The sequence below is a fragment of the Amphiprion ocellaris genome, chromosome 13 (genome assembly GCF_022539595.1).
Source record: "Amphiprion ocellaris isolate individual 3 ecotype Okinawa chromosome 13, ASM2253959v1, whole genome shotgun sequence".
NCBI lineage: Eukaryota > Metazoa > Chordata > Actinopteri > Pomacentridae > Amphiprion > Amphiprion ocellaris.
In genome coordinates, this window is record NC_072778.1 from 20,475,151 (window position 1) to 20,547,239 (window position 72,089).

The 72,089-nt window shown below is 39.3% G+C and overlaps 2 protein-coding genes across 2 annotated transcripts in view; one reads left to right on the plus strand and one right to left on the minus strand.

Moving 5' to 3' along the window:
• The first annotated feature begins 9,562 nt into the window (after window positions 1-9,562).
• On the plus strand, window positions 9,563-27,464 carry slc34a1b (solute carrier family 34 member 1b). The gene is made up of 14 exons (XM_023271661.3): window positions 9,563-9,608; window positions 9,731-9,778; window positions 10,866-10,939; window positions 11,044-11,226; window positions 11,645-11,791; window positions 12,075-12,218; window positions 14,307-14,418; window positions 14,930-15,125; window positions 16,887-16,982; window positions 17,142-17,211; window positions 17,395-17,562; window positions 19,063-19,179; window positions 23,774-23,898; window positions 24,410-27,464. The coding sequence occupies exons 3-14, from the start codon at window positions 10,879-10,881 to the stop codon at window positions 25,001-25,003; spliced, it is 2,013 nt and encodes a 670-aa protein (XP_023127429.2). The 5' UTR covers window positions 9,563-9,608; window positions 9,731-9,778; window positions 10,866-10,878; the 3' UTR covers window positions 25,004-27,464.
• A 42,234-nt stretch (window positions 27,465-69,698) lies between these two features.
• Window positions 69,699-72,089, minus strand: part of adra2db (adrenergic, alpha-2D-, receptor b) — a 5,693-nt gene continuing 3,302 nt past the window's right edge. The window contains exon 1 of the mRNA XM_023271687.3: window positions 69,699-72,089. This exon is cut by the window's right edge and continues 3,302 nt beyond it. The gene's annotated coding sequence lies outside the window, so the exon portion shown is untranslated.

A 72,089-nucleotide genomic window follows, 5' to 3' on the forward strand; every position in this document is an offset into this window, starting at 1 on the left:
TACCGACTGTAACCAGCTTTGATTACATTATTCATCCATTCCATTCTTGTGTGATTTGGTGTATTCTGGTAAACGCCCTCTTACGTGCTGTAATGTGATGTCATTTTTACTGGGTGACGGTGATCATTGCAGTGCTATGATTGGCTCTCAGGATGTGTTCGTAGCCAATGACCTGCCTTATCTGTTTCCACACTTGTTGCTAGAAGGTGATTTCCACTTTATGAGCCTTGGAGGCTTAAGTATTTGGCTATTCTATGTGTTACAAAACAACTTGGATGAGTCACATATGGTGTCATCTAAACAGATGATGTCATGCATATTTCACAATGCCTAGCAGTATGCAGGTCGAACAGTGTCTAATTTACTCATCCTGCCTGCATCAGTATGCTGTAATTGTGATTTGTAACTGAAGTAATTGACCTGACCAGAGCTATGTTTGTAAGCATTAATGTGCCTCGTATGATACCTGTTTGTCACACCCACAGCTTCCCACTGCCAGACTGGACACATTAACATACAGCGCAATGAGTGGCACACCTGGCGTTGTGTGTGTGCGTCTCCATCCATGCGTGAGTGGTGTGTCGGCGGAGCTATGAATGGGCAGAGAGGGGTGTTCTCTCACAGACACCATAGCAGCAGTGAGATGAGGAGTGCCATCTACTCCACTGCACGTCTGCTGCACTGAGAGAAGAAGAAAAAGAAGCAAGAAGGGGGAAAAGGAGGTGGGTGTCTGAATTTACCCCCGGCATTTTCATTAATCTCATTTTTGGAGCTGATTGCAGTGCTTGTTCAGTCAGTAGATGTGCTTGTCTGCCCTTTCTCTCTGCCTCCCATCATTCATCTTCCCCTCTCATCTGTCACCCGGTGCATTACTGTGCTTGATGAAATGTCTCATGTTGTCTTCTGATAAAACCTTTTCATTTCCTCATTCATGGAAAAGCTCATATTTTCATTCAGGTTGTGCCAATTCTTTCTCCTGTCTCTCTTTATTTACTGCTTTCAGTTTGAGCCTCGCTTTATGAATTTGTCCCTTCTGCACTTGGATAAATAACAAATGGGTTTAGAATATCTGAAAGTGTTTATTTTCAGTCCTGTTAATGGGAGCTCTGAGTGGTCCTCGCTGTGCCTTTGAGAGTCCTGCAGAGGAATACATAAGTGCTGTGAAACAAAACCCATCCATCAGATCAATGCATGCACATTACTGTGCATTGAAAGAATCTGCCGGTGAAGGACAGAGTCTGTCCTCAGTGTGTTAAAATTGAAAATAATCATGAATTCATTAACACTGACTCAGTTATCAGGTGAGATACATATGGCTCAGCTGTGATTCGGAAGGGAAGCAGCTGTGCTGGGCGACCACTGACTAAATTCATCCAGCTGGGGGGAGACGGGGTGTGTGTCACACCTGAACATGGCAGAACAGACGGCCAGTCGTCGTCAATTACAGGACATAATGTCCTTGACACTATGAGCTGCCTTGATGTGCTCTCTGCTTGGCTGTCACTAGAATTACTGCCTTCATGCTCACCTTGGTGCTCTAACCGCCTCTGTGTGCTTGCTTGTGGTGTAACTGCCCACATAATTATACATATCCTGAGCAAGTGAGGTTCTGAGATCAGTGTGTTCACCAGCAGCGGTGTCTGCTGAGGCAGCAAAGTCACACCAAGGAATAGATTTCCTCTCCTGGACTGGATTAGTTTACTCAAAAGAGTGGAAATGATCAACTCATGGCTGAAATGATACTGTCAGTTAGTGTTGTCATTGAATCAATGAATGAGCACTGATGACCACCAGTTTGTCTCCAGTAGGTAGTCGCTTGCCAGACCCTTCTTGGTGAGGTGCCAGAAAACAGCAGGAGTGATGCTGTCATGTTCTTTTTGATATCTTTTCTGTTCTTGTGAAACTTTAACACACGTGCAGATTAAGCTCAGGAAGTTCTTGTCATGTTCTGGTTCTCAGTTGGGGAGTTAATTAGTGTTGACCTGACACTGAGAGATGAGGCTAGTCTCAGTCTCTGCCAGTGTTATGAATTCAAATCTCAAGAACAGATTTGGTTCTTATGTGATGCAGATGTGCACATCAGCATTTTATCAAGAATTGTAAAGGCTAAGTACTTTGTCATTAAACTTCTCTACTTTAATTTTAACTTCCTTCTCTTACAGTGTCTTGTTTTGAAGAGGAAACAGGTTGAGGAGAAAATTTCAGTTTGCTTGCAGGAGTTACTCACTAGGTTTAAACAGCAAAGTTTACTTATTGTGCCCTTGTCTATGTAGTAATGCATGAGTTTTTCCTGCATTCCTGCGTGTATATATCTCTGTATGCATACCATGAAGAGGTGTGATGCTTTTCAAAGTGTCATCTTGGCTGTTGTTGGCTTGCTCATGTGGATTAATCGATAGAGAAGTGTTTCTCAAAGCCACAGGGCTTTTCTACCTCAAAGGAGAGGAACTTCCACCAACCTCAGTCTAACTGATCCGGTCGTCTGTCCCTTTGCTTCATCTACAATGGAGGGTTTTCTCATCTCTACAAAGACGAACGAACAGTGACAGAGGAAAGTGGGAGATAGAGTGAGCTGAGCAAACAAATCGTTCTCATTTGGGTCATTTCCCTTTGAGCTGGTTAGAAAGAGCACTTAGGACTCAGTGAATGCCTGCTCTGCCATCAAGGCTGAGATTATCCTCCTCCTGTCCCTCAAAGGGCTGTAATGCACATTTTAGAGTAAGTGCAGGGAGTCCAGCAGCTCTTATATACCCCTGGGTGTGCCAACATGTTATGTGGTAATAGAACTTGCATAAAAGAAGTTGGGAACACTCGACTGGGTCAGTCCCAGTTGTGTTACTGAGTTTTGGCTGGCAGGCAGGCCTTGTTGAATATCACGTATATTCCAGTCCGAGTGGGACTTTTTAATGTAAGTTCTCTGCAGCACCAAATGTGGCCCCACCATGACCTCAGATGTCACAGTGGGTGAGTGATCTCCTGTTGATCAAATCCCATTCATTCTTTATGAGCCCTGCACTGAATGCTTCCCGTGGAGCAGCAGACCGAGTTCAGGTTGTTTCAGTTTCAGCTCAGCCACATCAGATTTTTATATTTTATTTTATCTTGGCTTTGTGTTTACTTTTATCTTGTCATTACAGTCCTTAAGAAATTGATTTAAATTGTAAATGCACATCTTGGAAACGAAATAATGCCACCATTTGTAATTTAGTACACAAAATTACTCAAATTCAGTGATGATTTGAAGTCTCTGGAACAAATTCAGCTGCGAAACTCACCTGAATCATAATTGTAGTTTTATTTTGTTTTTCTCAGTGGTTTAAAGCCTCAGTTAGATGAAGGTGATGTCACATATGTCAGAGCACCAATCGGGATTTAACACGATTTTGATCAAAATTTAAATTAAACTCGGTGGTTATTTTGTCTCTGTCAGTCAGATCTGATCAAACTGAATCCACACAGTCCTGATGAAGGAATGTTGCTCTCTAAAGTTTAAACTCTCACCTGTATTCGGTGTCAATCTTCAAAAACAACCGTTTAAAAAGGGTCCCAACAAATAAAAAAGCAAAAGTACTTAATAGTTTATCATACAAAGCAGGAACAGCACAAGCACAAGGCCCCTTTTACGATTTGAAGCTTTCAGCAACATCTTGTGGACTTAACAGATAGAAGAAGCTCTGGACAACTCGAGCTCAGCTGTCATGTGTTTCCGCTGATGACAATCACAAGATGTAGCTGACAGCTTTGGAAACACAAACTAAGTTGACCTTGTGTTCAGAATTTCTTTTGCCACATTGTTGTTTCCAAGTGCAGTCATGGATCGTTGTGCTTTTGTTTAAAATACCAAACAGATATCATTGCTTATAGATAAGCATCATTCAACCACATCTTCAAATCCATCCCTGTCATTAGTATTTTATCTCTATGTCCGATAGACAGCAGCAGACATTGACAGGGAGCTCAGAGGTTGTTGGACTGTAAAGAAATCATTTTACTGGACATTGACCCAGACCCAGAGGTGTTTTGTCCCCAGCCACCAGGGCTCCTGACGCCAGCTGTGGCTCTAGCTGTGACTGTTGACAAATGTTCGCTGTGGCTTTTCAGTTCTCCAGGAGTCATTGTTTGTGCTGCTCTTCTCTAGCTGAATGGGAGGTTATTTTGAGATTTACCATCTTTTACAGTATTCCTCCTCTACTTAAAAACAATAAAATTAAAAAAAAATAAAAAATTTGTTTCTCTGATTGTTTGGGAAACAATTTGCAAAGTGTTTATTATGTTAAGCTTACGTATAATTTGATTTAATATTCTTGATTTTCAAAGATATCAGTATAGAAAATCTTAATATTTGGTGTGTTCAAGTAAGATCAGAAGCCTTATGAAGAAAAGACATTTTTACAGAATCTGTCTCTGCAAATAGATGATTACAAAAGACTGAAAGTCAGGTTAACTTGCATTCAAGTGGATCAGATGTGTCCAATTACTGAAACATCCCATTGTGAAAGTTAGGACCAAAATCAGGATAAATACCTGAGGGAAAGTCATGCAGAAACACAGTGAATCTGAATCAGAGACGCCATCTAGTGAAAAGAACCCGTAGTTGCACTCTCACCACCTAAACGGTCATCTTTCACAGATCATCAGATTTCCCAGGACAGCAGGATTAAACAGGGGCCATTTTAAAGTTTTTGTCCGCATTTAAATGGAAATCAAAATGAGGGTGATCAGTGACTTTATACACTCTATATCCTATATAACATTTTCTAATATCACCCACAAATTTGAATAATGTTTAGAGTTTTTATCTGATGTTCAAAGTTGTACAGATATTTATCTTGTCATAGAACATTCCTACAAGCTGCAACATTCAGAGGATGTTTGGAGAACGTTGTCAGTGCTAAAGATTATGTTACACAATGACATAAGAAAAAAAATTCTCAAATCAACATGCAAAAACATTTTCCAGATGTTACAGAGGCCACAGATGACTGAAAAATCTCCATACAATGTCCTTGTAATGTGATGTATTAACAAACGCCCTACCTGCAATGCTCTAAGGACACTTTGGGCATGTTATTGAGGTAAAACTTTACAAAACAGTACTAGTGCTAGAAAAGGTTCCCACAATATTCCACGGTCTTACATGATCGCAAATGAAGGTCATCCTCAATGCAACATCCAGAAAACGTTTTAAGAATATCAGGGCTCACAATATTATCATCAAACATTTTTTGGAATGTCTGCAGTTATCCCACCTTTAAGAAGAACATTCTGGGAACTGGAGAAGAGAACATCCCTCTAAATATTATTAGCGTTAGTTTGCACAGCATTCTCAGAATGTTTTTAGAGCAAATAGATTTTAGCCGAGGAGAAAAGCAGGAAGTAAGTTCCCCTGCAGCCTTAAAAATCTGAACTTCGGATGGTTAATTACTTCAAAGTCAGCTTCTGAGTTGTGAAAGTGTGAAACTAGCTGAGTTAAATGAACTGAACTTGAGCAAACAAGTTCAGTAAACCTAAGATTAAAGTTGAATCAACCAGCAGCATAAACAATAGTTAGTCGGACTTGCTTTGCTTTTAAAATTTAGAGATTTTCTCCTTCATTTAATTAATTGGGAAGCCTCAGCTGTTGAAGCCATTATTGATTAGAGTCAATACAAAGAGAATATGTGAGGCTGCTCCCGTTACAGTGAGATAAATTATTAGTCTGTGGGTGCAGAATTGTATTGATTATTATTTATTATTTATATCTTTTCATAATAATGAAAAGAAACAACCAGGACTTAATTGAACATATAATAAAGACATACCACAAGTTTCTACCGTGTCTGTTTTCTGAAACTACAAAAAAATTCTAATGTCAGTGTGTCCTGGAAATTCTGCGTATATGTTAGTTTTCTTACAAAACTAATTTGATGAGTTAAATTATCTCTCAGCTGTTTATTTATTCAACTCAGCATTTCAAGTCAAAGTTATGTTTTGAATGTCTAAAGTGGTCTGAAAATAAACTTACACAAACTCACATAGAGAAGATGAGGTGTAGTTAGAAAGTGTCTCTTTTTCTTTCTCCTGTCTTTCCAGTAGTTGTTCAACCAGAGGACAAGGTGATCCCTCCTAAACCTGCATCAGCACTGAGGAAAAACCTTCAAGTCAGCCATGGAGCAGAAAGCTAATGAGGTGTGTGAATGGCTCAGACTCATAAAATTTGAATCATTCAGGCCCCGTCTAATACGATCCTCCCTCTCCCCAGTGTCCCACCACCACCTCTCCTCAGAAGCACATGAAGAATAGGTCTAAATCCACAGAGGAGATGCAGCAGTCGAAGAAGGTGAGCAGCAGCTTCACATTCATCCCAGCACAGCATTCCTTCCTTCACACCTCCTTTGTCGCTAATCAGATCTCCTCTGTTTTATCTTACAGGCCTTTGCTTCACAAAAATCCCTGCCAGGCCGACCAGAGCTGGACAGAGTGAAGGTGAGCTTTGTTGGTGTATTTCTACACCCACAAAGACAAAATTACTCCTTTTCACGATGCATCTATAGTCGTGTCTCTCTTACCATGTCATCTGAAGTAGCACTGTAATTATTCTACTGTAATTAAAGAATGAAAAAACACTGTATTTTCACCTCTCTTTGTGTTGCAGGAGTGTCCTGATGGCTCTGACACGCCTTCATCCTCCAGTGAAGAACTAAAGTGATAAAAAAAACAGCAGGACAATAAAGCTGCAATTAAACTATAAAACCATAAACATAAATGTACATATGTACACAGGGAAATGTGCAGAAAATTGAGGATAATAGCAAGTTAGAAAATAAAACAAACAAGCCATGAATTTAAGAAGAGCTTAAGGAAAATGTATATAAAGCATCGATTCACATTCAGACTCAAAAACACACCGAGACAATCGCATGTAAACAAAAGGACACCTGTGATGATGCTGTTTCATTGTGCTGTGAGTGGTGTCTACATAGCAACTGAATGTGTAGTGACAATAAAGTGATGTTGTGTGTGCTGAAACACCGTAGAACTGTTTGTCAGGTTCCTTTAAAGAGTTCAACTTAATAAAGCTACAATTTAAGACTTTTACTGAGGAAGCCAGACCTCTGACAGGTGAATAAAATGCCTGAAAATGACTTCCAATGAAATCATTTGAATTTCAACAGAGGTTATTCCATCACTGCATCCTTTGGAAGCCCCAGTTTAACAATAACATCAGAATAAAATGTAGCTTTATCATCCACCAGAGGGGCAAATTCTTATACTAACACACAAAAGCAGTTTAACTGTTAAAATATTTAATTGTGACACTAACTATAGAAAAGAATAAGCATTTCTGCAAGGTGGCTAGATCAGAGCTGCTTCATCACTCATTGTGCTGTAAGTATAAAATAAAAACCAGTGGAGTAACTTGTAAATGTTTATTTGCACTTGGTATACAATATTTTTTATTTGCCAAAGGCGCCGCTCAGAGGTCATAATCTCAAACTGAGGAAATAGAGGAAATGTCTGTCTGGATGCTCATGGATACACAGGTTTTTCAGCCTTATCTGGCATTTCCCAGTTATGTTGCTGCAGCTGAGGCATTCAAACAATGATGTCAAGTCACGTGTAAAAATGCAACTAAGATTTTAGGATTTAATTTGAAGTTATATGCATTTCTTTGGAACATGGTTAATACTGAATGGTTCTGCACATTAAACAAGCTAAATATGACAAGGTTTGTTATGAAATTCTGCTCTGTACAGTATTGTCAATATTTATCTCCAAATTAGTGCTGTAATTAGCAGATATTTTTCACTTGCTAATCTGATAATTTGTTTGGCTAATTAACTGTCCCCTCAAAGTGCTATCTTCACACAACTTGTTTTGTTCAGCCAACACTCCAGACTAAAGATATTCTTTTTGCTACATGAAATACAAAAAAGGTATCAACAAAAACAATGCAGTATGTATCACTTTGTCAAAAAACAAAACAAAACAAATCATTTATTTCTTATATAAGCTGCCAGCTCTTTGTCTGTGGATCGACCTTTATAGACAACTGATTGCTCTAATAGTCCTTCAAACTGGAGATTGTGTTTGAGCAAAATATGCACCTCCTGTTAAAGGTTCATGTCATCAGCAAACCTGAACATGCAAAAACAAAACAATTACAATGATGTTCTAAAAGCTTCATTATCCCTCTCGCCAACGGCTGAGGTAAATGTTGCTGCAGTTGGCAAAAAATATCTTCAGAATCAATATTAGCGACCATATGTCTGGAGATAATTAGCCAACACATTGTTATGATGCCATTTTCCTAAAACAACAGAATGAGAGCTTACACAATGGCATATGGCATATTAGTGCAAGATTAACCCACGATAACACGGCCTGTGAGGTTTGCACCTATAGCTGTTTGATTGGCAAGTGTTTGGAGCGACATGACAGCGACTCGGTAGCTCCTGATTTATCCCCAGGCTGTGTGGTGGCACCAGCCTGACTTGCACATGTGGAGACGGGGATTAAACTGCAGCACAGAGGGGCTTTTTACCAAAGAGCTCTGGAGCCTTGCCAGAGATTTCGCCATCGCCATGTGTGTGTATAAGTGATTACATGAGTGTGTCCGTATGTGCTTCTGTGTTTCTCTGCATCATGCTGCAACACATTTCAAGGATTTCTCCTCTCGTCGCCACTGACAGCAACAGATTCGGTCCAGCTGCCTGCACAACAACAAGAGCTGTTATCTGTCTCCGCCTCCCAGCTCTCATAACAGTTTGGAAAGTAACAACTGAGTCTAGGGGGTTATTAAGTTCTGCTCCTCTGAGTTCATGGATGCAAGCCTGAGGTCAGCAGGTTTGGCAGATTTGGTTGAGAGCACTGCTGATATGACAGAACCGTAGCTGCACTAATTATTAACAATTGCCCTGTTACACTGAATTATCCCATGAGGGGAGAGGACAGTGCCTGTGGGTAGCCGGGTGTGTTAAGAGGATCTCAGAAAATCTCCCTGATAGCTCATTTTCAATCACAACATGCTTGATCTTGAGTGCTGGCAAAGTACCTAAGTACCTGCACACCCTGCACAAGTCGAGGAGATTACACTGTACGTGTTTGAAATACTTCCACTGACTTATCTCGCATTGAAAAAAACATAATTTAATACCCTGGTTTTAATCTTTGCCAAGCTACAAAACGTGACGAAAGCAGCAGAATGTGAGTGGACTCGAGAACAGAAACCCTGTGCAGGATTCTTCTGGCATTTACCACCAGATGTCAGGTTTCTCCTGCTTTTACATCTGAAATGCAGAGCCCCTCAAACAACGGGGATGATTAATCACAATAAATTGGCCCTTCATCTTGGAATCCTTATCTGGCTTAAAAAATCAGCTGAAAAATAGCCGGTTGTGCAAGCATCATTCATTACCTAATACACAACATGCTTTCCCGTCTTATGCACCATTAACTAAGCGCTTTGTGTTATTGATTAACAATGTTGTGTCTGATGATGGAGCAAGTTAATCCCAGATAAGGGATTAGAGGTTCCTCTTGACACCTCCAGACCTGGGAGTTTATATAAAGATGATTTACTTCTCAGTTTGAAACTTTCCTTTACAGGGGTCATACACAACAACAAGGTGAGAAACTTTGCTTTATAGTCAATGTTAAACAGTCCTGATAAGTAACTTATTTGTGCTAATGCCGTGCCTTTTTTATCTATTGTGAACTAATTCTGGGATTTTACAATTTTATTTTGCAGACGCTTTTATCTAAAGCAACATACATCTGAGAGTAGATACAACACAAGGTATGGAGGCAGCACTATGGACTTTGCCTTTGAACCACCAATCTCCTGTGTCAAAGTCAGGGGTGTTAGCCACTGAACCATCCAGCTGCTTTTATCTGATGCCATTTAATGCTTACATTGATTTAAAAGTGTTGCAAAATCAGGAGTCACTAAATGTTTCACTGATCCTTCTATTTTTCTTCCAGTGAAGCTCAATTAGCAACACTTTGGTAAAGCATAAACAGCATCAAAATGTACAAGTGAGTCACAATGACAGACGTAAAGACAAACTTGCAAATAGCACAAAAGCCGAGACAGCAACAGATGAGCAAAGTGGCAGACTGACAAACAGATGAGCGTGGGGCAGCGAGATTAGAGGATAACATTTCTGCGCACACACAAAACTCTAACACAGTATATTCAGAGTTTTTTCAGCGGCAATCTATGGACGCTGTCTCACACACTCCCACATACAGAGAGACGTACATATCTTAACGGGGCCTCTTCTTGCACATCAGAACCTGCAGGAGGATGTCACACAGAATGGGAATGATGCAGTGACAGTAATTACTGTAATTTCAGCTGCTGTAATTACTTCCATCCTCTTTGCTTTTAAGAGACACATTAGTACTCCCTCCTCCGTTGGAGTCCCCAAAATATGGCAAAGTGGCTGACATGAAAAGGGGGAAAAACGGTCTCTTTAAGCCGAGAGCGTGGAAAACTTTGAAGGCTCTATAGACAGTGGAGAGTCCCTTAAAGAGCCCACATGCAGCTGTAGGAAATGGAGAAAAAGTTACATGGATGCTGATGTTTTCTTACTGGTTCTGACAAGACGTTCATTTGTTGGTTGGGCGACATGACGCCTGCCTTCAGTGTGTGATCTGACCTGTGAATCAAGAATAGCTGTCACTTCCAAACAATGTGGCTGCTTGTCTGTTGATCTCCCTGTGAAAGATGTGCTCATATACAGAAATAGTGCCCTTTGACTCCTTTTTCACTGCTGCAGGTGGCTGATAAGCATATTCACTCTCGGATGTGTTCCCTCTACAGTGATGCTCTACAGTGGTGTCATCCTGTGAATTTAATTACTTGCATGTCTCCCCCACAGCATTCACAGCACCATGTCCTCTCGATCTATAACTATAGTGTCCTTTGGACGGAGCACAGAGCCGGAGTACAGCGGTAACTTATTAGTTTCAGCTCCCATTGTTCAGTTTTTATGCCTTTGAAATGCCTCAAAGGTGATCTTGGCCATCTGAATGGGCATTGTTGTTCTCTGTTATCAGGGAGGAGGATGGACGCTCCCCAGCTCTCCTCGCAGCCCAAACTCCCACTGGAGGAAGACAGGGAGTCTGGCATCGGCTCCACCCTTGACCTCAGCAGAAACTGTGAAGGCTACAGCCAACATACCAATCACAGCTTCAATAAACCTTCACAAAACCAGGCAGACAGACCCCCCAGAGAGAAAGGTACAAGAGAGGAATAAAGAGGAGATTCACACATTCATCTGATGGGTTGGCAGCGGGTCCGATCTTTTTGAAAAGGCAAAAATTACAAGAGCTGAGGCTGCACCACATGCTCATTAGATAAGGACATACTCAAAAGACACACAATGCCAGTGGTATCATGCGGTCTGGTCCCGCTGTCACTCAGCAGTGCTTGGCTGCATATGGGTAACGTAGTACGTCAGATGGCTTTGCTCTCTACATGGGAGAGCTTCCTGAGGCTACCTCTCTCATCCAGAAATCACAGAATCAAACACAGAGCGGTGCAGTGTGCCACATTTTTGTGTTATCAGCTATAAATTAAAAAAAACAGGTCAGCTTGTACTCTAGATTTGAGCCACATTGCAGGTGTAACCCTCTCTTTGGTTGTTGTTTTGAACAGACAGCTCTCCTCAGACCTCAGCAGTGAGCCCAAGCAAGATCAAGCCGCTTCTTGTCAGTCTGTCCAAGATACCTCTCCTCTTCATCCTCCTCTTCCTCTTTGTTTGCTCCTTGGACACCCTGAGCTCTGCCTTCCAGTTAGCAGGGGGTAAGTACTATAACCCTCGCTGCCCCCCTCAGAGAGCTGATGGTGACTCAGCCGGTTGATGTTTGACAAATAAGTGACTCACTGAGGAACAGCTCACATTGTCCTAGTGGGCCCTGCTGTATAATTTACTGCAGAGCTTCATGGGCTGACCTTTGGGGATTTGGGGGGAAATAAGCAGTCTGAGTCTTGTTTAACATTGCTCTTGGCAACCTTGTCATTTCTCACACCAGTGTTTGCTGTGCCTGTTGTGTTTTCTGTGTATGTGGGCCGCATATTTAACCAGGTAAAGTGGCAGGGGACATTTTCCAGGACAACGCAGTGCTGTCTAACCCCGTGGCAGGCCTCGTGGTGGGCATCTTGGTTACTGTGCTGGTTCAGAGCTCATCCACCTCCACCTCCATTGTAGTCAGTCTGGTGGCCTCCGGACGTGAGTAGGCGCTTAAAAGTGTGCGTAAATGTGTGAGTGCAGACGTATGAGTTGTTCTAAGTTTTAAATTAGGAGTCTGAAATAGAAAGATATCCTGGCTGCTCTCATTTTGTCTTATATTTATGTTGTGTGTGCGTGTGTGTGTGTGTGTGTGTGTGTGTGTGTGTGTGTGTTTACTGTACTCTGTATGTCTCCGCAGGCCATCATTTTGCATACACATTACAATAAACAGAAAAACATGAACAGAGCAATAAAAACAGAAAGTACAAAATTCCCATGGTGCATCTTTGGCAATAACACTAAATGAATTTTCAGTTTACAATAATGATAATAATAATAATAATGACAATAATAATCTCAGTTTTCTGGCTCTGAGTCCAAAAACATGCTAAACTCCCCGTGGAGGATATAGTAAATGATGCTCCTTGATTTGCTATTCAGAATTAAACATCAAAATATGAAATGTTATTTATATTAAATGCATAGACCCTGGGCTGCACAGTGGCATAGTGGTTAGCACTTTCGCCTTGCAGCTAGAAGATCCCTGGTTCGCGTCCCGGCTTTCCCGGGATCTTTCTGCATGGAGTTTGCATGTTCTCCCTGTGCATGCGTGGGTTTTCTCCGGGTACTCCGGCTTCCTCCCACAGTCCAAAAATATGCTGAGGTTAATTGATTATTCTAAATTGCCCGTAGGTGTGAATGTGTGAGTGCTTGTTTGTCTTTGTATGTGGCCCTGCGACAGACTGGCGACCTGTCTAGGGTGTCCCCTGCCTTCGCCCGAGTCAGCTGGGATAGACTCCAGCCCCCCCGCAACCCTAATGAGGATTAAGCGGTGTATAGATAATGGATGGATGGATGGATGCATAGACCCTAGTAGATGAATGTGATTAAGACAGAGAGAGATTCTGTATATATACACATACATGTATTCCAGTAGAAGGCAACTATAGTTTTTTTTTATCTTGTGTCATGAATAAAAGATTAAAGCTCATTATATATTTTCTAGACTGAAACCCATATTGTGTTACGTTTATCTCCTCTAAATTCCACTTTCAGTCTGACTAAATGTAACATCTTTCAATGAATGACAAATGCAGATTTTCATTTATTTAAAAAAGGTCTAAATAATCAACCTAAAATGGTGGCATTATAATTTTTTATTTATTTGTTTTGCAAGCATTAACCAGATAGGAGTAAACAGAGGATGTGTTGGAGGCGGCTACTTACGGATAATGCACTTTTGCTGTGACAGTGTGTGTGAGGCAGCAAAGGAAGTCTATGGCACAGAATACGCCATATCAAGCTTTGCTGCACACAAAACCCATAATATTGTTCTGTTTATTTGTGACAGTAAGAAAAGTGACTTTCTGTTGGGTGATTATTACCACACACTCACACACTCACTGACTGGCCTAAAACACACAATTCGAGGCTGATAGTGGTTTGGTGGCAATCTGTAAAAACCAACCTTAGAATTACTGGAGTCTAGCAGCGTGGATTGGGATCAGAGGCGTAATCAAATCACACCTTTTCACACCGTGTACCCTCCCACCATTTCAGTCAGTCCAGCTTATTATTTCTCCTAAGACCAATATGCGGTAATGTTACAGCTGTTCAGGCTCCACTGCGTAGGTCGGCCACCTTTCGTCTCTGTAGTTAAAGTGAATGACATCAGTATGCAGGAGATGCTTCCCTGCTTCTTTTTATGAGAGAGCTAAGGAGAAGATTGTAGGTAATTTTCAAAGATAGAAAAGGCTGCAAACACGTGGATGTTTGTCTCCCTGTTGTGTGTCCTCTAGGTCATTATCATTAAAACCATACTCAGCCATAGCTCCCTCCCCTCCCTCTGCCTCCACTCACTTGGAAATTACCATCACCTCTCATCTCCATTAAAACTCATGTTGGATCCAAAATGTGGAAGGTCACAGGTAGTAATTATATGCGTGATGCATTACCATTCACACCAAAGGCAGATGTTTACCCATTTACAATGGGTTTTTTTTGTTTATTTTTTTTCAAATAATGCTAAAACTGTCAAAAATGACTTTCCTATAAAAGTGCAGCCTTCTGTGTGGCCTCACCTTGCAGTGTTGGAGGTAAGGTCGGCCGTTCCGGTCATCATGGGGACCAATATTGGGACTTCAGTCACAAACACCATAGTGGCCATGATGCAAGCAGCAGAGAGAACCGAGTTTCAACGGTGAGTGTGAGAAAACGTGACGGAGAGAGTGAGGAGAGCGAGGAGAGTGAGAGAAGAAGAAATTGAAATGGAAAAGTGAAGAGGATAAGTGGAAAGATGGAGGAAAGAGGGATAAAAGTGCAGGAGAGAAAGCAGAGGAAGGTAAAGAGAAAGCATTAGCAGCTGTTTGCAGCCTCTTCACTTCAGCCTCCATCTGAGTGTAATTTCTGAAACAGTCACAATAATAGCAACAATCCATACCGATCCCATATCACCAACCCTCCAGCATGAAAAGACACCGCACCAGACAGACGGTATGTTACTTAATCTGTGTCTGGTAAAATGAATATAGTTTAGTAATCTTTCATAAAATATATATACACACAGAGACAAAACTGAAATGCTGATTACATCACACACACATTTGAAAAAGCTGAGCCGCAAAAAGCAGATTAGCAAGCAATCAGTCTGAGTAGTTGATCATGCTGATGGCTGACCTTGGTTAACAGAAAATGATTGTGACCCACAACAGCGCCTTTGCTGGAGCGACAATCCATGACTGCTTCAACTGGCTGTCAGTTCTAGTCCTGTTACCTCTGGAGGTGGTGAGTGGGCTCATGACCCGACTATCCCACCTGTTGGTCTCCAGCTTCAAGCTCCAACCAGGGGAGGAAGCACCTGAGCTACTGAAAGTCATCACAGAGCCAGTAACCAAGCTCATCATTCAGGTAAGTCAGCCAGTCGGTCAGTTTTGCAGTTTACAGTTTGCTTAATCCCTTCCACAGACAGCAACTGTCCAATCACAGCTTAGTAACTGAGACTACTATAAAGTCTGTCAATTTTGAGCTTGGAGGATGATGTCTTCTATGCAGCTTTTAGTATCAAAGAAAACCCTACCAACAACACCAAAATAAAAAAGTTCCCAAAACAGTTTTTCTGCTTTATCATCAGCTATAATCATTAGCATGCTCAACCTATTTGTTTACAACCTACAGTAGTAACTGAGCGTTTCACAGTCTTTACAAAAGCAGACAGTTTTCAGCAATCAAATGTGTTTTGCATTAAATATTGCCACTAATAACAATCCTCCAGCAACATCCTGGTTTGCCACAACTGGAAAATATGTTCTCCAGGGGTTTGCCACTACGGTTTGCCTGTACTGAACCTCTAGTAACCTTCTAATAGGTAGATTTTTTTGCCAACAATTATAGTCCTGGCAATAGTGGTTTCTAGCTGACAGTTAAACACAAACACAGCAAAGTCATATTTTCATATGCAACTGTGGCAAATCTGACAGTGACCTTCTAGTTATGATGGTGGAAAGGTTTGTTTGAATATTTACTGTTGTGAACCACACAAAATTTGTGTTTGTGTTTGTCGCTTTTCTCTCAAAACTGATATATTTTGTGTGTAGTGGTTTGCAAATATTGCCACACAGCAAGGAAGTGCAAATATGTTAAATGGTGATTCTAAATTAGCCATATGTATGAATGATGGTTGCACAGAGTTTCACTGAGGGATTCTCCAACCTCCTGTCATCATATGTATGTCTTTCCCAAAGTTAGCCAGAAACCAAAATTGCTGTTTGTCAGAAATCTAATTTCTCTGTAAGGAAAGCTACTGAGCACATAATTAAGATCTGAGAAGGTTTGTTTTTTGCTTTCCATATAGTATTCTCTCTTAATGTGTGGAAGTCAATCCTGGATGCTGCAGCATTTCATCGTCAACATGCTTTTTATTGTAAAAATGTGAGTCCGCATCCACTTCTAATTTGAAACTACAGTATGCTGATGACAGTCTGAAAAACACAGATTCAAATTTCCAGAATTTCCTATGTCACAAACCTCAGAAATCACTTACTGTGAAGTAAGGCTTTCTGTCATTATTCATCATTAGAATTCATTGTAGAGTTCCATCTAAGCCCTTTTAAGGTGGCTTCAAAGGAAGAAGCATATGGAATATGCAACTTTGATGCACACAGATAAGTTTTAGGGCTTAAATCAACTAGAGAGTAACCTTAAGACTGTCATTTTAAAACCTTTCAGCTGGAAAGAGACTGTAAGAAAAGAAGCCGTAGATGACATTTTCCTCCAACTCATGTAGCTACAACTGATAAAATCTTTGTGTGCTTTTCTGTTAAACATTGGTTCAAAATAAGAGCTGTTATTTATTTATTTATTTATTTTTACCTCTGTCTGATTTTCAGGGACCAACAGTTTCACCTACAAAGAAATTTGAGTGGTAAAGCTGCTGATATAATTGTACAGTACCATGCAAGGCTGTAAAATCTGTCGTGTACATTAGCGTTAAAAAGGGTGTGAGGCTAAGTGAGCCATTTTTCTTCCCTTGTGTCTTGTACTGAGACACTTCAACAGGGCTCTCACTTGCTGTGATGGAAAATGAAGTCAGACCCTCTGCGCTGAGCGAAGACCTGAAAGCTTTTGTAATTCTTTAACCTTTCCTTAGAATGTTTCTCCTTTCACCCTCAGCTAGACAAGTGTGTGATCACAGGGATCGCCATGGGAGATGAGGACATGAGGAACAGGAGCCTGGTGAAGGAATGGTGCCAGACTGACCTTGTTATGGTAATGGTTCATCTCCACCGCTGTCTCCTGCACATGCAGACACATTGTGTCACACTCTGGCGCCAAATGGAGTCTGTCACTGCTGCCAATGAATGCTGCGCTGCTAATTTGTCTATTTGTCATAGTTGTGTCTTTCTGTCGTTCTTTCTCTCTCTACAGTTTCCTGGTAATGTGAGCACTGAAAACTGTGGCCACACTCATGACTTGCTGTGGTCGTCCCGTGTTAAGTGTGAGTTAAAACTCAGTCACATCTTTATTCCAACACTTCTTGTGACTCAGATCAATAATGAGTCTGGAATCTTTGTATATTTCTAGCAAGGATTTCATTTTGGACTTGGTGATGTTAGAGATGCAACAAAAGCTGGTGTTGGGGGAGAAAGTCGTGATGATTGTGGGTAAATGTCTTTTATAGGTACACATTTATTTGTGTCTACTGAGCTGTCGGACCTCACGGTGGGCCTTATTCTCCTGGCAGCATCCCTGGCTGTCCTCTGCATATGTCTGCTGCTTCTGGTCAAATTGCTCAACTCCCTTCTGAAAGGCCCAGTAGCAAAGGTCATCCATAAAGTTGTTAACACAGGTAGGTGCCACTGAGCTGCTGGAACTTATTATCTGTACAAAGCTCATTCTGCAAGTGGGAAAACACACGAAGAAAACCTTAAAAGAAGTATTCTGACATATTGGGAAACAGACATTCAATTTCTTATAGGGAGTTAGGTGAGATATCGTTTCTGTCTTTTAAATACCAAGTCACACTTATCCAGTTAGCTTAGCATAAAGACTGGAAGCAGTGTGAAACAGCTGCCTCATCGGAAATACCAGAACCATTAGCACAATACTTTCAGGAGGTTATGTGTGATTCATAGAAGTCACTGCACTTTTCTCAGACATAGTGCCATTATAATCCATTTTAGATGATTATGTTTAAAGTACAGTATTAACTGGCACAGTATGATATGTAATTTAGTGAGCTGTAGAGGTGATAGTAGGTGGATGAGGTTTCCTTTGTACAGACCTAAGCCGCTTCTTAGTTCTATAATCAATAGACAAATGACAGGGGAATTGATCTTCTTATTTAACCCTCTGAACCCTCTGAACTCCACAACCCACCAGTGGATTTAACAGCATGTTACATTTTTTTTTTTAAAGTGTTTTAAATTACACCATTTATCAGAACCAGAAACTGTAAAATCCTTGGATTTACAGCTATACAGTAGACTGTGTCCTGTCAGAAAAACTAACCAAATATAAGTTATGATATTTTATTAATATCACTTTAGCATTACATTCCGTTATATTAATACACAGCTATTGCAATAGGATTATCATTGCCCTTTACACATTTAATTTTGTGCAAATCACATTTACACCAAATACCGTGTAAATTTTCACATTCTCAAATGAATAATTTGCACATTCCAAAACACTGTAAATACCATTACCTTTTATTGTCTGTCCTGCCACACATACTGTCTATTGACTTGCAACACTTGTTTTCTTTTTAAATGTTTTTATTGTGCTTCGAAAGTCCTCTACCTATCAGCGTTTACTGTAATGCACTAAATCACCAATTCAAATGTCATGAACTGCAGGCTGTGTTCACACAGAGCAGAAAAGGACACAAGTATGTTAAGAAATTGAAAATCAAAGAAATGTACGTAGCAAAATACATATATGATATCAATTGTTTGTAGAGTCACTATTTTCTTTTTTTGTAAAATAAGTAGTCAAAAGAGTTCAACCTTCATTTTGCTTCTTTTTTTATGATTTATGATATTAGGAATTTGTTATACCACACAAATACATTGTTAAGTTCTCTGCACTTCCAGCCATAGATGTGCTGTTTCCATAGAAGAGCAGGGTTTTATATTACAAGTGAGTGAAAAAGTGACAGGAGTTCAGGGAGTTAACCCCTGGCATTCAGGAATTTTTCATCTCAGTAAGCTGGATTTTAATACATAATTAAAGAAGTAAGAAAACTCTTCCATGGGTTTTCATTAAATTAAACGAGTTGTGTAGAAAATATTTTTTATACAGTCGGGTCATGTGTAATTTCTGTCTCTCCTCTGTATCCCAACAGACCTGCCATATCCATTTGGGTGGCTGGCAGGATACATTGCCATGTTTGTGGGTGCCGGGGTGACATTTGTGGTCCAGAGTAGCTCTGTTTTTACTTCTGCCATAACCCCTCTAATAGGTGAGTGACATGAGATGTTGTTCCTGTGAACAAAACTTGAAATGTAGAGGTTTTCACTGCACAGTGTCAAATATTACAATTTCAACATAAAATGAGGTAGGACAAAGAAAAGAGTTTAACTTAAAGGGAAAAATTAAATGAGTAAGAATGAAAATCTGGGGATGATAACAATAGTGTGTACACGAAGTTCATATTCCTTGCATTATAAATAAGAGAAATATGTGACTTTAAAGAATGCAAGGAAAGCACTAAATAGTCTGGATATGCAGAAATATGTTAATAAACCTAGTAAGAGGTCTACAGAGAGACATACATTTACAGAACTTTTTTCTGCTTTATGCAACACTTTTCAAAGTGTTTTTTAGTTATTAAACTTAATCAGACTTATATAAAGCATCCATCCAACATCTGTAAGTAAATGGACAGATGCTAAATTAAAGGTTAATGAATACTCACACATTATCTGTTCCAGTAAGTTGAAGAACATTATCAACACTTCTTGGACACCATGTGATTGTGTTCCGCAACTCTGTCCAAGCAGAAAGAACATACTTTAGGATTCAGCGGAAACATGCAAACTGAATTTACATTACTTGACAAGAATATGGAACAAAGTCGCATGTAAAGTCCCAATAGGACATGGGGAAGCACTCAAGTAGTATACTGTACAACTGTATGGCAAATTTACAACTGCTGGGAAAAATGTCATTAATTATAGCCTTATAGCCATCCAGTAAGTATTCTTTGTTTGGAAAAATGAAAGGAAAGCATGGAGAAAAAAACACAACTCATGACCCAAAGCATACAACTTCATCTGGTAAATATGGCTGTGCTTCTGTTTGGGCCTGAACAAACATGGCTACAAGACCAACTACAACTCTGGCATTTATGGATCACTGTGGACTGAAGCAACAAGACAAATGAAAATGTATTCTTGACCATTTTGTGTACTCAGATTCAGCATCAAAATTGATTTGACATTATTTTGTCATTCACCAGGACAATAAACCCAAATATTTGACTCAAGTTACGAAAGAGTTTTTCACTCACCAGATCTCAACTTACTAAGCTGCATTCTCAATTACTGAAGATCAGACTAAAGACAGGGAGGTCCCATCTAGTCCTCAGTTTTGGGTTTTAGGTAGTGACTGAAAAAATGACATTGTGGATACAAGCAGCCAAAATGGGTGTCTTTTCTTTGTAGATAAAACTAAGTGAACAAAACAAACCAATGAATATGTGAAACGAAACATGATACCAACAATGCAAAGGAAGAAAAACAAGCAGAGCAAACTGGACTATAAAAAAAACAAGATAAAATAACAACAATAAAACCAGAAAAGAGATGGTCCTATGATGAAAAGAAAGCTGTCAGTAATGTTTTAAAAGAAGACACTGATGTTGCTAGTGTGAGTCCCTGAGATGACACAAACTTATGATTTTGTTTGACTTCTGTCCAATTACTTTTGAGTCCCTATTTTTGCACAGTATAGATTAAAAGGGCAATATCTCACTCACAGGCCTTTTTTATATCGATGCAAACTTAATGAGCTGAGATTTCACACTGTAATTTAATATTTATTGTTCTATTTCAACCCGAATTTGCTAAAGCGTGAAGCCTGGAGAAGACAACATATGTGTAATTGTCTAAATTTTCATTGTCGGCTGTTGTAATCCTATAAACACTACTACGTATATCAAAAAAGTCACAAAGAGACATAAATATGACTGAAAACTGTTGAAATGTTGTAGACAGCAATCAGACAAAGGGTAACTTTCCAAAGAGAAAATTCATGAATTTGAGTTGAGAGAGAACCAGAAGAGCCTGTTACCAATCTGTACTCAGTTTGAAGAGCTAGATCAACAGTTTTTCTCTCAGTTTATCAACAAAAAAAAAGCTTCCCTTCAGTTCAATTCCTTCTTCTTCACTTTTGCAAACACCACACTCACTTCTAACCACCCATCTGGACTGAGCTGCTCAGTTTAGTTTGTTTTCTCCAGTTTGTTCTGGATGATCTTGGTGAAAGTGTTGTGTAAAGTCCTGGAGTGATTCCAGCATCTTCCCAGTTTGAAGGCTGGACTTGTACAGCTCATCCTACAGTGCTTTTGTTTCATTAGGTGCACACCTTAGGGGAGATAGTCCCCTGTAATGTCTTATTAAAGTGGATCCTGACTGTGCTGAGAATCAACTTTCACCCTTGAGTGGCTCAGCCCTGTAGAGGTGGTGTGGCTTCAGTTGTGTTACTTGCCTGGACTCTGCTTCTGGCATTTGAGCTTTGAATCCACTGTGCATCAGTGCTTCAGTGGCTTCATTTAATGTTCATATGCTTACTTTGGTTTTAAGTTGTTACAGTGAGGCAGACAGAGACTGACAGAGAGGCAGTGAGCGGACAGAGAGTACAGCTGAAAACAACAGCACAGAGTCAATCAAACTTGGAACAATTTCCACTGTCATCTAGCAGCTCATAAATTGGGCTGTTGTTTTCAAGGCCTATGGTTTCTGTACTAAGATATAAATTCAAACACCACAACCTGTAAACAGACATTTACCGCTGTGGCAGTAAATTGTGAACAGTACATGGATGTCATGATCCCTGCTCCAGGCCCTGTTCCTTTCCCTCTTTCCCCCTCTTTTTTCCTTCTTTCTTCCTCTTTGTCCTTCTGTATCTATTCTGACCTGTCGGACTCCCTGTATCTGTCACCTCTCCCTCATGTCTCTTTCCCTTGTCCCTTGTCCCTGTCATTCGCCCTCCTGCTCTCCCTGCTTCACCTGCCTGCACTCTACCTGCTGATTACTGCAGTGAGTGTCAGCTGCAGTAATCAGCTGAACTCAACTCACCTGTTCTCCACCTCACCTCCAGCTATTTTAGCTCTGTGCTTTCATTCGCTCCCCGCTGGATCATCGAACCACATGCCTTCATGGACTCTGTTCCCACATGAACTCTGCTTTTCCACTTTTGGATTCTGTTTTCCCCTCCTCTGGATTTCCCTCACTTGGACTCAGTTCTTCTTTTGGATTCTCGCTAGTCCTGCTTTTGTCTCCAGCCAATATCTCCGGTCTCGTCTCCGTTCGCCCCAGATTTCCTGAGCCTGCTTCCCTGCCCCTTCTGTTGTCAGTTCCCCCCCATCTTGTAAGTGCCCCTCCTTAGCTTAGTTTTGTTAATTCAGTTTAGTTTTGTGATCTTTCGTTTTTGAATTCAGTGTTTGTTAGTAGTAGTTTGGTTTAGTTTTGTTTCCTGCCCAGTTCAGTTCTCCGTTTATGTATTGTTTTAGTTTTCTGGTTTAATAAAATTCTTTCCTGAATTCACCTGTCTGCCAGTCTCTCTGTGTCTGCACCTGGGTCCTCCAGCTCCCCCCGTAACAATGGACCCAAGATTTGCTGTATTGCTTTAGTCGTTCAATAACTAATATCCTTGTGTTCTCATAATAATCACAAACTTTCTTGTTGACTAATATCTCATTTGAGAGCTAGAATGGGCCAAATAAGGACATAAGAATGGTTATCTCTGCTGACTGCTGAGTCTCGTGAAGTTTGTAAGAACATGCTGCATAACTGGCACTATATACCTCTGACTGAAGGAAGCATGCAAATCAGTGACGACTGAGTCATCAGCCTGCAGCACAGTGATAAAATAGAGATCGGAGTAATTTCTCATTTTAAAACGAGGTAATGAACTACCTGGAATTTGAGCTCAAAGGCAAGAAACTGATTCCTAATCCAAAGAGATTTATTTTAGAATCAATTCTCACTGTCATGCAATGCATAAAACTCACAGCAGCAAAAACCAGAAAATAATCATTTTCACAAAAGTGCATTACATTCAACTACATCAGTACTGTAGCAGTATTGTCCCACTTTTGATTGTTAGTAACTGCCTGCAGCCAGTTATTAGACATTCATAATCTAGAAAACTAACATTTTAGCCTCTATCATTCCAGTGTTTCTTTTAATAATATTTGCTTTTGTTAATTTTAAACACCCAGTGCCAATGATTTTATGTTTTATTTATTTGTGATGTCATTTTAGGAAATCATTCAGACAGTATGAGCAATTCTTAGGAAAATGTGTTCATCACATTGAGTTCATTGAGGTGTCGTAATCCTGTTTGCTATGCTTGTAACTGCAGTGACATTTTAAAACAATGTTCTATTGTTGCCAGCATTTCTCTTTGTCACATTTTTCATCATGAGAGTTGGTTGTAATGCACTTAATACAAAATGTTACGTATATAAACTATTTATTAACTTGGTCCTCAAGAGATTCAAGGGGGGCTGGAGCCTTTCTCAGATGACACCTGAGCCTTATGCAAACAGACATACGACTTTACACTCATACCTGTTTGAATGGTAGAAGGAAGCCAGAGGTACTGGCAGAACATGTAAACTCCACAGGGAAACCCCCCAGGTGATCAGCAGATTCAAACCCAGAACCCTCTTGCTGTGAAGAGACAAAGTTAACCTCTGTGGCACCCTCATAATGTAAATATTTCAACAAGATGACCCCAGGAGCTGTTGTATTTCTTTGTAAACCATCATTCTTACCATCACAGCTCTTGTTTCCTTTGATACAGCATGTTTCTCTCATCTGCACCAGGTATTGGAGTCATCAGTCTGGAGCGGGCCTATCCCCTCACCCTCGGGTCCAACATTGGTACCACTGCCACAGCTCTACTGGCAGCTCTCGCCAGTCCTGGGAACAAACTAGCAACTGCCATACAGGTAGGTTGATGCTTGGTAATTATTACAAGGGATATTTGAAAAATACAGGACAAAAAAAGGACAGTAAAGTCACCACCATCACCCTCCTCTTTGGTGGCAAACTAATCGATTTTTCACTGATAAACCTCTCAGAGAAACATATGGACAGAAAAAAATCAACATAGTTACTGAGTATTATGCAGAGTTGATAGATAATATAAATACAATATAAAATACATTCTATGGATATTTATCAGCATCCACTTGTGCATGAATATGTGAGCAGGAACTCAGCGACTCCTGGGAACAATGTTGTCTTTTAGTTCTCTCCAGAAAAGAAAACAGTGAGTCATTGGATTACATTTATGGTATGAATGTTGCATTATAATAAGAAAAAGGCCCTGTAGACTTTTTCTGATGATGTAACATTTAACAGTTATTGTCATCACACGATGACCGTGAAGTCATGTGTTCAGCACTGGGCACTTCAGCACCTATATACTGTATCTCATTATGCTCTCTTTGTACATAGATTGCTTTGTGTCACCTCTTCTTCAATGTGTTTGGCATTCTGCTGTGGTATCCTCTTCCATTCATGCGCTTGCCAATAAGAATGGCTGGTGTCCTGGGTGAGCGCACCGCCAAGTACCGCTGGTTTGCAGTCTTGTACCTCCTGATCTGCTTCTTGCTTCTTCCGTCGTTGGTGCTGGGCCTCTCGCTGGCCGGCTGGCGGGTGATGGCCGGTGTCGGGGCTCCTTTCTTGGGTGTCACTATCTTCATTGCCATGGTAAATGTGATGCAGGCACACAGCCCCCATCACCTTCCCGCCAAGCTCCAGAACTGGGACTTCCTGCCCAAATGGATGCGCTCTCTCAAACCGCTTGACCACTTGATCACCAAGACGTCAGTCTGCTGCAGCTTCACATGCAACCAGGATCCTGGAGAAGAAGAAGAAGAGCAGATAACGACAGAGACACCTTCTGTCAACACACAGAAAGAGTCTGCTGAGAGGAAGGTACACCTGGCTTATAACAACCCAGTTCTGGACTACCTGGATGAGAGCAGACCAGGTGTACCAGTTCTTAAATTAAAAGGCTTAGAGAGGTGCAACAGCACTCCACTGTAGTTGAACTGATAACAAGATCTATTTCATATTCCATTTTGTCAATATTGTCAAAGGAGTAGGATTTAGATGAGTAAATTTGTAATTCTTTGGAAATAGACCCATTTCTAAGTACTGATTGACTGATAATCTCAAAGGATCTCTCAAAGCTGGGCTGATTATGATGAGCTTAGTACAAAATTGTAAGTTAAAACACATCAACTGAGAATAAGCTCTGCAGACCAAACAGCCTCCTGTGGGCTGTGATTTGCTGGTTACTCTGACGTTGTGTCTCTTGCAGTCACTGAAACTCACATTGACACTCCATTCAGTAGATGTTCTGGAGGTATGAATTGATCTGACATAGTACTCAATAGACACACTAAGTTTGTCAAGTTGTCATGGAAACATGAATGTTCAAATTTCCATTTCTATTGAGACCATCAAGGTCATCTCCTCCATGTTAAAGTGGACAAAATGGACAAATTCTATTTGCTGATGAATATCATGTTGTATAATCAAAAACTCCTACAACCAAAACAGCAACTTGATACACTTTGAGATTATTGTTCTGTCAACTGCTGTTTTATCGAGTCAAGAATAAGATAATTCTGAAATCGTATTAAAGGTACAATGTGGTCTTTTTGACCACATGTAGTGCTCGGAAAAAACTTGGTTCCTATTTGGTTTGTGCATCTGTAAGCATTCAGAAAGATCATAGACTGTTTATTAAGAATGGATGCTGCATTTGATGGTCTAAAAAGTACAACCAATGCAGAAGAGAATAAAAAAAATGCAGCCTTTTTAATCACAGCAGGGCGCAACTTCTCTATTTGCTAAAAACATCTGATTGCAAAGAAGTCTATATGAAAAAACAACCCAACTTCTCACTTGATTTGTTACACCAGTAGACATTTTCCCAAATACTTTATGGTTTCAATCATTAGTTTCAAGCCTCCTACAATACAGGATGATGTTGATTAATTAAATCATGCTTCCATTTAGAGTAAAATAGAAAATAAAGCAGGGCATCCTTCAAGGTGTAACCACCTCGGGATTGGCAAGTCACTATTATAGCTACATGCTCAGTGTCCTGGAGAAGACCAAGGTGGTGAGATCCATATTCCAAACTTGAGGGTTTAAAATAATAATCCACAAACCAACGGGTGATGTCATGATGGTCATATCCACCTTTTGCATATAGTCTATGGGTGTGACTCACCTTCAGAGTTACATTATTTCAGTTATGCTCAGTTAGAGGTGAAAAAGCCAGAAAAAGCTTAGCAATACACCAACAAATGCATTGAAGAGAGAAATGGTCATTCAGTAAGCAATGCATTAATGCAAAAAATGCATGATTTTTTTAAAAAAACAAACTGCTTTGCAAATGCTTTGAGGAAAGAAATGCATCCAATGCTTAACCATCAAGGTTAAACACAGTGTGTTGTGGTGAGAAACACTGAATGTAAACGCAAGTTTTGTTTTTGAACTATAAAACTCCACAGGGCAAATGTAACTTCCCAACAATATTGAATTTCTGCAGATCCATTCACAAAACTGTTTTAGTTCATTACTTGAAAAATGTGTGTTTTTTCTATAACAGTCACCACGTTTTTTCAGTTGCATGTAGGAAGGGTTTATGTTAGAGGAAGCATAAAACAATGATAAACATTAATTCTTAATCTCCACATGGGGAATCCATTTACTTTATCCTCTAGTGTTTGTAAAAAAAAAAAAGAAGAAGAAAGGTCAACCAGCAATGGTGAATCCACAGTCCAATAAAACTCTAAGTGGATAAATGTTTGATTGTTATGTTAAAATACCATGTACTCACTGGTTATATAAGTGTTAGTGGGCGACTGAATACACATAGACACCACAAAGAATTCAAAGTATTATCACATTAGCTACTTGATGTTTCTACAGAGAAGTGTATGAATGTGTTACAGCCTGTGTGTGCATTGTAGTGTTTGTGTGCTTGTCCAAGGGGCTGAGTATGCACACTTGGGAGGTGTTGTTGAATGTGTGAATATGTGCTGCTGCACTGTAACAATTGATCATGTATTTAAGAAATGTTGACTCTCTGAAGTCTGTCGTAATGAGAGAATAAAGTCAGAGCTACTTTCGAGGTGACAGACAAAGCAATGGCACACTTGAGAGCAATTTGCAACACGATGAAAGTACCCATAAAAAAAATATCTGTACTGATTATTGTGCTGGTAAACTTCCACCTTGATGTTCAGAGCTGTCAAAAGGAGGCGTCATTCATTCTTGTGTGTCCTACATGAAAGCGCTTTTCAGTGGGAAGAGATACCCTCTTTGTAAGATCGTTCAAAGACCTTGCTAATCTGCAAACTTACGCTGCAAACACTTTTTGTTTCAACAAAAGCAGCTTCATCTCATCATGTTTCTCTGATCCTTTCATGGTCTTTAAAGTTTTGGTGTATTAAATAAAATACAGAACTCTCCACCATCACTCATAACAGTCTGGACTGAGCTTGCATCATCTTTGCTGAGTCTAATTTGAACCTTGGAGGCATTCGAGAGCAGGAAGAGAAGAGATGAGAGAGAAACTACCATGAATCCGCTCACAAAAATACGCCCAGTGTACAGCTCTATTCTGTTCTTCGAGTGAGGGATGATGTGAGTGCTGCACTTGTGTGGGTGCAGTTTGAATCAGTGCTGCAGTCCAGCAGGGTGGGGTCGCAATCCTGCCAGGCTTTTTTTAGTGTCCAGGGATTCACAGCGAGGACCTGGAGCTGCCAGAGCTTTCTGCTGTCAACGTTAGTGCTCACTGCTCATCTCTACAATTTTTCTACTGCCTGAACGATACTGGATTTCTGGGTCGATGCAGATACTGATATTTGGGGAGTCAAACATTCAGATATTGATCTACTGCCCAGTATTATATTTAAGTTTATGATTTGCTTCTTCAGAACTGCACTAAGCTTCTTTGCCATTGTATCATTAACATTCCTATTGTAGTGTTTGTGGCTGAGTCTAATGAGTGCATCAAATGGGCCCGAATAAAATTGTCTCAGAGGAGCCACTAAGAAAATTTGAATAACACAACTTTTTACATCACTAAAACTGATGATTCAATTTGTTATATGTATATTTTGACCTGGCAGATGTAGTCATATTTCCTGAAAATCTATAATAAATATATGACAGAATCAAATGCGTTTCAAATATTCCATCATAAAAAATTGTAAGGAGTCACTGGAAACTGAGGACGGCCACGATGCACACAATCTTTTAAGGTTAATAATTAGAAGGGAAAATGGTGGGGTCCTTGTTTATTAACCAGCAATGTGTTTTCACAAATGAGTTGTCATCTTACCATGATGACACCACTTGACTCTGCACCACTGTTTGCTCTGCTGCATGTGCTGCACACAGTGTTGGGTTATAAAGGGGGCTTGCCCAAAAAATTATGTGTTGACACCATTTTCAAAATACACCTGGCATAGTTTTCTTTAATTTTGTTCTGTAAAAAAAACAAAAAAAAAAACAACATAAATGCTAGCACCAATATGGCCTAATAATATCAGCTGACCAATATATCGGTTAGGCTCTAAATAGTAAATTAAAAATAGCACGCCTAATCACAATGATCCACACATACACACATCCAGATGACTTTTTTCTCTTCTTCTGTGTTTTGTGACTTGTATTTTTATTTCTCCCAGTCTCTCTGATCCTATTATCTGCAATCTGTTACTTCCCACCTTATGCTCACTCTCACTTATTTACAGACTACTGTTTTCCAGGTGGCATGAAGTTGTGCGCTTTAAAACACATGAAAGAAAATCCTGTGGTCCCTGTAGTCCTGTAGAGATGGAACAGTAATTTATTTCTGCTATTAAAGCACAACTTGCTGTGTGTATAGTCACAGCACATTCTTCAATAGCTAATTTCATGAACGCTTTCAACCTTCAAGCCCTCAGACTTTGCTTTCAAAGCATTTTGCTTCACTGCCCATATGCTGATTCAGCAAAAGTTAATCAACAGCCATTTTTTGCTGTGGTAGATGTTGAGTATTTCTTATAAGAATTTCAATACACTAATCAAAATGATAGAGGCATCGTTAGTGAAACAACACAAGAGTTCTGTGCTAAAATCTCTATCATCCAATATAAAACTAGAAATGTGCAATATTGCACATACAATGTGCTGCAGGTGTCCCTTTAGGTATTCATTTAAAAAGCATACAAAGCAAGAATGAGTAGTAGTCATACATGTTAGCTTATATGGAATTTCCATAAATTATACCAAGTTTTCCATTCATTAAATTAATTATGGACATATAGATATAATCATGTGGATTATGAAACAAACAAACAAAAAAAATCAGCCGAACTTTAACCACACATCAACACGTGTGGTTAAAGTTCAGTAGTCAGGTTTTCAGCAGATTGTGTTGTGCTATAAAGTAGGATAGCATAACTTCAGCCTTTGCTACATTTGCTACACATTAGGGTGTTGGAAACATCTTCATCTATAGCTGATTCTCCCTTTCATTCCTCTGATGCAGTTTCAATTTAAAATGTTCTTTTGCATCATAAACACTGGATGCTGCCACCCTGACATCTCATACACAGACTACAGTGTAAGTATTCTTCATCATGGTGCCATGATTCAATTAAATGCTTAAAATAAACTGTTAATATCTAATGCATTTTGCTGCCATGTCTTGATGCTAAAGAATTTCTACGAATTTTATGGAGTTTTCCATTTGGTGGTATAGCTGTGCATCCAAAGCCACCAACGTGTATGAACAGCTTTAATAAGAAGGTTTTTAGTAATATTCGTCATTAGATGTAAGTGTAATAGCACTTCATAATTTGTAAAACAAACAAAACAAACAAAAAAAAAAACAACTCCTGATTGTTTGCTGAATCAGGGGCAGAGTGAACTTAATGAATGACTAAATGATGCATTTTTACTTTATTAGCCCCCTCATTAGCCATAACTTGTGGCATTCTAAAGTAAAAAACATTTATTGATTTACCTTAGATGATCACAACAAAAGAGTTCAGTGCAAACAAAAAGCTGCAACTCCCTTACAAGCTTAAGGATAAACGTGTTTTTTATGTCCAGTCAAACTTCACCAGGTTTACCGAATTCCGAAATGCAAAACATAAAATCGCTCATAGGCAATTTTACTGAAACTTGTAGGACAAGGCTAGATAACTGGTTATAAAATATTAAACACAGCAAAAGAAAATGATCCATTATTCTTTAGCCTCTAGTGTCAACACAAACTGCTCTTTCATGGCTGCTGCCTGCTAGTAAGTCAGCACAGCCTGGGCCTGTTTATCCAAACCCGAAGAAACCTCCACACTCCTATCCACTGGGGCAATACAATCTCACTTTACTATACGTCTGCCATGAGTCCAGTTTCACAGTATGTTGTGTTTATGATGAATTTCTGATTCTAATAACTGTGCTTAATGGAACCATGAGGATGCATTTAAACAAGAACCTTTGCGTTAACCTCCTTCGATGATAGATCTGCATGCCTGCACATACTAACGCAGAATCAGACCTCGATGGCCATGGAAGAATGATTTAAAATGTATTAAAGCATGGTAAAGTGTAATATCTAAAGCTCCTTCGTGCTTTAAAAGGAAGCATTAGTAGGGGTAACAGAGAAGAGAAAGGTGAACAGTCAAGCATGGCAAAGCAGTTCAGGTTACACGTTGCTTTTTAACAACCGAGAATAATGTTAAATGTTAACATTATTAGAGCATGCCTAGAATTTAAATTAAACTCACATAGTAGGACATAATTATCACAAATAACTGGATTATTATAAGAACTGCTCACTTGTTCGGCTGCATAATTTGCAAACAGGCAGAAAAGTGGGAGAAATTCACTGTTGACAATATAGAAGGTAACAGTATTCAACTTTTCAAACTTCAACATGAAGTTTGAAAAGTTCTCATTGGTTAAATCATTTCAAAAAGTATTCTGTTATTTTTTTTGGAAAGTTCTCACTATAAATAAAAAAAATGGTTGAATTACTTCCAGGAAATTGTCATAAATCAACCAGAAAAGAGCGTTTTTCGCAGTTTGCCTCTTTATCTGTGCAGCTCTCACATAATTACCTCCGAAGCAGCACAAACACATTGAATGCAACTGTAATAGAGGAGAGAGACACAGAGTGTGAGAGGGTTTTGAATTTAATTCAGCATTCATTCTTAGCATTTATTAAACTATTTTGAAAGGTACAGCTTAGAGGCTGTGATACATTTTAAAATCCACACATAAAGAACAAAATACTGCAACTGTTAACACTTTCACTGCCAGCAGAACCACTGCTCACACAGAGAAGCACACAATCAATTGTCTGTCATGAGCCCACATACAGCTGAGGTCCTCCAGCCTGCTCACTCCCTGATAATAGGCAAACCAGGAGACGAGTTGCGACTAGACTTCCAATCATTTGTTCAGGGTTCACACAACCCACTCAAAGTGTATACGTTCTCCAGATGGTAAGCTGATTAGGTTAAAACTAACAGTTAGTATATCAAAATTAGAGTTTCCACAGCAGGAACTCAGTGCAACAAAAGTCAGTTTGGTCTCTATTTGTCCATCTTTACTTTAGAAGACGGACTCAACCCTCCTCGACATGGAGGATACCACAGTTGCATAGTCTGGACAGATGTTTTGCCAGAGATAATTTTTCAGCTGTACTTTGCTGAATACGTTGTGTTGCTCTACTTTTCTGTTTAAAATACCCCAAAGGTGTTCTGTTGGAATAAATTCAGGAAACATACTCAGCCAGGTCATAGTTTTTACTTTTTGCTTCTTTAAAAACTTTTGTGTGCAGTGGGTTTTGGGATGTTATCATGCTGGAATTTTTGTGTTCTGCAAAACTTCTGCAGACTGGGAGACACCTTATCAGCCAGTATATCCACATACATGTCAGTGATCACAGGTATACTGACATTTGTTGCATTAGGTTTCTACTCTGGGGCCTATATTTTCAATATAGTCTTTTGGTTTTGACAGTTCATCAGAGGAAATACTTGACTTGTTAAGTTAGAAGTAAAGCAGTTACAGAGAGGTGACCAAATTTTTAATCATTTGGCATTTAAGTGACATTGCACACGTGTATACAGTATATCTCCAAAGAAAAGCACTCCCTCACACTCTGAATTCACATCATCGATAGCTCCAATACTAGATAATCTTTGACATTACATAAATGTTTGTATCGTTTTGTCCTGTGAACAATAAGGACAGTTGTCTCTATAACCAGGATCCAAGCGCACCACTTTTCTGTTCATGGTTTTAACCCCATATACAGGTCAGCTGCTTGTTTACTGATGGACAACTTGTACAAGGATCACCAGCAGGGTTTGAGAGCAAAATGCTGTGTAATGCTCTACACCTGTACATGTAATATGTAACCTGTACACCATCCTAGTTTACTTTTTTGGTATTCATCAATTCCTGTAAACTTCCATAAGACCTTCAGAGTTTCCCTTCCTCATTCTAGCAGTAAGAGGCAGAGTGACAAAAGCAAGAGCGACAGGAACAGATGGAGTTTTTGGGGTAAACTGGTTCTCTTCCTGCAAAGCAAGGTGGGTGGCTGATTTGAAATATGCACAATAATGCTCTGCGTGTTGCTGCTGCTGTTGTGCACAGGTTGGTTGTGAGGATTGTTTTTCTAATAGCATGTTAGGCGTTACTCAATGCTGGCTAATGCAATGATACTTCAGTTACCGAGCATTCACAGAATGTGTAATTTATGCTTGTTTTGAAAGGAAACCAAACAGTATTATCCTTTTTTCCCCAGCCATTTATGACCATTATTTAAAACTATGCAGCATAATCACTACAATTTCTAAAATGTTTTCATAAGCATGTTGCTCTGATGAAGCAAATTACGTGTGTGTGTGATTGGAATTATGCTGGCCTCAAGGTCGTACTCAATTTGCGGTGTGTTGAGAAATAATTCAAGCTTCACAGGTTCACAATAAATCTTGCATAATGTGTGGATGCATTTTAATTCCAGTATTTGTTTGGCCGGGGTCTCCAGGTTCAGCAAACACTATGCAGACACGATGTTACAATGCAGCAGAGATGAGGTGAGCAACATCTTATGCAGCATTGTGGGCATCCATGAAATTTACAGTTATTAATAAAAGTTGACATACACTTGTAAAGACGATGCATATCATGGCAGTCTTGAGTTTCCAATGACTCACATAACTCTTTTTTTAAAATAATTACATTATTGAAACACATACACCTTTGTCATATAAAACAATCATGTATTTTGGTACTTTCATTAATTTGTTATAGGTCTTCTAGAAATATGACAAAATCTGCTGGGTCAAAAGCATAAATACAGCAACTTGCAAGTCTAAAGAGCTCAGAAAGACCTGAACAAGCAAATTATTGACCGAGACAAGCCAGGAAAATCATTTGGAGACATTTCAAAGCAGTTACAAATCCCAAAATCATTTGTGCAAACAATTGTTTGTAGCTTTAGAAGTGCATGGTAGAGTTTTGCTGCTACCACACACAAAATGCAAGTTATTACCTGCTGCTGAGAGACAGTTGGTCAGGATGGTCAAGAGTCAACCAAGAATCACTAAAAAGCAGTCTGGCAATGAATAAGAAGCCACTGGAACACAACTGTCAGTGTCCACAGTCAAACGTGTTCACAGCAACATGAGCTGAGAGGTTGCCATACAGGAAGGAAGCTCTTCTCTCAGAAGCCACGTCTTAAGGCTTGACTGAAGTTTGCTGTTGATCACATGGACAGAGAAAATGCCTTCTGGAGGAAACTTCTGTGGTCAGATGAAACAAAAACTGAGCTATTTGGTCACAGTGACCTGAAATTTGTTAGCCTTTAACCTCAAGAACACCAAACTCATCGTTCAGCATGGTGGTGGTAGTAACTGGCACTGTCCATAAAGTAAATGGAATAATGAAGATGGAGGATTACCTCCACATACTTCAGGAAAACCTAAAATCATCATCCAGAATGTTTGGTATCGGATGTATTTGGATGTTCCAACAAGACAATGATCCCAAACAGACATCAAAAGTGGTAAAGAAATGGTTAAATCAGGCTGGAATTGAGGTTTTAGACTGGTTTCCCCAAAGTTCTGACTTCAATCCCATCAAGAACCTGTGGACTGTGTTGAAGAAACAAGTCTGTGCCAGAGAGCCAACAAATTTAGTTGAACTGCACCAACTCTGCCAAAAAAAGTGGTCAGACATACAACCAGAAGCCTGTGGACATCTACTAAAAGTGCCCAAATGAGGTAAAAATGGCCAAAAGACATTATTTATCCAAATATTAGCTGTATGTATATTTTTGACACAGCAGATTTTGTCATATCAAAATGCATGATTGTTTTTGTTTGTTTGTTTGTTTGTTTGTTTGTTTGTTTGTTTTGTGGCCAAAATGCATGTGTTTTAATGATTCCATCCATCCATTATCTACACACTACTTTTTCCTCTTTAGCGTTGCAGGGAGCTGGAACTTATCCCAGCCTAGTTGGACAGGGTGAAGGCAAGGTACACCCTGGACAGATTGCCAGTCTCACAGGGCCAACAAAGAGAGATCGACAGCCATCACACTTACAGCCAATTTAGAATCACCAATTGCAGTCACTACACCTGTGTAGGGTTCTATTCATTGAAAATTAAGACTTGTAGGTGTCATTGGAAACCCAAGCCTGTCAATGGTGTATGTGGTCTTTACAAGTGTATGTAAACTTTTGTTCACAACTGTAACTATAAGTTGGGCAAATACTGAACATTCAAACCATAATTGTAAAAGTCAGAATAAAGTTAAGATAAAATGTAAATATATGCAATAAAAACAGAGGAATATGAAATCTGAAGTTGACATGAAGCACTGGTTTCAAGTTTTAAAACCCTGCCTGAAGCTATCTGTTGCATGGTCATCATGACATGTAGAATATGAACAGAGCTGAATGTAAATAGCAGGACTGGAGAGCAAGGGAAAAACCAACATTAGACCAGCATACATATTTCCAGAAAAAAGACAGAAACAACCAACACGTGACTATATATATCAGCTTTTTCTAATTTTTGTAGTGTAACAAAAGGACGCACATCCTGGAAATTATGACATTTCTCATTATAATTGTTACATTTTGAGCTTTATGTGCCATTGAAATATTTTTGTATGTTTCATTACATACTGTGCATTTGTGCAGAACGATGCAGTGCAATATTTTGACACGATTGATTTGGTGATATAATAACCTCACACACCAGTGAAGATAATGTCAGTATGTCACAACCATTTTGTATATTCACTTAATTACCCAAATTTTCATTGCAATCACTAGAGTTTAATCTTGTCTAATCTAATCCAACCTAATCCAATCTCATTTTAATCTATTATTATATGAGATTATACATTACATAACATGTCTGATTTGAATGAATATGTCAGACTCACTAGCATTTAAATGACTGATGTGCAGCCACATCCACTCATCATGAGACATGTCAGAACTGGTAGTCCAAATTAAATAAATCACATTATTATGTACATGATCTGAGACAAGAGGATGGTTCTGGGCAGACAAGTCTGAGCCATGAACTCATCGACCTTGTGCTCATTGTAGGACTGAGTGGTGGCTTGCAAATTATTAACCCTGTATTTAAAAGTGAAGATGGCTCAGACTTTCTTCCAGATAATATTAAATCTGCCCCTGGTGCCCCAAATACACATTTAACATGGTCAGTGTCGAAGATGACTGATCATAAATGGCTGATGGGTCACATTTAACTTCACAAAACCTTTGTGGGACATTAATTAAACTGAACAAAATTACTTAGATTGTTTCTTACTATGAAGTTAGTTGGAAAAGGCAATATTTTGTATATAATTATATAAAACATTAGAGAAACTACATGAAAAGCAACTTCACTTGTAACTACTCAGTTAAAAAAACTTCTAAACATGTAACTGACATACAGAGATGAGTTTTTAGGGGTTAAATCAACAAATCAAACATTATCCATCTACAATACGCATCACAAAACACATGACACACCCAACACACTTTAAATTCATTTATGTGTTGAACATAAAGAGAAGCTTTGCTACAGCTGTGGACAAGAGGTACTGTGACAATAGCAACAGACTGGCTTACTTCCATTCTTGCTTCAAACACAACAATTAAAGTTTTTCTAGGGTGATTTCACTGTATATATTATGTAGTGGCAGGAGACAATTAAAATGGTTTATTTAGATTTTCAGAATTATGCTAGAGGTTTCGTTCTTGTTGATAAAAAAATAAAAACAGCAGGATATAGACCCAAAACATATGTATATATATATATATATATATATATATATATATATATATATATATATATATATATATATATATATATATATATATATATATATATATATATATATATATATATATATATATACACACACTATATTACCAAAAGTATTCGCTCACCTGCCTTGACTCGCATATGAACGTAAGTGACATCCCATTCCTAATCCATAGGGTTCAATATGACGTCAGTCCACCCTTTGCAGCTATAACAGCTTCAACTCTTCTGGGAAGGCTGTCCACAAGGTTTAGGAGTGTGTTTATGGGAATTTTTGACCATTCTTCCAGAAGTGCATTTGTGAGGTCACACACTGATGTTGGACCAGAAGGCCTGGCTCTCAGTCTCCGCGCTAATTCATCCCAAAGGTGTTCTATCGGGTTGAGGTCAGGACTCTGTGCAGGCCAGTCAAGTTCATCCACACCAGACTCTGTCATCCATGTCTTTATGGACCTTGCTTTGTGCACTGGTGCACAGTCATGTTGGAAGAGGAAGGAGCCAGCTCCAAACTGTTCCCACAAAGGTGGGAGCATGGAATTGTCCAAAATGTCTTGATATGCTGAAGCATTCAGAGTTCCTTTCACTGGAACTAAGTGGCCAAGCCCAGCTCCTGAAAAACAACCCCACACCATAATCCCCCCTCCACCAAACTTTACACTTGACACAATGCAGTCCGACAAGTATTGTTCTCCTGGCAACCGCCAAACCCAGACTGGTCCATCAGATTGCCAGATGGAGAAGCATGATTCGTCACTCCAGAGAACGTGTCTCCACTGCTCTAGAGTCCAGTGGCGGCCTGCTTTACACCACTGCATCTGACGCTTTGCATTGCACTTGGTGATGTATGGCTTGGATGCAGCTGCTCGGCCATGGAAATCCATTCCATGAAGCTCTCTGCTGAAGCACTGTTCTTGAGCTAATCTGAAGGCCACATGAAGTCTGAAGGTCTGTAGTGATTGACTCTGCAGAAAGTTGGTGACCTCTTGGCATTATGCACCACAGCATCCGCTGACCCCGCTCCGTCAGTTTACGTGTCCTACCACTTGGTGGCTGAGTTGCTGTCGTTCCCACACACTTCCACTTTCTTATAATACAGCTGACAGTTGACTGTGGAATATTTAGGAGCGAGGAAATGTCACGACTGGATTTGTTGCACAGGTGGCATCCTATCACAGTTCCACGCTGGAATTCACTGAGCTCCTGAGAGCGACCCATTTTTTCACAAATGTTTGTAAAAGCAGTCTGCATGCCTAGGTGCTTGATTTTATACACCTGTGGCCATGGAAGTGATTGGAACACCTGATTCTGATTATTTGGATGGGTGAGCGAATACTTTTGGCAATATAGTGTATGGCTTTCTACTCTGAGAAGCCTTTTTTTCTATATTTTCTGCTCACTTCTATAAAAAGACTCTTTTGAAAATGCCTGTGCTATAATAAAGGGCATTGTCTGCAACAGAAACAGGAATCTTGGCAAAATTATAATTTGCGCAGGAGATCTTGCCAGCATGTGATAACAAAAGCATCAATATGTGCCAAGATTTTTGTCAAGCTTTTTAGGGATCACTGAAAAATTATTGGCTCATCTGGAAGTTAACGTGATGCAGTTTGTTTTCAGATTTAAAACAGGTTCAAGTAATGCCACGTAACCCTCAGCTGGGTGAACCAGACTTCTCTCTAACCTGTATCGTGACCAGGAGTCATGGATGACTTTGCCTGAGTTCTTTTGTTTTTGTGGATTGCCCTCTAATCACATGCACATGCACACAATCGAGCAAACCAAAACATGGAAATACACACAGACACACGCAGAACATAGGCCAAATGATCCATCAAATTACTGAAAGGGAAGTAGGGCAAAGTGCTTGTTTATCCTCAGGATCTGATACAGAAACAAATAGCCACTTTATCACAGTCGGTTTTACACAAACAACCATTTGTTCATGTTACTCCACAACACGCAAGCACACATGATTGGAAAAGTTCCCCCCTCAGTAATAGTCACATTTCAGCACCAGCAATAAATCATTAGTGCTGTGTATTAGATTTCATTACTGAGAGTCTTGACATCAAAACAGCGTTTCTCCCTGATGGGCAAAGTTGTTGTTAATTTGAATCATACAATGCATGTATTAGTGCTCGCTGTAATTGCAAAGTAATGACTACAAGCTATGACTCATAGAAGTTGCTTGATGAAAAAAATCCTGTCAGTGGTATGATTTTACTAATTCAGTTCAGTTAAAAGCTTTTTAGGTTTCATATTATCATTTATTGACGGAAGCTGACTCAGGAGAAGCTCTACACTGACACATAGCAATGCCTTTGACTCTACTACTGTTACTCTAGTTGAGACATTTACACAGATGCCCTTTTGTATCTGAAATTGCCCTCCTCTGTCTTCAAGCATATAGAGAAGAGATTATCTCAATAATGATTTTATCATGCAAACTTCAAAGGACTGTTCTCACTGTACAGCACATGCCTCTTTTAGGACATAATATTTATCATCGTAACATCTCGTTCCTGTGTTTAGCACAATGTACAGATATACTTTTAAATGAAACCCTGGTAACCTGGGCAAGCTCGCTGAACTACACAGCTGATTAACATAACAAGAAAATATACTGTTTGAAGCCCCTTAAACATTGCTCCATACAAATGCAGCTTACTCTTTGACTCCTTATCTCTAACTACTACTTTAAATCATAGAGAGTACATAAAGATGGGCATGGTGATTTGTGACGCCTCCTATTGGTTTGCACTGGAGCCAGTCTGAAGCTGAGAGCTGGCCCTGCCTTTGTTGTTTGGAGCCAAGACCTTCTAAATGAGGAGTGCAATGTGTTGTGTTTTCATGCCCCAGTTGCTTCCTGGAAACACTGACTGGTGCACATGTGGGTTAGCTGCAATGTTAATCACGAGAGGGTCTTGTCGCTGTCATTCCATTCCTATCAAATCTTGTCGAACTGCACATCTGGAGAAAATCCCTGTTTAAACTGGTGCCCCAAGAGTCCAAAAGACGGTGAGTCAATGAACTTATGACTGCAGCAAGTGAGAGACCATAATGACTCGATGAACCAGAGACAGAGGTTTTTTTGGAGACCGCATCTGAGCTGACAATTAATAAACAAATTTAAACTTAAGAAAGTACTGCCCTCACATTTCACAAAAGGAACACTATATGTTCCTTTCCTATAATTTCAAGAGATAAACTTGTTCTGGTAGAATTCACTAATACCAGATTACTGATACAACCATTTTCCTCTGCTTATTACAAGCTGGGTCACAGTGGCACCAGGTTTTAGGTTTTTCGAGACGTACTTCTTCATAGCAACATTTACCAGCTCCTCCTGGGGGATCTGAAGTTGTTCCAGGACCAGATGAGATATGTATCCCTCTTGATTTGTGAATGTACCCTGGGGCTTCCTCCCAGTTGGACATTGCTGTAAACCTCCACATGAAGGGACCCAAGAGAGCCTGATCCGATGCGTGAAACACCTTAGCTAGTTCCTTTGATATGAAGGGGCAGCAACTCTACTTCAAGCTTCCTTCAGGTGTCAAAACTCCCCTGCCCCGTCTCTAAGGCTGAGCTTAGCTTATATCTGTAGTGTCGTGCTTTCAATCTCTACCCAGAGAAGCTTTCCTGCTACTGTGGACAAGATGTACTGTGACAATAGCTGCAGAGTGGCTCATCTTAGGCTGATTTAAATGTATGTATTGTACGGGAGTGATTAAAATGGTTATGCTAGAGCTGGCGGTAGATACTCCAAAAACAGCAAACTGTATTCTCAGTGCAAAGTCTAAGACACATTTGCCACTAAAATGCCAACCACTCACTTGTCTCTGCATCATTTGATTGAACTCCCACCTATTTACACCTTTTCTTCCCACCTGTGCGCTGTAGGCTCCGCTGGTTGCTGTGCTGCCATGCTGCCGTGCCCTTCAGGAAGAGTGGGACAAATCCCACAAGCCAGCATCGACAACCACATTAAATCTTGTTAGTTCTTGATGTGTGACTCATTACTGACGTGATTTCTGCTCTATGCCTCCACTCTCCCTTTATCATCTCCAGCGTAGTGCTTTGAATGAATTCGTTCATTCTGTTGTACAGATGATGGGTGTTAGAACGATAAATTCCCCTATGGTTAAAAAAAATTAATAAAATATTAGATGCAGTATTTATATTTTTGCCAGTATCTGTTAAATATTTGACTCTGGCTTAAATTTTTAGCAGATTTCTCTTTTTTCAGAGCATTATATGATCCAGATCCAGAATATTTTAGTGAACCATATAATCCCTGCTGTCCTTGTTGGCATAAGTTTCGCTCATTTTGGTTTTTGGCACTTTAGAACTGACGTGACTCAACAAAACTGTATTGTAAAACAGCTCCAAAATACTTTGCCATATCACTGAACTCCATATTTGCACTCTTTAATGTTTTATCACTTTGATTTCTATGATTTATCCTGTTTTTGTTGTCTCTTTGTTCATTATATGGTTGTTTTTTAAATGAGCCCTTTATATTTTATTGTTTCCAAGCTGTTTTATAATTTAATGCAGTTTGTTCTTTTGTATTAAAGAAGCTTTTAACTATGCTGTTTGACAAACTAATTCCAGCTTAATGCCCACTTTCTCTTCACAGCTGTACTTTTATCATATCAGTGCATCTACCATTGATATTGCAAGGTGTGATCATAAAATACCAGGCTTAAATGGCTTGGAGGCATGTACTTTTGCAAAAATAGTTTAGTTTTGTTTCCACATTCCGTATTTATATTGTGTGGTAGTGTACATATACAAAGCATTACGTGTTTCTTGCACTTAAGATTTTATTTGTTCCATGCTGCATCAAAATTGAGAAGAATCCCACATTAATGTGCTACATTTTGAAAAGTATATTCACACATCATTTGAATGACCAAGTGCTGAAAAGTAATGAAATTATTATTGACAATTTAAGTGCTCTTTGGCCTTACCTCTCATGCCTTTCTACTTGTTTAAGTGCTGTTTTTCCAGCAGCATGTGAAGTGCTGTTATATCATCCAGTGGCTGTGTGAGGAGAGTGCTCTTCATTCACATGGATCAGGGGTTAGACCACATGTTTTTGATCTTTAAAAGTCAAGTGGCTCTGTCTGCTCATCTCGCTCACTTCATCTAGATTGAAAGAAAACTTTGGCCCGGCTTGCAAATGGTGCAGGAGCAGAAAGTGTGTGCTAGTTTAGCCCCATACAGCCTCGAGACGAGAGCAAGATGAGAAATGAAAAAACAGAATCTATTATGACAATGGGAGACCATTTCTCCTTGTTGGGGATAATTTAGCTTGTATGTTGCAGCTTAAAACAATGAAACAACGTTGAGAAAATCCGTGTCAGTCAAATTCAGGTTGTGATGCTGGCAGCACTTAATTACAAATGAAGACAGACTGCAGACAAGTCGCTGCTGACGTTGTGTCTGCGATTTCCATGCAGATATGCAAACAGACAGATGGAGGGAGAGATGTGAGCTTTTCAGTCCAAGCATGTTGCTTTTTTTGGGTCCCTCTCTCCCTCTTGTTGACAGTTTTTTGGCAGTTCTGGCTTGACAGGGAATTCAATACATTTTGCCAAAAAAGAGCGACCCGGATGTCACAGGAGGACATTTTCCACTATGCCTAAACTGAAATGATCTACTATTGATGGCCATTTTTTAAAACTCATCTTGAAAATCTCTTTTTGTACACATCTAAAAAAAAAGTCATTCAGTCTTATATTAGATTAATTTTCACAATTTCCCCCCAGTTGGTGTGACAACTTGAACATTCCACAATCTGGTGCGACTTAATGAGTAATTAGGAATAAAAACTGTTGTGGATCACTGAGGGTCTATAATGGAACAGCAACTTTTTGCATGCCGATGCAGCTGTCCAGAGTTATTTGAAAAAGTTATTTTATGTTTTAAAATTTAAAATCAATCATTTCTTACTAAATGTAATTTAAGAACAGCACTCTTAGCATATTGATATCCTTATTTACTAGATTAGCACAAACTGTTAGTGGCAGCAGTCTACTCAAGCTGTTTTCTAAATTGAGGGGAGCAAAGAAGTGCTACACTCAAGCCAAATACATTTTTCTAACCCAAGAACATCATGTCCTGCAGTGCAATTCCCTTCTGCAATGAAAAGAGAGAAGAAAGTGCATTGTTTGTGTCCTGTCTGCTTTTTAAGGCCTATGAATCCTTGTGTGTTTTGGACCAGTGGGAATTTGCTTGCTCAGCTCCCTATTTTTAACCAGCACGGCTACAGCATGCAGAGTGTTTTAACCTTCATGTCACCTGTACTGAGACTCAGATTCTCACATGACTGTGTTATTTAAATGCCATTTTAACCCACTGGGGGAAAAGGGACAAAAATTAGCTTGATTCCCTTTACTCCCACTCCTGGTTTGTGGTAATTTGACTAAACACAAGCAAATTTAGAAATAAATACTCTAAAGCCCTCAGGGGGTGTTTGTAGAAGTTGGACTCTCAACCTCAGGATTACTGAAACTGTGCAACCAGAGAAGAACTAAAAATAGACAACCAGGTTGAGCAAACAGTGGTACAAAAAAAAGACATGAAAAAAATAGTGTTCAGAACAAAGTGAGCATCACAGCTAAACCTGTTGGCAGGAACATGAGCAAAAGCAGAGAACAGACACAACAGGCACAGTAATTAAAATCCAACAACCTCAATCACACACACACACAAGCTACTTTGATTTCCTGTTTCACTCCCACTCATTTCCCAGGACTCCAGGATGTACAAAACTAAAGTTGGGGCTAAACAAATAAATACATAAACATAACAGCTTGCATCAAAGTACCCCGACTTTTCCTCCACAATCAAAAATACTGTTAATTACTCATAAAATGACTTTGTTCCAACTAGTATTTAACCATTGTGTCTTTAATTGCAATTATTAATATAAAGGAAGGTAGATAGATAGATAGATAGATAGATAGATAGATAGATAGATAGATAGATAGATAGATAGATAGATAGATAGATAGATAGATAGATAGATAGATAGATAGATAGATAGATAGATAGATAGATTCAAATCTATAGAAATACTAAATGTATTATCAATATAAGTTCTTAAATTTAAAAATTATGTTGCATCAGTGTTATGTAGGGAGAGGAGTGGATGTGAAATCCTGACCAAGCAATCAAACCAATTTCATTAAGAGATCCTCAACTTGAATTTAGTTTTTTATCAACTACCACAGAAATTTGAGCTTAAATTACACATAATAGTAACTGCCAATAATTTTTTGCCGAACCAACGGCATCAAAATAATGTTTTCAAGATAAAAAGTTTATTTAAATCAGTAAATTACGTTTTTCATCTTGCAACCATGGCTTTTTTAAAAAAGTGGTGGATAGATTAGATGAAATTCAGCTTCACTGTCACTGAGTAGAAATACTAAGACAATGAAATACAGTTTAGCATCTAACTAGAAGTGCAAAAGCAGTGTTAAAGTGCATTATATCTACTATATATACAGTATATACAGTATGTTACAGTTTAAGCAGAGTGAACAGTATGGACAGACTAGTCCCTTCAATGACTTCTTAGAGTGCAGACTGTCATTGGAATTAACGCTGTGCTCTCCTGGAGCTCATCATACATCTATGGAGAAAAGGGTGGTGGTGATGGTGGATGGGGTCAGAGGTTGCCATGACGATCCCAGTGGGAGTCATTTCCAGTTTTCCAGTCACTGTGAATATGTGTGAAACTCCACAACAGCCCCTGACTAAGAGCAGCCTGGTTCTTGCTCACACTGCAGGTCTGATCTCTCAGAATAACCGTGATTGTTTTCACATGTACTCATGATGACATTCTATGAAAACACTCGCTACTCTTCCCCTTTTCCTCTTTTAATTTCCACCTCCTCTCGTCTCCTCTCGGTTCCCTTCCTGGAGTTGAAGTGGGTGCACAATGAGCAGAATGCATCTATTTTAATTGACGGGTTCCTGCTGCACTGTGGCCTGTCTGTGTGCGCTGCGTAATGCATGAGGGACCTACCTGGTTTGGTTTGCAATGAGGAACGACACTGTCACGCACTAATAATGTGAGTGCCTGTTTGTGTGCATATGCTCACCTCACCCGGCATCAAATGAGCGCTGGCAGAGCCAATTGTCCGTCAGAAGACAGCTGGCATGTCAGGCTCTGTTTATGGACTCATTTGGCTTTGATTGCGTGGCTCTGTGGCCAGGAGTCACGAACAACACCAGACACGGAGGCAAGTTTGGAAATCGTGGTCTTAATCTGTGGAAAACCAAATGCACATCACAAATAAGCATAATTGTACGTTTATTTATGTGATATCAAATCGCAAGTGAATCACAGAAGTAAAGTGTAAAGAAACATGGAAAAAAGTAATAGAATTACAATGAACACTCCACAGTAGATTAAAATGGGAGGAAAACTGCCAGATGTGAGAGGCATCTTCTCATAAAATGAAGTGTATTTCTGGTCCTTAGTCATGAAAAACAGGATTGTCTGCTGAATGATTAGATATTTCCATCACATCGCATTGCTGGGTTGAGCCTCGGAGTGCAGGCGGAGATAAAGAAGGGGATTTCTATAAACCAGAACCATAAAAGATTCATGTGGCGGAGGCAGGCTGATTGGGAGAAAGGAATCAGAGTTGTGGAACCAGAGCTCGTCTTATATGCCACTTTCACAGATTTATGTTGTATTTATTTGCAGGTATGGAGATAACAAACAAGCTTCAGTTTTCATAAGTTACTGTTGTAACAAGCAATGATGAGGCTCTGCTTCACAGCTCCAGTTGTATCAGCGAGTCGGGCCACCAGTTGCTCTGCAGGGTGACATTACACCGACTGCAGGTCTCGCACATCATTAACAGCATCTTGGCTGAAAAATAAACCGAACTTTATGAGGCGGTGTGCTTTGAGCTCTCTGTGCATCGCTGATGGAGACATGAGATATGTAAAATTGTACAAAGTAGCGAGATGGCAATGTTTTAAGACGAGGGACGCAGAGGTTGACAGCTGGGAGATTTTAATGATACACAGACTGCACTTGTCTTTTTCACCCAAAAATGAGTTTCCTTTTAGGAGTGAGAATGCTGATTGCATTGGGTATTTTTTAAGAGTGTCCATCAGAGATGTTGTGTAGAGACTCTTCTCTTTTATTCGTCACTTGAGACACATATAGAAACAAACATCAATCCTCCAGTAGGGTAGGAAATGAGTTTTTTTCATTTGTCCAGAGTTTCTATTACCTGACTTTTCAAGCAGTGGGAGCTGTGTGGGATTTGTTTCATTCTCTTTACTATAAAATCAAATGGCAGAAAAGATAAACAGTTTATTTGCATTAAATTTGGTTTAGGTAGGTGCATTTATTACATGGTCTTGAGTCACAGTTTTATGGGCCCTCAGGTAGGAATTTCACAGTAAAAGCATCTGTAGTCTCCACTGGTTATTTTCTATTTATTGTTCACTGTCAGAATGTTGCACAGTCATGTTTATGATGCACAAGTCCACAGTGACATGAGCTGTGCAGGAAAAACAAAGACACGTGAAAATTACGTATTTAGTTTCAATAATTGTGACTTTAATGAAACTTTATGTTGGGTTTTTTTATTCTGAAACCTTTCAGGGTTAAGTTTGGAGACAGACAGAGCAACAGATGGTAAAAGATTGTCAGGACGGAAAAGTCAAGCAGTAAAAATAGTTCTCACCCAGGATTTTATTCTTTTTTTCAGAAAATAATACTGAGCGATATCGTCTTAGGCATTCATACTGAAAGCAGCTCTGTGCTAAAAAATCACAGGTCTGTGGTGGTGTGGGATGTCTTATCTATGAAGATGATAAAATATTGTCCAGGAAAGAGTTAGTTCATAGATTCTGCTCATCTGATGCCAAAAACACTTTGCTTTATGTAATATTGTGAAACAGAATACTTTAGCTCTGAAAAGGTCAACACTGCACAAGCATTTTTATCCTCCATCTTGACAATGATGAGGCAGACTGTAAACATGTGATATGCATATCACAAAATAATCCACCAGCCATTGTTTTTGGACATGTTTGATTGGCAAAAGCAGCGGTTGAGTCTGGTTCAACTTTTTCACTGATCAACTCTGATCAACACATTTTTTTTCAAAATCCTCTGCGTGGGCATTTTTTTTTTCCCACACAGTGATAATGCTGCTCTGGATGTGATTTCACCTTCTCAGCTGACTTACATCCCTGACATATTTTAGAAAAAAATAAATATGTCAGTTACTGTGACTGCTGATCACACCCATGTCTGTGCACTTTCACATTCAGCCACTAGAGGTCAACAAAAAGAGGATTATCAAACGCCATGTGGTTCCCCTTTAAACCAGAAAACAGATGCTAATAATTCATGTAAGTTATTATGCTTTTGTTTAAAATCTCCATCTTACTCCATCCAAAAAATAGTGGAGGTCAAACTGCCATCTTCATTCATTTTAAAAGACAAAAACGTGAATGAGTTAATATGATGCTTGGTGCATTTGGTTCATCTGAATGATAAATTCAGAGCAGACAGTGATGCTCATGTATTTTTTATCTGTTGTTCTTTTATTTACTTTCCAAAGTTTCTGCTTTTAGGTTGTAGGTTTTGAATATTTATCGAAAATCTTGTGACATTTTTCAGCGCAGACTAAATATTTCAAAACAAATATAATGAAATAAAATCAAAAATTCATTAATTCATCAGAGCCGGTAATTTTGCTGATGAGTACACTGTCAGTGGTGGATGACTTGTTCCTGTTATGAGAATTACGCAGAGGAGTGGTGTGTTTACTGTACAGTGAAATGACAAGGTGCTATCTTTGAGGAACGCATCCATTATCACAGTGACTAAGCAGTGTGAACATTAGCGTGTGATCATTTACATAAGGCATGACTATGTTGGCTATTTATGCAAAGATGCTGCATTTACTGTCTTTAGTTGCACGGGAACGAATTCAGACGAGTTCAGATTAAATCAAAATGCATCTTCATGCTGCCTCTCGAGGAAATTATATTATTCTGCTTTCATTGTTAGTTCACATGGGACGAAAAGAAATGAAAAAAATCCCATTAGGAAAAACAAAAGCACAAGCTTTACACCTGACTCCCAGTCTGTCTCTGAGTATCACTCACATATATACCAGTATACCTTGCTTGTTTTGTTCTCTTCTTTCCTCCCTCCCTGTCTCTTCCAATTAGTTTCCCTAGCAGCAGCGGTCATCAGCGTTTCAGCACATCTACCTCAGTACGACATGCACTGTGGCCTCCACTTCATCGTGATGCCATCGTTTTGACCTTTTCTGTTACACTGGCCAGAAAAAGAAGATCGGTTGCCAAGTGATTAGAATAATGTGACTATATTACACCTTTCTCAGACACAATCACTGCACATTGAAGAGGAAGACAAGACAGACAAAGATAAGACCCTCTGCTGTGGAGGATGTGCATTCTAAATAATAAGTTAAAATATAATTCTTGGGTTTATTTCTTATTCTTGTGAAAAAATGTAGTTTAAAAATATTTTAACACCAGATTAACAAGTACAAAGCATGAAATCCTCAGCAGCGGAGGTGGTTTGTGTCTCTCTGACTTTGAGACTGATTTTCATAGTAGCAATTATAGAGCTACAGGCTGCGCAGCACAAAAATTAACCGCCACACCTCCATTAAACTCCCATTCCTCCCACTGACTGTGCAATGTGAAAAGATTTCTATTCTTGAATATTATCTGGCACCACACTGCTGTAGGAATTTGCAGCACATAAACATTAAGTACATTTTCACCCTCGTATAGACCAGGTTTGAACGGAAGGTAAAACAGGAGGGTTGGTGCAAACAAAGTTAATACAAAGCCTTGAGGCAGCCGACCTCTCTGCTCTGTTTGTGACCAGGTTTTTCCTTTAACTTTAGAGGAAGTCAGGAGGTTATAATTTATACTTTTCCCATGACACACACATACAGCACACATAGTCACCAGTCCCCTCTGAACTGTATGAACTGCACACACACACAGACACTGGACAGCAGCCCAGAGGCTCATCGTATTAGCATGTCCATGTGGGAGTGCTGTCAGAACCAGGAGAAGCCTGCACTCTGATCTGAGCTCCTCTCCAGCTGCTCCATGTCTCTGCTCACTTCCACATCTGTCACCGACAAGCAGAGCCGGAGCTGATGAACACGTTTCGCTGTGAGATGCACTGAGAGCGAGATGTATTTGTTTATGTGCAGAAGCCCACTGGTTGATTGTATCTTGTATAAAAAATATTGTCATGTACTGATATACGTGTTACGTGACGACGGGGGGACACATGAGGACGGAAGTGAGAACCTCGGAGGCAGCATGTTGGTGGTCCGCATTTGTTTAATGAAAGTACCGAAAAGACAATGCTTCATGTCTTGAAGTTTTACCTAATTGAGTATCAAGGTAGACGGTACACAACAAATATGTGCTCGCAGTATGTGCTTTTTTTCACCCCTTTTTTCTTTAGTGTGTGTCGCTTCTTTCCTCCATAACTCTGCTGTATGTATTGTTTGGTATTTGTTCCATGCAGCTGTTTACAGGTGAGTGGAGCCACACAGCCTGAGCAGCACCTAACTAATGCCATCAAAATACAACCTTTCTCTGAGGGAGCACTTTCCCCAATAAACCTGATTAAATTCAAAGTAGTTGTGAATTATGCTAAGTCATGTTTACACATCCAGAAATCACACATTCACAATTTTGCAGGATAACTGAACAGAAGTACAGTGCCGTCCAAAAGTACTTGTCACCCTTCACACCCCACCCCCAGCCTCTATTTTTTGCATATTTCTCATACTTAAATATTCCTGATTGTCAAACTAATGTTTATATATATTGATTATTGAACAGTTAAAAACCCAGAAAACACAAAATTTTGTTTTAAAATTATGGTCTATTCAAGAGTTGTTGAAAATCTATATCACTTCTGCGAAAAAGTAATTGCCCCCCTCCTCCCACTAAACCTGATGGTTGGGCCACCGTTGGCAGCAACAACTGCAGTTAAATGTTTGCCATAGCTTGTGATCAGTCTTTTACGTTGCCATGGAAGAATTTTGACCCACTCTTCTCTGCAGGATAGTTGTAATTCGGCCACATTAGATGGTTTTTGGGCTGCACACACTTCGCAGCGAGGCGATCCCCAGTTCGTGTCCCTACCTTCCTGGGATCTTTCTGCATGGAGTTTGCATGTTCTCCCTGTGCATGTGTGTGTTTTCTCCTGGTACTCCGGCTTCCTCCCACAGTCCAAAAACATGTTCAGGTTAGTTAGTAACTCTAAATTGTCCGTAGGTGTGAATGTGAGTATGATTGTTAGTCTGTATATGTAGCCCTGTGATAGACTGGTGACCTGTCCAGGGTGTCTCCTGTTTTCACCCCAAGTCAACTGGGATAGTCTCCAGCCCCCTGAGATCCTAATGAAGATTAAGCGGTATATAAATAATGGTTGGATGGATAGATGGCATGAACGGCCCTTTAAAGGTCTTGCCATAGCATCTCAATTAGATTCAAAACCACACTTTGACTCAGCCATTCCAAAACCTTCACTCAGAGGTGCCTTTATTGTGTGCTCTGAGTCTTTGTCATGCTGCAAAACCCATTTGTGTTTGAACTTCAGGTCATGAACTGATGGGCAGATGTGCATCAAGAGGATTTTCTGATAGAGAGCAGAATTCATGGCTCCATCAATTATAACAAGTGGTCCAGGTCCTGTGGAAGCAAAACAGCCCCAAACCTTCACGCTATAAGTCCACCATGTTTCACTGTTGATATGATGTTCATCTTGTGGAATACAGTACTAGCTTTACAACAGATACAATGGGACCCATGTCTTCCAAAAAGTTGAACCTTTGACTCATCAATCCAAAGGATGTTATCCCAAAAGTCTTGGGGCTTCTGATAAGTTTTTGCCTATACCAGACATGGCTTTATGTTCTTTTAGGTCTGTCGTGTTGTGCACCTTTCAAATTTCCATGGATGCCATTTTCGCCCTGTGTCTGCCTTACTGTGGAATCATGTAGATGGACCTTAACTAGCTATTTCACAATACCACACAGGTTCAAGAAGCCTGGCAGTAATTATACATGAGTGTGGCTGGTGAAATTGAAACAAATTGGCAAATGAATCTGGTGATTTGGCAGATTGGTAGCTAATGTAGCTATAGCTAAGGGGCAATTACTTTTTCACATAGGGCAACATTTATCCTTCAAAAAATAAAATCATCATCTAAAAACTGCATTTTGTATTTTCTTGAGTTATCTTTGTCTTACATATTTTTTTGATGATGTGAAACATTTAAGTGTGACAAATATGGAATAATAGGATATTTCTGAAGAGAACTTTTGCCCTGTATATAAACCAGTATATCAGTGCAGTAGAGATTGTGCCAGGCTGGTGCCTTATTTTAAGCAGCAATGCTCACTCTGCCTCGGTCTGCTGTACTTGGTATATGCTGTATATTTTCATAACCTCATTTCAAACCACACCAACACAAGAGCCATTCAACAGAAATGACACCAGCACAATAGCTATTCAGTGCAATCATCACATCTCTCATTTCTTCACAGTATTGCAGAGTAAAAAAAATCCTTTACAACCATTGTACAGATATGCTGAATGAGAAATGGTCCAACCTGCACTCACAGCCAAAACCAGTTGCTCCCTTTAATTACCACTTGCCCTCCACAGCTCTCTGTCGAATAAACAAATGATACAATGGGATGGATAAAGCTGCTTAAAACACATGGTTTACTTGTCTTAGTAACACCAGATCTACACTGTGAAACTCCCCAAAAAACAGGAGCATTCCAACAGCTGGGACACCAAAACAGATATCATCGGGAAACATTTTGCGGGCTTGTTTTATTTTTATTTTTTTTTCATTAGATCATGTGTATTTACTTGGCATTATGTTATCAATAATATATAACTACAACAACTATAGCATTAACAAACTTACATTTAGAGAGAAAGAAACAGAGAAACATACATGATATAGATATTATACATTGAGGTTTATGCTGTAAAAGCTTCTGTTTTATACAAGATATTACTCAATTAACAAACAACCTGATTTAAATTACAGAAACAATTCTTCTTTATCTGTTAATCACCAGTGATTGTATCTCATTTTGAATTAAACTTTATCAATAAACTTGAATATAACAATTTCATCTTTTATTTACAATAAATTTGTGAATGTATTTATGTCAGAAAAACTACATTTTCTTGAAAAAATATATAGTTATTCACAGCCAGAGGTTTTTAATGTTTTTCTTTCCATGAAACATATTAATGCTTAGTCTATTTTCTGTCATTTTATTTATATTTTTGATTGTATTTGATTGTATTTTTGGATTATTATTATTATTATTGTGATTATTATTATTTACTGTTTATGTTATTATATATTCACAGCAAAGATAATATTAACTAAATTCACCATCTTATTTTTACATGGAGGGTTAGCTGCTGTTGCTAAACATAGCTGCAGACCTTCCTTTGCACTCTTGGTTCAAAGAAACAAGTCAAGTCTATTGTGATTTATGTCCCACATGAACACAACCAAGTTGGGAAAACGCTGCCGCCAGACATGAGTTTCTTAACTTAGCACTGGAGCATATACTACATGACCCCCAGCTCTATGTTTCTTTTTTAAAGCTGATCTCTCCCGGTCCTCATCTGTTTGGATGTGTCACTGTTTCAAGTTCTTTTTTCCACACTTTCCGTTATATGTTCTCTCCATGTTGCAAATCACAAACTGATTCTTACCTCTGATTCCTCCTTGCTTTAACTGGTCTACTTCCTTCATGTGTACACTGTATATCCCAGTATGCATTGAAAGTAAATTGGAAAGCACTAATGATAAACCTCTGTTGTTTTAAAAGTTCTCCACAAATAACTGTGATGTGATAGGAAAAACAAAAAACACAAAAAACAAAACAAAAAAAATATATAAACACACACACACACACACACACACACACACACACATATATACACACACACACACACACACAAATATATATACAAAATATTTTTGATCACGAAGCGCACTTTTTTGAATAATATACTTTTAAAATGGGAGCGTAGCAAATGTTTCTCCAGCTTGTTTTTGTGTACAATAATAATAATAATAGTAATAACAAAAAAAAAAAACAGGAAAAGCAATAATCATCAGTTGCAGGGTGTTGCAGGATCTCAAACGTTACATAAGCATTTAAGCATAATGAACTACGGGGGTTGCTAAAAATGCTTAAATACTGCAGGCTTTTACATTTTCTAACAAAGGTATTTGCCAAATGAAATAGTTTTTAACTAAGTAAGTGGAGCAGCATTATCAGACATCTCTGTAATGGACTGCTGCAGCTGAAATGTACCCAGGTTAGGGGCACAGTTTTCTGCTCTCACCTTTCCTCTTGGATATGCACTCAGCATATTCTGAGACATGGTGGTGCTTAAGATGTTGAAACAAATGTGTTTCCATTCATGGTCTTTCCAGTCACAGCGGTGGCTTGTTTCATGCAGTATTTGCATACTGCTTCACTCTGCTCTGTATTGTGTTTACTGAAGCCAGTCTGTGCCCACAAGAACTCACGCTTTCTTCTTGCTCTACCACCTGTTCCCCATCTGTACCCATGACCGCTTACATTTCTCCAGCAGAGCTAATCTTTGCTGTCTTCATTGTCCCTCACGGATCAGACACATCAGTTAAAAATGTCTTTAAATCTTTTTTCTTATCCTGAGTAATTTTGGGCCCAAACCTGACCAAACCCCAACCATTGTGTTGGTTTAGAACATTTTTAACTGTGACTCAAATGTTGTTCTGGTTATAAGAGTGTCAGATCAGAAAACCCTCTTTTTTTTTTAAGGTAATGTAATTTGTCATTTGAGTTTAGAGTTTTATAGGTATTCATGTGAAAACAACTCATCCAGTTCCAAAAGTTTTTAAAGAGAATTTGTTGCGGCTAAAACTTCAAACAGCTACCAAGTGCAGGCTCAGTTGGATCGCTGTGGAAAAACAGCCAGTTTGGCCAACATGAAATGCCAAAAGACTGGAATTTGGTGACACTTAGTTCCATATATAGTGTCAAACCGAATAATTAATATACAGGAGCATTTGGAGAAGTTTTAGGTCTGATGAGGATTCCAGTTTGGGAGCCAGTTAAACCTCACATCACTGAGCACAGGAGAAACCAAATCCAAGACTTCTCATATTCAGAGAGCAAAGCGATGTTCTCACACAAGTCCTGATCGTGTTACATTTCATTCAATTTAACATTCCTCTTAACTGTGACACGACTGCACGTAGGCCTCATAAACCATGACAGAGACGGAGCAGGTTGTGTCTTTTGGATTAAAGCGCTCTCTCTCTTGAAAACAGATGTGTGGCAGACATTCAGCTGTTGATGAAGTCTGGAGTCTCTGATACATGCAGTTACCGTTTAAGCTTCCTGCTAATTGAACACTGATGTTTCAGAACAGCAGCAGTTGTGTGTTAGGAGGACATAGAGGGAGATTAAGTTAAACCAGAAGTTTGTGTGTATTAACACAGAGCCGCATTCTTGTAAGTGAAATTAATAACCTGTTTCTGCAGGAAAAAAATATCACTACAACTTCATTTTGAGTGAATAAATTTGCCATTTTGCCCATCAACTGCACTGATTGCATTCTTGCAAAAAAAAATTAAAAGCAAAAATTGTAATCTGTGCATGCGACCCAGCACTGATGACAGCTGAGTGGCTTCAAGAAAGGTTTCTGATTGTCCCTCAGTGGCCCAACCAAAGCTCAAACACCACAGAATATCTGTGTAGAGAGCTGAAGATGGCAGTTCTCAGAGGTTTGATATCCAACCTGACGCAGCTTGAGAAGATCTGCTAGGATGAATGGGATAAACTGCCCAAATCCAGGTGTGCAAAGCTTGTAGAGACTTCATAAAGAAGACTCAAAGATGTAGTTGCTGCCACAAGGGTTCTACAAAGTATTGAATTAAGCGTGTGTGCATTTATACGAAAGATTGTGTTGTGGTTTTGAGGGAGAGTGGCAATTTTATTCACTCAAAATGACACAAAAACATAAAAATGTCTGCAAAAAACTGAAGTGGTTTGAATACTTTATGATATCCTCACTTTCTCTTTATATACACTGTAAATGAATACAGTATATATGTACTTCACACTGTATGTATTTTAATTTTTCCTCTAGCGGCACATACAGTTGTTTATTTACACACCCAGTAATTGTGGAGAAACAATGACATTCACTTGATGTGATAGGTTTGACCTCCTGCTCAGTATTCAGGCTACTTTTAGATCTGTTCCATTGTCAAAAAACTCCTGAGGGAAATATGTGACTGTTTAGCTGTTAAATGCTCCACTATTTTCACCACCTAGTTGCTATTTTGGTGCTGGTTAGGTAGTGCACAATGGGAGTACTTTTTTTTTTTTTTTTGCTGTAGCTGGAAACAAGGTTGATGATGGTTGTGAGAGTGAGGTGAACAGTGAAGTTTTTGGATTGTAAAACCCAAAATAATGAGCTCATTTACACTAAAATGGTCCCAAGAGCTGAAGGGAAGAGCAGATTTGGGTTATTATTCTCTGTTGGTTTGTCACTCTGAGATGTTCATTCTACATTATACAGAGTAATTTCATCCTCTGTTACAAATATTAACTTAAGGAGCTTTAAATGAGACTCCCTCTAAGGAATCCTCTTGTCTGCACCTGCCTGCATCACAATCACACTGCTTGCTTTTAGTCTTACAGCTGCTTTTGGAGAAGTTTTGGCTGTTAATAGTGAGTATTCCTTTTAGCCAAATAGAATTCATGATTTCCTTCCAACCAAATGCTGCAGCAGCTGAGTCCATTAATTATCCCTGTTAACACTGTGCTAATCAGTAAAATCAAGTGCATTAGTATTCAGCTGGAATAAAAGACCAGAAGGTTCAGGCTACCTTGACTTGCTGATAGAGGACTTTTCACATTTATTCATTTTCTTTCTCCGGTTTGTTTATTTTTTTTCACATATGACATTTTTGAGGAAAACCTCTGTGCCTGGTGGTCCTGAATTATTTTAGCTCTGACTTCAACCTGTAAGCCTCTCACTGTCTGTGTGTTTGGTTAACCCTCCCTGTAAACACCGTACACCACAACAGAGCCACGGGCCTTTTCACACTGTCAGTTGAAAGGTGCTTTTTTGATAGGTTCATGTCAAAAAACTAGATTGCCCACGTGTCAGCTTTCCCCCACCATGTTTTTGAATAGTTTCCATCATCGACATCTGCAGGAAAAAACAAACTCAATCTGAGTGAGCTCCTGAAGCTGTAACAGCAGCCCAATGGGAGGATTTTGAATTGAATCTAGGTACTGGGGATAAAATGCCACAAATTTCTACAGTGCTGTCATTGTCAGGCATTGTACTCTAAGCCATCTGAATATTGCATAATTCATAGCTACAGCACAGGGACCCATCACTGTAATAAGCCATCGTGACATGAATCCTCACCTTCGCCAGTGAAGAACAGAGTGATGTGTAAAATGAAATCAACTCGGAGGAGCTGAAGAAGGCAGGGTGGTGTAGATAGTCACGCTGAGTGTAAACACGGAAGAATATTCTCAGAAAGTTAGAGGAAACTTTACAGTTTCAATATACGTGGACACAGTAAACATGATTACATTATATTTAGCCACAACAACAGTACAGCTGAATGTCAGCTTTTAGGTTGATTCATCATTTTGATCCAAACTGAAATATCTCAGCAACTATCTGAGGGATTCCCGTGGACTTATAATGACCAAAAGTAGATTGTGCAGCAAAAAAGGGAGCACAACTGAATAAAGAGAAGAGCAAACTGGCCTAATCGAGGTACTACATGTCAGATTTTAAATGATGTTTTAAATGATGCACTTCGATTTATATATTCAACCATCCATCCATTATCTATAAACCACTTAATCCTCATTAGGGTCATGGGGGGGCTGGAGTCTATCCCAGCTGACTTAGACCGAAGGCAGGGGACACCCTGGACAGGTCACCAGTCTATCACAGGACTACATATAGAGACAAACATGCACACTCACATTCACACCTATGAACAATTTAGAATCAACAGTTAACCTGAGCATGTTTTTGGACTTCGGGAGGAATCCGGTGAAAAAACCCACGTATGCACAGGCAGAACACGCAAACTCCATGCAGAAAGATCCCAGGCAGGCAGGGACACTAACTAGGAATCTTCTACCTGTGAGGTGACGGTGCTAACAACTGAGCCACTGTGCAGCCCCTATATTCAACCTGCTTTACAAATTAAGATGGATTGCCAAATTAACTAAAGTTCATATTCTTAAATTCAACGTGACACACTCTGGACGAGTTGAGGCTCCACTGATTAGTTTGACAACAACAGAAGGGGTATTCTTGTGAAGCTTTCAAAAAGTGGTCCAGTCGAGCCTGTTGGAAGAGTGAAAATTAGACATGAGATGAAATACTGCTAGTGCCAAACACAAGGGCAGCAGGGCAGCAGCACAGTGATGAGGTATTAATACCATTTTTATGTTTTCTGGCTGTGTGTGCGGCACAAAGGGTGCTACAGCTACATTTTATTGTGCAATCCATTATTGTGTAACGACAGTAAATCTGAACTTTGTCCTCTGACCCTCCATTAATCCATGATGGACCTATAGATCTTATAATCGCTTTATAATCGACCATTGGCTTTTTATTACTAAATGGTTCCAGTGATGCAACCAACTCTCCGTGGCTATGCTGCAGCTGTACCATTTGGGGTTAACTTTTGGATTAAATGCTAATGTCAGTATGTCACGTGTTTCCAGGAAATGATTACAATGTACACCATTGTTATGTGGCATGTTATTATGGTAATATTTGCATGCTTTGGACATAGTTGAGGCTAATGGGAATATAATGAGCTTTTCAGGCAAAGGTTCATAAAACTAAACTAGAAAAACAGCAGTAAATGAAAAGTCAGGGAATTGCTAAAGTCAGCAGGTTTCCTGCTCTGGGGAACATGGCAATCCATGCAAAAGCTGCTGAGCGGTTTCGTCCAGACTAAAGCAGTGGACTGATCGAACAAGACTTTCATTCTTAAGCTGTAAGCTTACGTTGTAAAGTGGAAGCTGCTGCCTTATGCTGGTGGATGCACTTGGACCTGCTCAGCCTGTGGTCTCTGCTGCTTCTCCTCTGTCCTGCCTCTTACCCTAACTGATTAGATGGCAGCCCAGTGCTGCTCTCCAATCAAGCTGCTCCAGGCATCACTGGACTCGTTTCAAAGCTCAAGAAAACTGTGTATGGGCAGCTCTTTGCCACCGTGTCTCTTTGTTCGTGATTTTGGAACTTAGTTCATAGCAGACCTGTGTGTTGTTGGTTGTTTGCATGATGTATTCGTCACTGGAGGCTGAGTTAAGGTTAAGGGGTTTTGTTAACTACATTTTGTTATGCACAGTTTGCAGTATGGGTAAATGTTTAGATGTCAGGTTTACATGCACTGAGTGCAGATAGGGCAGTGCAGGATTTTAATTATGAGTTCTTTTTTTGACATACAGATTAAAAAAGGGGAGATTAAAACTTCTCGTGAGAAATACCTTCTACTTCTCCTTCTATTGAGAAAAAAAACCATCTTTTGTTGTTTTTATGTGTAAATAAAATAGAATTGAATTGTTTATATAAATGACTTTTCAAGTCGCATAGGCAACCCTCTGGTCCTCCTTTAGTGTGGTCTGTGCAGATTTATGTAATCTCTAAAAACTTATTATTGATGAAAATAAATTCAGCTTTGGTACAAGCATGACCATCTGGTATGTTCTTTTGTACTTACCTTTCACAACAAGGACCTCTGAGGGTGACCTGTGGTGTCCTGGCACTGGGACGTTGGCGTTGGATCCTTTGGGTCCTGCAAGTTGCGAGGTGGGGCTTGTTCTGCTGCCCAATAGAATTGCGATCTGGCAAGTTTGGAGGCCAACTAACCACATAACCTTGGTGACTAAACCTAACCAAACGGTGGGGGAAATTTTAAAAAATATTAACATCAACATATCTTTATTGCCATTGTGTATATACAACAAAATTGAAAATGCAGTCCTCATCTGTACAAAAATGCAATGAAAAAAAATGTATACACACACATGAACTGAGACTTTAAAAAATGAGCCACGCACAAATATATTCCTACATTTAGTTTAGTTTACCATTCCCTTATAATTGATTAAAGAACAAGTAAAAAGAAACTTTAGTCTAAGATTGAAGTTCTCACGTTCAGTGCAAACCTGTTGCTGACTTATGCATCAGTTCTTCCTACACATATGCTGTCCTCTGTTGCTCTTACTTGTTTACCTATCTAGGTGTCTGAATGTGTTGGCAACCTGACATCTTTCTCAGTCTCTCATCTCTTTTTACATCTTCCCTCCGGTCCAGGATAAACTCTATTCGACCATCTGCCTGCTAATTGGAGCGCGCAGGCTGTCCCCTCCCTGCACCTGTTCCCCCTTCGAGCAGCTTGGTTCCCAGTAACCCCAGAGAAACTGCCCACTCATTTAGCCACCAGCCAGCACAGCACCTACATTCACTTCACAACACAACAAGGTTATTGCCACCCATGTGTTTGCTGTACAGAAAGGCTTTTAATAGATGATTTGTGCCTTGTAATATGCAACAGAATTGGACACTTTGAAGACTTATAATCATCCATTCTTCCATCTATCGATATAACACTTAATTCTCATTAGGGTCATGGGAGACTGGAGCCTATCCCAGCTGACTTAGGGAAAAGGTCACCAGTCCATCACAGGGCTACACATAGAGACAAACAAGCACACTCACATTCACACCTATGGACAATTTTGTATAACCAATTAACCTCAGCATGTTTTTGGACTGTGTGAGGAAGCCAGAGTACAAGGAGAACATGCAAACTCCACACAGAAAGGCCCAGGTCAGGATGCAAATCAGGGATCTTCTAGCTGCGAGGCGACAGTGCTAACCACTAAACCGCTGTGCAGCCCATTTCAAGTGATGTCTTCTGTTAAAGTCTATCTTTTATTTTCCCTTTTCCTGAGGTTTTGCATGCTGAAAAATGCACACAAAAGAAAATCAGAGAGAGATTCCCGAAGTGTCAGTCTGACACCACGTGATCTGACCTCAACCATGTTGCCTTTCTTCATGTGTATGTTATGCTTAAGTTGGGTGGCCACATGAGCACTGACCCATGTGGTAATAACCTGAGTTGGCTCGCTCAGCCTTATGTGTGCATCTGTGCATGTACATGTACAAATATGGATGCAGAAACACGCATACAGCTCATGACTCCTACACATTTGCAAGTCATGGGACTGCATTTAAAGTCTGTCCTTTCTGGCTTTCCATCTCCTCACACATTTGAAAGGAGCTATAAATTTAGCCACTGGCCAATCGCAGAAATCGTGGAGTCAAAGGGCTCAGTGTTATGTAAGAATATGTGACATGTATGAACATACATAAATAACATGCATAACCATACGCAAACAGATGAACCACATTTTCCTCCAAGTTTCCCCCCCCCATTTCAAATGATAATATAGGCAGTATCAGTGAAGTGTTACGTGTGCGGGGGTGTGTATTATTGGTGGCACAAGGGGTTAACAGATTCCTCCTCTCTCTTTAACCAATAACCTTTAAGAGTCCCTGGGCCTAATTGACTCGTGGCACCATCACTGATGCTCCCTGACACGGGCCTCGACTGTTATTGCTCATGTGCAATGTAGCAACATATCCAATATGGTTAATCTGGAGTAGCACTCTTCAGCCCATTAGCAGCGTAATGCTCAGCAGCTTAAACCCCTGTGGGCTTTGGTTGTGTACCGGACATCCCTCAGTACACACAAACTTTGCCCAAAAGATAGGAGTAATTCCTCATTTTCATTCAGACTGAATGAAAAACTGGAGAAAGGACGCTATGACCTCAGAGTTAAAATATTCTGTCTAGAGTGCAGCCCTATGACATTATGTTGAGAATTTATGTTTGACATTGCTGAAGATGAAACATTGGGTGGTGAAATAAAATCTTTGGAGTTAAAAGAAAAGTGTGACCCTGGCAGAACGCTCAGTTTGTAAAAGGTTAGGTCAGAAGCCAAAAGCAGACATGACATGGGTGGGTAATAGAGGCTATGCTCGCAGGCTAAGTTGGATAATGGTCTGTAACACATAGGCTCTCACTACAGACAGACAGGGGCCCTAAACAGGCAGGCAAAACAAAAAAAGTAGCGTAAGAACAGCATCAGGCAATGCCAGCATCTAAAAACAATATGAAAAACATTAAAGATAATACTACCAAAGAAATCTTCAATACAAAAAGGTACAAGTGGAATTATTACAAATAATAAATTCTGTTTTGCTGCTATAGTTTAGCACTTATTATTTTCCAACTCCAACAAGTAAAAATATCTGCTGAGATAACTCCAAACAAACACTCAAAAATCAGCAAATTTACGTATACATGCAGATACATCTTTGAGTATTCTTCTTTTCAAGCTTATGATAGGACAGAACCACAGTGACACAAGCTATACAATGAACAGGATACCTTGTGCAGTAAATTATCATAAAAGGCAAGATAATGAGGTGAAGTTGCACAGACAGGTGATCAGTGGAGCAGAGAGTCTTGTTGAGGACATCTAATGGGCAGGTGAAGCATAGCAAGTCTGAAAAGGTGAACAGATGGCAAACCATACACTGTGTCCCAGTTTAGGGACTGGATGCTCTGAAATTCACATTTCTAGAATGTTAATGGGCTGACAAGGTTAGCCTCTCTTTACTGACTAGGTAACATAGGATATAAGGTAAGTATCTCATAACCCACTATATCAACTGGTTCATATATTTTATTTCCAATGGGAGTTTTTCATGATAAAAAAAAAAACAAAAAGTAGTAATTATATTGTATGTTTAGCCTCAGTAGTACTGATTGTCTCTTCATGTGAGGTAATGTGCAGATGCTGGTCGTTCAAATGAACACAAAGCTTGCAGTAAAGTTAAAATGTAGCTAAACATTGTTGATCTTTCACTAGATGTTTTTATGTAGATGCCTTCATCAAAATATCTGCACTGAAATGAGAGAATATTAAACCAGAATATGCACACAGGTGAAAAATTGAAGGAAAAAATACAACATGAACAGTTTTATTTAGGTTTTTGATCTACATGTGTCACTAAAACAGCTTCAAGGTCCCTTGATTCTACAAGTCACTGAACTCAGTTGGAACTGAGCATCGTTCTTTTAAAAGTATTTTCCTCATTTGGTGTTTTGATGATGGTGGTAGAGAATGATATGCAACATGGAAATCTTCAAGAGGTGTTTAGTCGTGTTGAGATCTGGTGACAGTGAAGGTCATAGAATATGATTCACCTCATTTTCATCAAACCATTCAGTGACTTATCGAGCAATACTGATGAGGGAGTTGTCATCCTGGAAGACATCACTCCATCAGAACAGAAATGGCTCATCATATGATGAAGGTGATTACTCAGGACAATTTTGCATCGATCTGTGGTGTCCTTTCTAAAGGAACATGTGCACCCATAACATGCCAGAAAAATACAACAACTCAACCACAAGATTCGCTTACTTTAGACGTTAAAAGGTCACATTTTCCTTTAATTTGTCATCTGTCTGTATGACTGCTCATGTACTTATTATTGTGACATAACTGCACTGTTTGTATAAGCTACAACGTGTCTGAGGTTCCAAAAACTGAGCTTTGTCATGTTTTAAGTGTGAAAAGTAATCTTAAGTAGCATAACATTATTCAAATTTATGCTGACGTGTCATTTTTCATTAAAAAATAAAAGTCAAGCAGAACATTATATTACCGAGCTCATTCATAATAAACAGAGGTGAACTGATGACTGCTTTTTCCTTTTGAAAAAGATAATCAGTCGATAGTAAATAACCTTCAGTAGCTTCCTCCTCCACAAAGGATCTGAATCAGAAAGACTGATGTGCTGTCAAACCAACCTGCAAGGACAGATAACCATGAAACTATATGAAACTTCCTCGACCATCTATCGCAGGCAACACCTGAAAAGTCCTCCTTCTTAATACTCCCGCAGATATCCTGTAGTCAATTAATGAGCTGCTGTTTATCGAATAATCCCCTGCATAACTTTTAAGTACTAGATATCCACTTGAACTGAAGTGGTGGTTATTTCTGAAGATGAATTTCCACTCAGAAAGTGTACCAGGTGCAAGGTGATAAATCTTATAATCTGCACCCTGAAAAATATAAAGTGTTGGTCAGAGTTTAAATTCTAATTACTCCACCAAGGAACAGCAGAGTTATGTGACGATCGGCATACGTTTGTCTGTGAATCTGTGAATCTGTCTGTGTAACATTACTTAAAAACGGAGCAACACATTTGGATGAAATTTTCAGAGAAGGTCAGAAATGACACAAGGACCAAGTGATTAGATTTTGGCAGTGATGCGGCTTATAGTCTGGATCTACAGCTTTGTTAAAGATTTCCCATTGGGAGATATAGCAGCCGGGTCGCTTTAACCACGATGTGAACACTGTGTCAGTTACCTGCTGACGATCACATGATTGCGATCCTACTACAAATTGACTGTGATTTATCAGTTGGAAATCATACAAGGAACAAATGATTAAACTGTGGGCTGTTTCTGAGTCCCATCAATTCACTACCACCCAAGGAGTGGTATATTTAATTTTGAAAAAAGCATTTAGCCATACTTAATGCTTCAAGTGCTTTATTAACATGAAACTAAGAGTTTTGTATTGTTTTATGATCACAGGTTCTGCCTGAACAGAAGTGGCATCATTTTAAACTGTGAAACCATACTAATGAAATAAAATGTAATGACCAACCAGTGTGCAATACTGGATTCTGCAAAAACATAAACAACTGAATGCAGAATACTGGACAAAGAAATTCTGTAAAGATATTTTTTTCATCTAAATGTAAATCTTATCTTAACAAAGTTAATGTGTTAGCTTATTTATGTGTGTATACATGTATTTATTGTTTTATTTAGTGCTGTTAGCATATCAGAGTTCTGAGTGAGTTTTTCTTTAGATAGGCAAAGGCCATTTATTGATTACATATAGGCTATTATATAAATGTTTATTAAAAACTAAAAGGCATTAAAAATACTAAACAACTTAAGCATTTACTGAGTCACTAAAATACTGTAGAGTCTAGGACCACATCAGCATGATCATAAGCATCCTCTGGTAAATTCACAACCAGATACTGAAGTCCCTTACCATAAGGACTTCAGGAGATGGTTGGGGTGATAAACTGTGACCTGCTGGTTGGGTTCTCTCTGTTCTCATGTTTCTTACATGTTGGTCTTCTGATGCTGCTGTACTTCAGCCAGTCCATGAACAACAGAAAACATAGTTTGTCTTGTTCTCATTGCCAGGGGTTTTCTCTCTTCCCACTCACGTCGGTACATTTGCAAACATTTTTGCTTCTGTGGACGTGGTGGAGTTTCGGGTGTAAACATTTTTAAATACGCGGGTGAAGCGTGATCTGCTGGACCTGGCATCGTGTCCTCGTTACATAGGTCCTACGAAGGTTAAATTGGCTGCCCTTAGTATTTCCTGTGTTTTATTTTGTTCCTTATGCAGTTTTGATGAGTGTGTGACAAACGTGTACGGGGCGTTTATGAAAATACGGAACAATTTGCGTCCCGTATTGATTCAATATGGGACGCAACAATTAATTGTCAAATAAAGGACGATTCCGTATTTTAAGGGACGGGTGGCAACCCTAATTGTTACTCCATGTGATATGGACCATTTTATAGAAACAATATGATTGATAACAGAGGTTCTCTTTTCTTGATTCAAAATTCATTGTTTGAATATTGGTGCTGTTAAATATTTTCTTTTAGGAAATATTAATGACGAGGTGAAGCTTGAGATGATTATTAGATAAATTGAGATATAAAGTGCAGAAATGATTATCTGTATTTCCCTCTGTTCTCACCCAGACGTCATCATTCACAACTGACCAAGTCAACATAGCAAAATGGTCATGGAATGTAAACTTTATTTTGTAAAGTGGATAGATGAACAGAGTCATAAGCACAGACAGATGGAGACAAATAGATGCAGTAGAAAGGGGTCGAATGTCATGAAAATAAACATTCCCCATGGTTGGACTAGTTTGTGTTGTTTTATCTGCGGGACATTAGCCTATTTCCTTGGGGTGCCATCATCTAATGTTTCATTACTCCTGTAGTTTTCCTCTGCCGCTATTTCGATGCCACAGTGGAATTGTGACAATCTTCTTCTTCAATCTCCAGGGGACACTATCCCATACAGCTGTTCTCTCTTCAGCAGCCGCCTTCCTTTAGTTTGCCTCTTGCTTTGAGTTATTGCTTCCTGTTGTCATTAGGATTCGTGAATTTTTGCTGTCTTTGTAGCCACAATCTGAAACTCTGTCTCCTTGGACGCTTGGGAGCGCTGACCGCAAGGCCTAGTGAAAATAGTTCGGAGTCAGGAAATGAGATTAAAGTTATGTCAGAATGGAAAAAAAAAATCCCGAACATGGCTGGTGTATGGACAGGTTGCAGGCCTGTGAGAACTTTATATCTCAGGATGGTGGTTGTGGGTGGGTGACCCAAGTAACTTCCTGCTCCTCTGGGATTGTTGGGTAAGGGCAACAACTTGGGTAATTGTTCCGCAATCTTGCCTGTGGGTTAGTTCGGTCAAAATAGCACGTAGCCTCCATGTCAGACTGGACTGTCCATACGTAGGATGATTAATGAGCGTATGAAGCAGATACATAACAAGCAAATCTCTGCTGGGGGAGTGTCAGGCCTCATTAGGGCTGCATTCAGCTCACAGAGGCTGAGGTCAGGCTGGGACAGAATCCTGCACCTTTCCCACATCTTCATCCATTTCCTGTCCAGACAGCTTCGTCATTCTCTTCATCATTCACTGTCTTCCATTCAGGTGGAGAACTTGGACAAAGTAAGCTTAATATTGAGTGCAGATGCTGGTTGTTCAAATGAACACAGCGCTTGCTCTTTGTCTCTTCAGTCAACACCAACTTCCTGCTAGTTTGCACTGGTGTAGAAATAATATATCTGTCCAATATTACAGATTTTTCATATGTTTGAGGCTTATTTTTTGGTGATGGGACTATGCATTCTCTTTATGATTATTGTGGATGTACAGTTGCGAACAAAAGTTTAAATACACTCCTAAAACTGAATTTTCTATGAAAGATATGCATCTTGGTCATGAAAAGCAATAATGCAGTTTAGTTCTTTCATATGTTTATTATAGGTCTTGTGGAGGTATGACAAAATTTGTCGGAAATGTACATACAGCAAAAACATCAATTTTGTTAATGTCAGAAGCTGCATTAATCAAATGGTTTTCATGGCATGGCCTCTTAACTTCTTATGAGTGATTAGCACTACAGCTGGTGACCCCTCTGGGACAATTTAAACAGGGTACATTTAATTAGACTCGACCACAAACCCTACAGTGGGAAAGTCTGAGGAGCTCAGATCACAGATGTGAAAAATCAAGTTATTGGCTTGGAAAAGTCAGGAAAGTCACTTAGAGCCATTTCAAAATAGCTACGGATTCAAAAATCATCTGTAAACAATTGCTGGTAAGTTGTGTCACTGCCATGATCAAGAAGAAAACTTAATGATTACCTATCACCTACTGCTTAGAGACAACTGACAAGAACAAGAATCACAAAAATGCAGATCTGCAATGAACTGGAAGCTGCTAGAACACAGGTGTCAGTGTCTACACTGTTTTAAATCACCATGGGCTGAAAGGCTGCTGTGCAAGAGCGAGGCCCTGTCTCTTGACTGAAGTTTGCTGCTGAGGACATGGACAAAGAAAAGGCCTTCTGAAGGAAAGCTATGTGGTCAGATGAACCTTAATTGAGAAATTATTTTGGCTATTTTCCCTCAAGAACCAATATGTTTGAAAGAGAGAAGATAAACTCTTTCTTTTTCCCTTAAATTCCAAGAACACCATAACCACAGTCAAGCATGGTGGTGGTATTATTATACACTAGGGCTATTTTGCTGCCAGTAGAGCTGGTGCTTTACAAAAAGTAAATGGAATTATAAAGGAGAAACAATAAAGGAGGACTACATTCACATTTTTCAGAAAAACCTACAATTTTCAGCTTGAACATTTCGTCTTGGATACAGTTTGGTGTTTCAACAAGACAGTGACCCCAAATAAGGTTTTAGACTGTCCTCCCTAAAGTCTAGACTTAAACCCCACCAAGAACCCGTGGACTGTGATTAACAACAAACAAGTCTGTGTCACAGAACCATTTCTGTCAAAAGGACTGCTCAAAGTTACAACCCTGAGCTTGTGGACGATGACCAAAAGTATCTAGTTGAGTTGAAAATGGCCAAGGAACATTTAAAGGCTGCATAGTGCTAAAATGATCATTTTCTGTGGGTTGATCTCTTTGTGTGACCTTTTACTGTATGGTAAAATTAGTGTGACTTTAAATCTTTTGCAAGATTTTCTTTAATTTCTCCAATGATTAAAAACAAAACAAGTTATACTAAATTCATTTTACATTGTCACATTTAAAGGACTGGAGCATAGAATTCATTAGCATCTCATGGTGAGGTTGCAGATTGCTAAACAACTCCATTAATAAATCCTTTCCAACAGTGTAGAAGAACCAACACTTTCTGTCACTTCAACATAGAAATTGGAAAAGCCGTCTAATGAGCCGCTGTTTGGTTTGTCCAGTCAGTGTCATTGTAGAAAACAGCTAACAAAGCTAACAAAAATGCAATACTTCATAGCTACAGGTGATTATGCAATAGTGAAAGCATAATTTTGCATCTTTCTTTCCATTTCTGCCAATAGATACATCCTCCTAAATCTTCCACATTGGTCCTTTAAGCTCCCAAACATCTAATCTGCGTGGTAATTTGATTTGATCCTGCTTCTGGGGACCACAGTATAATCATGCTACCCTCTTCCTACTCTAGCTTAAATAAGGATATAAAAACTTCCTATCTTTTCTAGGATTAGGAGAACTATTGAGCCGCAGCAGAGAAGTTTCCAGCTGATTGCGACACACATTTCTCAAAAGGATTACTATGTTTGAAATGCTTGACAACAAAAAGAAGATTGTCATGAAGACTGAACACTTTTGACAGAGCTTTTCAGTCTTGTCCAGGCAAACAGCTCCATTCACCAAATGAATCTCCTCTGCAGTGGCGTAGCATAAAAATCTGAATCCTGAGCAAATGCAACATTTGTGGGCCCCCTTCTGCTCTTAATACAGGCTTCTGTAGAAATAACTGAGCCAACAAGAAAACAGATAGTCAAACTGCTATGACCACTTGAAATGACAAATTATGAGTCACTTCATGAGGTCTGCTTGTCTAACATCCTCAGTAACATTAAAATATGGAAACCTCCAGCTGATTTAATCTATGTGGCTGTTTCTTAGACTGAAGTGAAGGCTGCCTAATGTTTCTGCAAGTTAGTTCAAGTCAGTTGGACTAGTGGTTAGCCATGCTGCATAACAATATTGAAATAATCTGAAGCACTCACAGCAAGTAGTTGTTTTTCGTCTGGCTAATTTCCTTCCTTTGATCCAGACTTTATTTATTGCCTTATTTTAGTATAAATTTTTGAAATGACATGATCACTGCAAAGTTCAGCTAAAGTCCTCAGCTTCAGTGCAAATACCCTATTTGGAGACAAACTTTTGTGAAGCCCCATCATTGGAGCGAACTAAACACTACAAGCCAGATAATGAAAATTTTAAATCTCCAGCTCAAGATACACGTCCTCTCCAGCAGGGTTTCTGGTCCTGAAGAATCCGAAACGAGTACATCTGCATGATTAAAACACCTCCTGCTGTTGAGTGTTACAGCTTCACCCAGGGGTGCACTCAGTTACTTGGAGGCCAAAGGCAAAGACAAGCATCAGGACCCTTCATCATACATACAGCATTTACACCCATCCTACTAACTCACCGAAATTGGGGCAGAGCAGCAGCAAGTTGTTGTTGTTTGTTGCAAAGAACACAAAAGGTGATCGCTCCAGATCGAGAAAATTGTATGTACTTTTCTTTTATATTGGTCAATCTCCTTACAGTTATGCTCATTATATTTTTTTCTCATATTCTTCCTCCCTGGGGTCCAAACATCACCAAGCAGATCTTTATTGCTGCTGCAGGTACCAGCACCAGAACTCTTTTAACTTAGATAGTATTCAAAGAAAGCACTACCAGCAGTTGGTACTTTGATGGAGAAAAGCTACAAAAAAATATATAAAATTAGTTGCAATAATTCTTTAAAGCAGACCACCAAAATGACAGTGACAGAGACTCATGGCCTCCACCATCTCTGAAGGTGTTTGAAGCTGTGCTGACATGAATGGGTCCATCCAAATACGAGTACAACAACAAAAGAAGACAACATCCTAACAACCACAATATTATTTTATTGTAATTTAATATGGGCTAGTCAAATATCAAAGTAACCTTCATGTATAAACTGTCGTCCTGAGCAAACATGTGGTGTGCAAAATCAGCAGACTCACAAATTTTCAGTTTTTTGTAACTCTTATGGATAAAATATGCTATTTCTGGTTGTAATTAAGTTTCTTATTTACTGCTTTAAATGGCAAAAAGACAAGAAATGATTGTGATTATTCTCTTTAACACTTTGAGTCCCCATCTTTTTACTATATACATGCTTCCCCTGGTGCATATAATGCATAGACAGCCTGGATTTCCATTCATTTGTGTAGATGACACCCAATTGTATGTCCCGCTTAAACCTGGCTTTACCAAAGTATCATACTGTGTCCTTCCTTGCAAGAATTCCCTGCAGTTAAATGAAGCTATCCTCTACCAGCATTAACAATTACCACCTTATGTCTCTGTGTCTAAACAGGTAGCGTTCACAAAGATGCCTGCAGTCCAGGTGTTATTTTTGACTATGAGTTGTTTGTAGATGCCCAGGTGACCAAAGTGGTGCTGTCTTGCTTTGCCCAACTGAGACAGCTAACCCAGATCAGGTCATTCCTCTCTGCAGACTTCATCTATGCTTTCATCTCCTCCAGATTTGACTACAGCTATGCATTTAACTCTGGTATCAGCAAACAAAACATCCATGGACTGTAGTTAATTTAAAATCCTGCCACCAGGTTTTTAACACACACCAAGGGAAGCAAGCATATTACGTCTATCTAATCTGGCCTTCCCTAGTTACCAATTAGCTTGCTTTTCTCCTTTCCCCTTTTCCTTTTTTCCTTTTCCTTTTCCTTTTCCTTCTCCTTTCCCTTTTCCTTTTCCTTCTCCTTTTCCTTTTCCTTCTCCTTCTCCTTTTCCTTCTCATAATAATGATAACGATAATGATAATGATAATAATAGTTGTTGTTGTTATTAGGTTTGTGTGTTCCATGAAAAGAGAAAATCAGTACACTAATATTACTTCATAATGTTTTTTTGTGTTCCTGTTGCAGCCTTGACATACTCTTGTACAATGGTGGGACTTGTCCATGTCCTCTTTTTAGATGTCAGAGTTCCTGTATATCACAGGTCGTAGGTGTCCTGTTAATGCTGTACTTACTATGCCATAATGTGTGTAATGGAAAAACCCATGGCAGAGTGCTGAAGGTGTGTGTTTTTATAGATAATGGTGGAAATAAATACCAAAAAGAATAGGTCAGATGCACTTCCATCCAGCAGGGAATATTATCATTCCAGTAATATAAGCGTCTGAACAAGGAAAGCATTAGAGTATACCTAGAACACCATCTTCCAGCTGAGATTATGAGAGACATGCAGCGCACAAACCATCTAGAAAAAATAAATCAGGTGCACAAATGTTCTGTTTGAGATACTGCATGTGAAGGGAAATAAAAGAGGGTTTAATCTTCCAGGAAGAATGTGCACCTAATGAAATGCTCCCACTGATGTACACAGATAATCAGTAGCAGGCTGCAATCACTTTGTCTTTTTTGCATTATAGCCGGCCCATTCTGTGACAGCTTCTGCTCCTCAGCATCCACACTTTGTTTGGTAGTAAAAGTTGCTTTAAAAATACATTTTGAATTTGACATCTGTTAGCCTCCTCTTGCTCAGTCCATCAAGACTTGTGGAGGATACAATATCTGCATACATTTGAAATCAGAGATACAAACAGAGGTGAGTAATCTGACTGTCATCTGTAATTTAGCGGGACGCTTGTATGATTTACTTTGACACCTCAAGTCAGATATTGGTTGCGTTAAGCAGGATGATATATTAGAATAGCCTGCAGGCGGTGAGGTCAGTCCTGACCCTCGCTTCAACATGACACCAGCTGATTTACACTAATTACAAAGCGGGTCTCCTTCTCCAGCTTCCTGGGATTGACGCCAGTGTTGGCCTTGCTCGCCTCCAACCCTTATCTTGTTAGAGACAATTGAAAAAAGCAATTACCTGCAGATGCTGTGATGTGACAAACAAGGTAATGTAGCAGAAGACAAGAAGCAACTGCTCTTTTCACCAGTCTATCTTTTTTCCAAAGTGGCTCCTTTTGTTCAATGCTGCAGCCCTCTTGAAACATTTATAACAATCTCTTCTCTGACTACTGTGACTGCAAATAATCTTGCCCTAAGTGCTCACCCTAAACAGCTCTAACCATCTTTTTTCCCTATCAAGATGCCTGGATCAAGCTTTAACACACACAAGGAAATGCTTTGGCTCTGTCCTGTTGGTCTGTTTATCTCATTAAACCATTAGGAAGAAAGTCTGGGAGGTTAAGGGTCACTGCAGCGCTGTCTCTCTTCCTGAACTATAGTCTCCAACTTTGTTTACAGTCTGGAGTAAATAAAGGATTTAGTTGGTGAAAATGCAGACTGTAGAACTATAAATCAACAGAGCACAAACATCATACTTTTTTTTTTTTTTTTTTTTAATTCAATTATCAGAGCATGTACCTGATGAATAATGAAGGACTTTTAAAGATCCCTGTCTTGTCTTGTGGGACGTCACCAAAAAACATAATAGATTTTTACATGACATGGTGACATTAGATGTAACAGGGTTGTGTTTGAGTAGACATGACTGGAGAAATTACACATGAAAGTTAACAGAAAACACTCCAGCTAATTAAAAGGATTGTGCTCCATTTCTTGCTGCAGTGGAGAAGCTGATTGGGAAAACAATTGAATTAGGGATGCGTGATTTAACAAGGGAATTGCATGTCTTGTCGGATACTAATCAGTATGCTATCAGTAAGAAGATTACATGTGAGTTTTCATGTAAATACTTCCACCTCGGGTAATGAAACATGAATTGATGGCTGCATCCTCCAGAGAAATCAGGTTATATGTGATATGTGAACAACAACATCTTATTAAGTTACAGATAAGTAAACATCATTTCCATCCTGCTAAAGATGGTGAAGAGACAAAACTAATTTTATCGCCTCTTGCGAGCGCTACTCTGCCCTGACATTTCATTTGTTTCAAGGGTTTTGTGAATCCCTTTGAGATAAAGTTTCCCTCCTCACACCGGCCCCACTTCTCTCAGACTTTCTAATTGTGTTCATAAATAAAGCGGCGATGCACGTCAAGAGGAAAAGGAAATATGCAACCACCTTCACTTTTATTTCCCTTGATGATATTTTAACAATACCCTCACGAATACGAGCATTAAAAAAATGTTTAATTTTTCCTTTTGAGCATGA

What these genes read in the sequence shown, in the direction of transcription:
- slc34a1b (XM_023271661.3), top strand. Translation starts at nt 10,879, where the DNA reads ATGTCCTCTCGATCTATAACTATAGTGTCCTTTGGACGGAGCACAGAG. An exon ending in TGCCTTCCAGTTAGCAGGGG is followed by an intron (nt 11,792 to 12,074) that starts GTAAGTACTATA and finishes ATATTTAACCAG; the next exon opens with GTAAAGTGGCAGGGGACATT. An exon ending in CAGTCTGGTGGCCTCCGGAC is followed by an intron (nt 12,219 to 14,306) that starts GTGAGTAGGCGC and finishes CTCACCTTGCAG; the next exon opens with TGTTGGAGGTAAGGTCGGCC.